Consider the following 61,955-nt stretch of genomic DNA (forward strand, 5'->3'; position numbering starts at 1 on the left):
TGTTTCAGACAAAAGTTGTGTGATTTCGAGGGGAACATAAAACAACTATGTCATTTTGTTTACAGATGGCGCCACTTTCGAGATACTCACTGATCATTACTTTTCTTAAATGGAAACTCCAATTTTTTATTACACCATCTTTTTCTACCGATTAATTTTAGCAACTTTCATCTGAAACATTTTTTTTATTTGCCTGATATTTTTTGAGGTATTTAAGGAAAACTTGATAACTTTTTCAATATTTAACTTATGATATATCTCGCTAACTATCTGTTGGAAGAAAAAGTGGTATTAGACCTTTTTCCTCTATTTGATTTTAAGAATATATTGTTACAATAGTGTACTAACTTTTGTTAACTTATCAACCTTTGGAAATTTCAAAATCATCAAATTAACAAAAGTCAAGGCGCTGTTGTAACAATATATTCTTGAGATCAAATGAAATAAAAAAGTCTGGTACCAAAGTTAATTTTTTCTTGCTGTTGCGGTTATCGGTTTTGCAGATCATCGAAAAGGAAAAATAACAATGAATTTTGCAATCTTTTTGTTACTGACTATACAGTACAAATGGCTTGATACGAGCTTCGCATACAATTACAATAATAACAGATGACGCTCGAGACGAATGAGATTGAGCGCGATCCTTCCGAGTTCAGCGAAGATTTTATTTCTTACGTTACATATTTTCAACTCGCGCGTTTTGAAAGTTAAAGAAGGAATAAAAGGATATTATAGATAAAAAAAATTTCTCCCGGCATGCGTATGTGTGTAGAAAATGAGTTTATAAATTGAGATTACCAGTTCGCCTCGTCAGTGATGGATGCGATGAGATATTCGTTCGATTATCAAGCCGATTGTGTTACGAGTATAAATTCAGAAATAAAAAAAGCATGATCGATAGCGTTCTGTATATTAAAAAAAATATATATATTTGACGGATCGCTCACCGCGATCGCGGTGCGATTCGTCAAAATCGATTTCACCGGTAATTTGTCACGGTGACGTGCCGTCCCGATATTGTATTCCGATGTAAATTCGCCCTACTGCTAATTCGATCAATTAACCGTACAGTGGGGAACGTTACACATGTATCGATGATAGATGCCCGCTGAACGTACATTCGATAGCGCACCTGGAGGTGGCCTCCTGTCGATCGAGCCGACGGAAGCATCGAGTTTCAAAGTGGTAAAAGGTTTGAAAGTTACTTTGGGCGATCTATGGACAGATCTACGTCGATGGAGCTCGCTTTGATCGATTGAGAGTGAACATGGTTACAAATCCAACTCTTTCTTTCTCTTTCTCTCTCTCTCTCTCTCTGTCTCTCTCATAACTTCTTCCTTGATTATACGGTACATCTATAAATTACATACCATTGTTTGAACCGTTTCGTATGCAGTAGCAGACAGATTGCTCTTTCTTTTATGAGTTTAGGAACTCATTGACCTATCGAGTTTAGGAACGTCTTGAAATAAACAAGAATCTCTGCTTATGAACATGCGCATTGACGAGCAGATGAACATTATGTATAAGGTGCCAAATAAGTTGAAACAGCAACAGTTATTGACACATGTATGTATATGCAAGTGGCAATTTGTGGACGTATGAAACGAATGCGTTTAACCGAAAATATCTAGTAATTCTTGGTCTAATAAACGTTCGGGTATTAATGAAGCAGCGTGTGTGTAAAGAGCTTACCTAGACTTAGAGATTATTTGAATTGAGTTTTAACTCTTGGCGCTGAAAGAACGGCGTAGCGGCCTCACATTTAAAATTTCTTGTAAAATATAGAAAAACTCTGAATCTAAAAGCAAAGGTCGAAAACATACATGATAGATATGTGTAATTATTAAATGTATGATGTGTGAATATTATTAAATCACGTATAATGTTTATGTTTATTTTACGATGACATCTTTCTTTTCACGTACGATTAACAGCGACATAGCTTTCACTGGTCCTTTTATTTATTCCTTGGTTCTTCAAAGCCGAATGAGATGTTTATATCATCAGTTCAAATTAGCCATAACTAATTTTGAAATTGGGTTGCAGCTTGAAAAGTGTCATCGTAGCGTTTTCTAAATTTTATAAGAAATTTTGGGTAGTATCGTTGCGGGTATTCTTCGGGAAGTTAATTCGACATTCAACGACAAAGAAGTTACATGCAATGCTGAAAAGAACGGAAAGTTACACGCGATGTCGCCTCCTGGACATTTTCGCATCGCGCGTATGTACGCCAAAATCTATCAAGTACAGTGATTCGCGTTAATAAGCCGATAGATGTTAATCGAATGTCCGTTGCAACGTGTAACGGTCGGGAATCCATTTACGAGGCGGCGTTTCGTCGATATTCGATTTAACGATACGGTTCGACGCATTCGTTCGGAGGGCGTCGTATTAGTTACCATTATCGAAACAACCAACTAGGATGACAGCCATTAAAACCACGGGCCAGCTGCTTCCCTTCGTGGAGTTCCCTCATGGTTTGGAAGACCCCACGATGCATCGTGCATTATAATTAACCGTACAGGGACCTCGCCGTGCCACCCCCGTATTCGTGATCGTACCGACCTACGTATAAGCACGAGCGAGCTGCCCACCTACATCGAAAAAAAAATCGAGTAAAAAAGAACCAAGTCTCAGGGTTGCGCACATCTTGTTACGTAAACTGCAATCGAGTCAAATTGAAGAGAAATTGAGTCGGATCGATAATCTGACGTAGGAATCGAAGTTGCGACAAAATTGAATCAATGATATGAAGTTAACGAAACTGAAAAATATATAAAATTGTACACAAAACTGTAACACATAAAACTGTAATACATAAAACTGCAACACATAAAAATATATAAATTGATATGATACCGATATTTTTTCAGCTGCTAAGAGGTTCATCTAACCGCACGATAGGAATGCTTCTATTTTTGGCGGAAAGTTACGTAAACTAGAAAATCAACTACATTGAAAATAATCTGATGTCGGAATATGTGAACTGCAAAAATTTAGTCAACGATATAAAATTGACAAAAATTGAAAATCGTACTTGTATGATACACATATTTTTTCAATTACTAAGAGGTTTATCTAACTGCACAATACGAGTGATTCTATTTTTGGTGGAAGGTTAGGTAAATCAGGTAGTCGTATATATTGAAAAAATCAACTAAAAATATCAAGTCTCATGGTTATGTATATTTTATTGCGCAAACTGCAGTCGAGTCGAATTAAAGAGAAATCGAGTTAGATCAACTATCTAACTATCTAGGAATTTAAATTACAAAATTTAAAAGCATGTTTATATGTATTATGCAGATATTTTAATAACCGTCAAAAGGTTTATCAAACTGCATAATGCGATTGATTGTATTTCTGGTAGAAGGTTAAATAAACTAGACGATAAATAGGAAATTCGCGCGTCAGACATGCGTGTTGTGTATTGAAATGTATTGGGAATGTATTGAAATAATTTTATGCTTGCTTCGTTAAATCAAAGAGAGAGAGAGAGAGAGAGAGAGAGAGAGAGAGAGAGAGAGAGTATTAATAAAACCGCTTTTTTGTCGATATCGAATTTTCTGAAAAATTATGTTTATCTATTAGTTGAAACTCTGAATATTTCAGAAAAATTAAGTTTTCTTAAACTACGTAATGTTTTGTTGTGTCGGAAGATGCACTCATCACGTCTTATACCGAATAATCCATTAATTTCATTGCTTTTTCTTTTATTGTTTAAGAAGAGAAGAAGAACAATCAGAACATATTTGTAATACATAAAACACATGTTTTTATATCATTTATAAAAAGGCTTATGAAATATATTTTTGATTTATTTTATGCAGTTTCACATTAATTTTTGTTTTCTCTTTTTTATGACAAACATAATTACTAACTGTAACACATGAGAGCACATTGCAAGCTTTTTTCTAAAACATTGCGTTGTCTAGAAAAAATAAAAGTAAGTAAAAAAGAAAATTTTGGCGTACAAAGGATTCAAGGGTTAAACTACTAGACTAACATACTTTTTAAAGGATTTGAGATTTTTGAATAGACAGAAAACGGCTGTGTTGAACTTCCTATTTTGAGCTTATTTGTTGACACAAACAAAAGATTTACAAAGTCTTTAAAATTTCATTGAAAAAATCAGGGCAATTAATTCACCTATATAATCCTGAAGTTGAGTTCGTTTAATCAAGGGGTTCAATCAACTGAATTCAAGTCGAGACGTTTAAAGTCATTTTTTGTTTTTAACATTGAACTTCATTGAAAGTTTTAATATTTATTTTAAGTTAACAGCGTGTGTGTATAAATGTAAAAACTTTATTGAAGGTTAAAGATTAGTTCAAAAAGTTTTACATAGATTAATTCAAAAGTTTTAGATAAGAGCAGAGAAAAAGATTTAAACATTTTAATGCATTTTTTGAGTGAAGTTAAATTTTCTTATTGAATATCGTTTTAAAATGTATAAAAAAAGTGTTCGCACCTTTTTATGTCAGACGTATTCTAACTGCTGTAAAAAATGTAGCTGCATTGTGCTTCTTTATTGTGCTTCTTTAAAGCTGCATCTTTCAAAATTGTTTTCTTGTGTTTCCTAATAAATGGCACATTGTTTACGTAATAATAAGATAGATCAGGCAGATTTCAATGCTACAGTGATGTCGCACGTGGGTGCACGGCAACCACGAGTTTCCATGTTACCCTGCACTTTACCCCCATGTGCGTATCGCGATTACCATGGCACGCGTCCAGGTGGATGTTACAGAATGTCCGTTACAAAACGCGATTCGTGCTGCTCAGCTGCCTAATTTTCGATGATTCCGACTCGGTTTCCACGTGTCGATGAACCGCCAGATAATGTCGACTCGCCTGTCGCTTCCTAACGTTCGCGTAACGTATCATTAATTTAAATGGCCCAATATACGATGAGCCAAATAGGACGAATTTTGTGGCAATATGTAATGCCGATGCAAAGTGGCTGTCGCTTCAATCAATCGGCGTTTGGATGTCCGCTCATTGAATTAATTTTATATTATTTATCGAATTAATTGAGAGGAGAGAAGAAGGGGAGAGAGAGAGAGAGAGAGAGAGAGAGAGAGAGAGAGGAAAAGGGAAGGGAACATATGTGATATTATATAAACACTAAAAGCCTGCGTTCCGCTGTTCGTTCAATTATGAAATACCAAATGAATTACAGAGGAAGAGAAATATGTAGGATACATGGATCACATAATTGTTCTTATTAAGCTGTAAGAGGAAAGGAGAGAGAGAAAAGAGAGAACATTAAGGAATAGCATAGGAGGAAGCAGAAAAGACAAATAAGATCATAATTATAACGTATTAGTTTATGCGGGACAATTTGTATAAGTTTTTATGCATTTTGAAACGCAGCCAACGTCCAACGAAAGAATTTATTTCGGAATAATTTTTGTATGATAGGTTTTCTCGTTGAGAAGAAAAGGTATTCAAATCAGTTTTGCAAACCAGTGTACACGAACCGGCACACAATAACCTTGACATCTAGTGACGTCATATTAACTAGTAGCAGTCATCGAAACATTCGCATCGCATCGACGGTTCGTCCATCAAGTGATCATTCAAGCAGGGAACGAAAATAATAACTTGTTTTTGAGAAATTCCTAGATGTATTTTCTCATAGGATGTCAAATGCATTCCGAAATGTATTGAAAAGAAAGTATATCAATCTTTATGTCTACAATTGTACGTTAAGCTTCAATAATTTTCATATTTACCAGCAAGATATACTAATAAAATAATGAAAAAAGAATAATGAAAAAAGAATAATTGAAATTCACTCTTAATCGCTCCCATGTCTAAATGTAATATAATATTTATCGTCGAATTGATAATTTTTAACCAAAGAATATCGACAAATATTATTGATTTTTTATTGATTCAACAGCCATAATATACACTCTTAGACACAACAAGACGATTAGAAAAACTAATGAGTTTGGACCTAGGGAATATTCCGATGTGTTTTGGAACTTTTGTTTTCGATACAGTTCGGGATGCAATCGATGTTCAATGAGAGAACATATCTTTGTATGTTTCTGACTATAAGATACAACTTTAACATAAAAAACTACAATAATAGATTATTGATTTGACGCACCATGTTTTTTTTAAATAATCAATCAATAATAAGCAACGATACCAATAATACGTACGATTAGAAAATCTCGATAACCTAACCTAGTCGACACATTAAAGTTACTCCGCCGGTCGATGTGCGATAAAGGTGAGAAATAAAAGCAACACAGATATGAATGAAAGCACGATAGTTTATTATTCGTTAAATTACTAAATGACTAGAAGAGTTTCTTAATCCTAAACCGATATAGGAATTTCTCCTGTCTCTCGCGTAACGAGAGTGCGGAGCTGCGAGTTGGCGTTTTATAATCGGTAGTCTTTGGAGGTGCTGCATCGCCGCTTCTTCCAGGAAGCGACCGTTTCAGGCTTTCGATGGACTATTCTTGCTGATAAGGAATCTCTAACAGACGCGACGCGAAATCCGTCAGAAGCTGTCAACACGACGGTGAATCGCGAGTGCTCGGGCTGTCGAGGGGAGCGAGAACTCCAACCCGAGCGCGTTCCAAGTCGAGACGATGATTCATCGATCGTAAAAAACGACCATTTCAGGCGGAAATGGCGATTATACTACGATAGTGAGTCCATCTAGACCTCCATAAGTCTAAACATAATTCGAATTATTTACAGAATTCAATTAATATACCTCGATCGCGCGATTAACTATAAGAGGAATTACCTCAACAACTCGATGATAATAACGCTCGGAAATGGCGAGGGAATAAATATGTAAGTTCTGGTAGCATAGATAAAGTCTGATGTACATAAGCGACCGTTAAAGATGCATGTTTCACTTCGACGCCATCGTCTTCTTCGGCGACATTATCTTCTTCGGCGACATCGTCTTCGCCGCCGATGCGATCGCCGTCATTGTAGATGTCTTCGGCGCCTTCGACGACTCCACATTCTGTTGCTTCGACACGTCCACCGAAGACGTCAAAGGTTTTTTGCTCACGTCGCACATCTTTCGAGCTCGCCAGTACTCTGCAACAGGAAAAGCAACGGGAATATATAAATAACGCGTTTCTTGGTCGTCAGGATTGCGACAATCCTAGCAGATGTTTAGAATGTTTGACTGATCGGACAACTCGAACGATTGAAACAGCTTGTTTTCATGGAATAGTTGTCTTCGAAAGAGTTTTGTGCTTGTACATTTACCAAAATTCTAAATTTTACTCCTTAAGTTTCCGATTTAGTTGCACAAGTGGTTACTTAAAAAAACACATATGTGTACATATAAAAAATACCTATCGTTATATATATTAGTAAATTGTTAGAAAAACCAACCAAATAGTAAGCATGTCGTGATAAGAAACATAACGATATAATATGACAAGAATATGATAAGCTATCTACTCGCTTCACCCGATGCGTGCATTGTACGGTGCAACCGTGTATATTAAGCTTCAACGAAGCCTCTTAACATTACTTACATTACTATTCATTAAGCCGAGACTCATTACCCCTTCAAGTCTTTTTCAATTATTCCCATCTCGTGCCCGGATAGAATACGATACGATATGGCACGATATAGTATATGACGTTTATACGACGTGATATAATACGATGTATGATATGGTACTGAATATAATATGAAACGATATGATGACACGTCAAGTATTCAAAATGGCAGATTAGCCGTACAAGCTCGCCAGTCTTTCTAATTGTTTGCATTGTGTCTGGATGTGCGTATACACTGTGTCTGTTGATTACTCGACTCGTCTGTCATTTTGATAATTTGACACGTCACACCATACATTGTACGGGAGCAATCAGAAGGACTAGCAGGTATTGCCTCAGCAAATGCTGAAGCTTTATTGAAGCTCAGTGCGCTTGAGGCCGTGAATTGCGTGAAAGTAACGAGAACGTTCCCTCGTGCTTCAGCGGCGACTCACGAGATTGAACAGAGTCACCGAGGTCATCTCGTTACGACGCTGCGTAACCTGTATGAGAGCATCTCGCGGGAGCAGCGTGAAATTTCCACACAAAGACTACACACGGACGCAACATCGTCTTAAGGGCACCCTACTTTCGATCAGGTAGCCATCTGAGCGCTCTACCCTCGTTTCCTTTTATATTCCGTCTTTTTCTCCCTTTTTTCTTTCTTCGCCGACTGACAGGTGCGATCTAACGTTCGCCGTACCGGTTTGGCGAAATCTCCTCGTGTCTACGAGCTTCGATAGAAATACGGAAAGATGTATGTGCGCGTGCTCGTCCGCGAGAGACAAGGTTTTAACACGTCGGATTGGCTCTGCGTAAACACTGCTCAGGGTACTTTGGTGTTTCTCTCAAACAGATTTTCCTTCCCTTCCGTTTGCGACGCAGTTTTACGGTCGCAGGGTGGATCTCATCGGGTGGATTACCGCGCCCGAAATTATCCTTGTAAACACAACTCTCCTCTACTGGCTTGAGAGAGCTTGACAGAGAAGGAGGGGGGGGGGAAGGTGGTCCAAGTGCCGAAAAATGGCGTATCGCGTTGCTCTGACTTGATAACAAAAACAGGCCAAAGAGAGGGAGAGAAAAGCGACGAGAAAAAATCCACGAAACGGCCATATGTCGAGGACACGATCCTTTCTCTACGTTTCTCTCTTCTTAGTATCGGTTCGCCATATGGCGCGCGAAACCAAACTCTTCCTCGACCGGCGCTCCTCTTTCTCCCGCTCTTCCTTTTCTCCTCTTTTCTCTCCTCCTCGCACCTTTTTCCCGGAGCACAAGTCGCGTTCGCGATTTCGCTCGCCGACATCTGCTTCCACGTGCATCGACGTGCCGCGAGGCAGATCCTAGACGTGCGTCCTGGAAGGCGTCCCGAACGCCTACCTGTCCATATGTCCCTCCGGCGGGACTGAGCCCTGGAAATTCCTCTTTGTTTGCGGATCCGAGCGCGGCACTCCCGCGTCTATGGCGCGTTTTCATCCGGGCTAAGAAGAATGTCCCGCGGACCAGTGTTCGAGGCGTCCCCGATTTTTCGGGAAAGCCGTACCACGCGAGCACTTTAATTCGTGATCGAGGGTGGCTTTTGTCGATCTCTCGTCGTCGTTGGGACCCGGAGAACCGTGGGTCGTATTCTACTACCATCATGACGCGGGAAATAATGTGCTGCGACTGCTCTTCGTTTTCGCGATAGGATCTGTGCGCGTCTGTATATTTTCCTCGGCTCGGTTGTACGAGAAAAGGATGCTTTTTTTTCTGCCCAATCGTTGCCACGAAAGATGGAAGTTCAAACTGTCCTTCCAATGAGGGACGTGTCGATCTTGTGTAGGGACGTAACGCTCGCTTTAGCCTCACATCAGCTGCTTCGACGAAGTCTTAAAGGGAAGATGCTGATAAGAGAAGACGTCGTCGATGGTTGCTTTGTGTCAATGAGCACCGACGACATCCAAGGTCCGTAAATAGAGGAACGGAACAAAGTTAGGTCCTCTCACGGCCGCCATTTTGGAGAATCTGTGTTGGTGTACGTGATACTATGTGTAATATTATGGTTTAGTTGTGTGAATGAACAGAGTAATCAAAACATAGTTTAAGATGTAATCAGAAATAATCAAAACATAGTTTAAACATATCCCAAAATACCAGTGAGAATTTTCAGAAGAAAAACAATTACAATGCCGACTGTAGTATAAAAAGTTCCAAAAAACGAAAATAATTTTTGACCTGACGGTATGTGGTTAATCAGCTGAGCCACGATCGCCGCCATTTTCGAGCCAAACCGTGTGAAGTAGATGAAAGGATCTAACTTTGTTCCGTTCCTCTATTGACGACACCTTGCTTCTCAGTTCATTAGATGAGCGAGTGAGACGCATTTCGCCAGTCCTTCGCCGCCATCTCTAGACTACTTGCACTGAGAGCGCAGCTTATCCCAGCAGGTGGTGCGTGACCTTCGTAAGGTCTCGTGGCACGGTATCGCGTGTTCGCGAGTCTGATTTAATCGTGGGAAGAGAGACACTAGTCGTCATGGGCCCGTAGGAAGGGCTAACAGGTGTCGGTGGAAAAAGACCTGGTTGAGCCGCACTACGTCGTACCGCTTCGTTGAATTTTCGAGGGTCTCGTGTTGTCGCGTCCCTGCTCAAGGAGTCACGTTGTAGAAAATTATCAGGACGGATTATAGGCATGGGATCGCGGCTGAGGAGCTTGAAAAAAGTAAGTTTTCGGTACCCTTCGGTACGATGACCGAGTTCGAATGAACGAGGAACTGTTCCAGTTGCGCGTGCACTACAGTGAATAAGAATCAACCGATCAAAGATAGTAGTTGGGTTAGGTTAGATTGGGGCAGGTTCGACTAATTTAATCGGTTTATGTCCAGTTGGTACATATGCGATCGCGAACATAAAGAATTGATACACTTTTTGTTCGATGCACTTCGAAACGCAGCCAATGGAAAAGCTTATTTTCAAGAAATTCTTCGGCTCGTTCGCTTTGGACGATATTTCATGCTGAAAGGGTCATTCTATTTTCTTTCGATACATGCAATGAATATTAATAAAGATAAAATAATGTAATCGGCGTGAAAACGTCCCAAGCGAACGCAGTTTCAAAGATTGGATTCCCATATTAAATGTTTAAACATTGTGTTCTGAAATGCGTCAAAAACGTGTCCGAATTTGTACACTGCGGTCATAAACGTCGACGTACGTTTCTTTCGATGTATTTCGGCGCACAGTCGACGTCCAATGGACAAATTAGTTTTCGAGAATTCTCGGATGAGTTTCCTCATTGATTGTTAGATGTGTGTTCCGAAATGCACCGAAAAAAAGGGTGCGCATCAACATTCGCGGCCGCGACTGTATACAAGTAGAAAGGTTTGCACACTTTTTCATTCGATACACAAATTTATTCTCTGTAGATCACTCGGAAGCGCATTCTGTTATCGGCCGTGTTTCGAAATGCATCGAGAAGATACTCAAGCTTTTAAGTGATGCAACACACTCTGTCGCGACATCTCGCCGATCGTTTTCGAGTCAACGAGATTCTAATTCTACCTTCAACGAAAATCGTCATTCCAGTGTCTCGCATGCGAGAACATGCAAAATATTGCACACCTTGGTCGAAAAAATATGTCCATTGTGCGCAATGCTCCATGCGACAATCGAGCGAGCAGTCACACACGGCTATGTCAGAGCCGAAGAATCCAAGGAATGCGATCGCGAGTTCGTCTTACTCCTTAGAATTTAGGGCCCTTTCGATGACTCACGACGAGACCCTTCAGGTACTTCGCGCCGCTCGCCACGAAAGTATGATTCACGAGAGTGATTCACTTTTAATCGTAGCCTTCGACGCCAGCGCGTCGTTGCACCCCGCGCAAACCCAGCAAGCAGACTTTCTCACGATCATACGCCATGCGTTCCTCTCTTTATCTGTCTTCTCTCTCGCTCCCGTGATAACACGAGCACTTTCTTCCGCATGTACATTTGGTCGCCGGTTGGTACGAGCCAGTCGATACTTTCCCGAGCATGATGCAACTGCCGAAAGTTGGATCAGAATAGTAATCGAGGTTAGTAGAACTGTTTCTAAATTGGAATTTGGTTCTTCAAAGATATAAATTGCGCATATGGCGTGGAAGGATAATCGATCGAGGCGAAATGTTGGTACATATTTTTCGGCTACAAAATTTTAAAGCAACTTTTATCATAAGATCGTCCTCGTGTGTGTATACACGTATATATTCTTCGAATTTGCATTGTATTTTCGTTGCATCCGCTTCAACTGCCGTCTATTGAAGCGCATTCGAGTGGGGCAGACCGGATGATGCTAGCCATATGTTTCGTTTGTATATTCACCATAGGAGAAACAGTGAGAAAAGAATCGCAAAATATTTCTCCTGGGACTCAAGTATTTTCCCCTCGCCCTGAGAGAAACGTTTCACGACACTTTCCCCACTGTTTCTCCAACAATAAATACGTAAGCGAAACACACAGCTAACAGGACCCAGGGGTCAATTTGACCTGGTCCCTATTCGACAGGCTCGACCACAAAGACACGCACAACGTTAAGAACCGGGAAATTACGCAGCGAACGATTATCCGACCGAGATGGTCTCGCTGACAAGCAGATCTTTGGCCAAGAGGAGTCTATTGGAAATAGCCGCGAGAAACCGTCATTGCGGAAACGAGGTGTCATTAGTAGAGAAAGGAAACGCCGAGAGTCCGCCGGCCAAGGTTTGGCCACGTGAACTCTCGTGGACGAGCGGCGCGACGCGTGCTTCTGGCGCAAGAACGATAGCCCAGCGGGACGGGCAGGTCGCTGGAAAGAGCGCGTAAGACAAGAAGCCGAGAACACTCAGGCAAGGAACGAGCCGCGCAGACGAGGAAGCAGGGGTGAAGACGGAAGAGAGGGACGGGCTTAGAATAAGAAAACAGGTCGGAGCCACGCGACCAGGCCGCGCGCCCAACTTCCCCCTCCACGAGCGGGGCCGCGGCTTTCCCGCCAAAAACCGCGCGCAACGCCGCGAGAGAGCGGCGCGGCGGATCCGCACTCCCACCTCGCGGTCGCGGCTACTCCGATGGCGCAAAAGTTCGCGTATCGATATCGCGCCACAGCTAATCTTCGACGTTGGACCTCTCTCCTCGATCTCTTAGTTACCGCGCCGGCCAGTCGAGACCTGAATCGCTCGACCGTCCGCGGCGAGGACAGCCTATCGTTGCATAATTCGTTTCCCGTCTCCTGCGAACATCACGTTGCTATGCCATATTGAGTTATGTGTAAGAGGTATTTTTAGACCGGACGCACGAGCGTCAAAGCCGAGAAAACGCCGCCGGCCGACCGGCCGAAAGACGTCGCGCGGGTATGTCCCTTTCCCACGGAGTGCTCGAAAATGCGCTCGCGCGGCGGCAGAAAATTTCCGAACGGGCGTCGCGCGTGACTCATCTTGCCTCATGCATATTCCGCGGTCGCGTAACGTCTCGATTGAATTCGCGCGCGCGCGCGCGCGCGCGAACACGAGCGCGCCCAATATCGCCGATACATCGAGGAGGTGCGCTCCGCCGACACTTGGCGCGGAAAAAAAATGTTGCTCACCGTGAATGCTGGTCTGCCTTGAATACGGATTACTATTCCGTTTTTTGTTGCACGCTGGCTCGCTCCTCTCGTTGGTCCGTCTCTGATAATTGTTCTCCTTATCTTCGGCGCAGGGATCCACTCCCCATCGCTTGGCGAACTTGCTCCTCTCCTCGTCCAACGCCTCCTGGAGCAGCTCGATGGTCTCGCGGGAGCTCGGCCGGCCGAACAAGCAGCGTGGTACTCGCGAGGCCATGGTCGTGTTGGGCAACACCGTAACGTAGACTTCGCAGCAGATCGAAGCTACCAGCATTTCGAGAACCTCTGTGGCGTTTTCCAGCGGGTGCGTGTGGTCGAGTCAAGCGAGAACGGATTTTCCCGTGCGAGTCCTTATCGATCCCGACAATTGCCGCCGCTTTCCCGCGCAAAGTGCACGCGCTCGGCTGGGCGCGACAGGTACGACGCGCCTTCGCGTACTTCGCTCGATTCTGCCCGTTTCTGCCCGCCGACGGCTGCCGCAGGTCCGGTAGATTCGCCAGCCGCGCGAATTCGCTCGATCCCGTCGACTTCTCTGTGATGATTCCTCCCGAACGCTCGACGACCGCTCTCCGCAACGTCACGCACCTACCTCTCGAAATCGGGCGGACGACCGGCGCAGTCCTCACCGTTTCACGGCCAAACTCGTTCTACTCGGAACCTTCCGGACGGCGAAACCAGCTCGTTCACGTTGTCCGTTTAAGCGGAGCCACGAGGTCCGGTGGCTCCCACCACCAGTCGCGGCAGTTCAAATCTGATTGGTGCGCAGAGCGAACTGCGCGGCAAAAATGGCGCGAGTTTTTCTTCGCGTCGTCCTTGTCGCGTACGCGGCCACCGAACGCCGTCCGTTTCCGTTCCTTTGAACGCGCGCGCGTGCGCGCTCCACGTGTCCCCCCACCACCTTGTCCTCGTTCGCTCGAGAGCGTCCAACGGATTATGCTAAGCGATCTCTCGCTCGCCGCGTGGAAGGGAAGAGCCGAGTACGCAGTGTCGAGCTTACCTTCTGCCTTTTCTTCTCGTTCTTTTCCTTTTCTCCTCTCTCCTCCTTTTCTTTTTTTTTTATAAGTAGCGCCTTGTATAGAGTGATCACGATCGTGTTTCGAGACGAGCTTTCTGCCTTCGAATTTGTTTCCGAATCGAGCCACCGTGTATGTGTGTGTGTGACCGATCGCACGTGAGAAAAGTGCGTTGTCAGAATCTCTGCCTCTCTCTCTCTCTCTCTCTCTCTCTCTCTCTCTCTCTTTCTGTTCCCACTCTCTCTCCTCCCCTCTCCCTTCGTTCTTATATTTCTTTCTATTTTTGTTTCATAATTTATAATCTTCTTCCCCTATCTGTTTAATAAACGTTATTCGGTTATTCTGTATCTCTGTTGGAAAATTTCTATATTAATAAAATTTCGATATTAATCACTTTTTGAGGAAAAAAAGAAAACGTCCAGTGAGAAGTTTGCGAGAAGTAGCGCTTTTGGCGAAGGTTTATGATCGCGTAAGCGCGCTCGCTAATAAGATTACCGAACAATTCGTTCAACTGTCGTGGGCACGGCTGCCTCTGGCATTTTTGCGGCAAGTTTTGCAGCAAGAAGAAAAAACGGTCAACCGAGCAGGTGAAGCAGACGGAGAGCGAGAAGGAGAGGGAGAGACCAAGTGGAAGTAAGTTCCAGGCGGAGAATCGCCCTCCGAGTCGCCGCAAATCTTTCTCAGGCACATAGAACTTTTGGCACGACGTATAAATAAGCCGTCGTAACAGTAATTATGCGGTTTTCGCACGATTAATTTATCGTGACATACGAAGAATACGTCGCATTGTACAGGCAGTGGCAGAAAGATTGAAAGGTTTTATCTCAATAAAAATTTCAAAACGCATTTAGCATTCGCTATAGGAAAGTTTATTTCATGGAAATTGCACACTAATTTACAACTTCTCCTTTATCGAATATCGAATACGTTCTGAAATTCGTCGAGGTGAATACGTTACAAAATTTCTTCCACTGACTGTACATTTGATGACGGAAAGATTGCAACGCTTTTATCTCGATGAACTTCAGAACACATTCAGTATTCGGTAAAAGAAATTAATATCTTGAGAGTTGAAAAGCTAAAAAGTAAATTCTGTTGTTGAATACGAATTGCAAAATTTGTTAAAAATAAGAGCGTTGCGACCTTTTGTCACTAATTATTCGCTCGCTTACCGCTATATATATTTTCACAAAATCGATTCTTCTCGCTTCTGTTTTTTCTCATTACTAACTATCGTCGCCTTGTTTGAAATTATAAACTTGTTTGTGAACAATGTAATTGCAATTTGAAACTAAATTATTTGTGAACAATGTAATTGTGAAAATAATGTACTCTTTGAAGATCGTCGAAAGAAATTTTATTTTGGATTTTTGGATATTGGATGCTTTGTAGACTCGACAAGACTTGAATGAATCTTAATGGAAAACTTTTAATTTTATATCAATGCAGATTAATTTCAAGGAGGCAAAAATGTTGCAGACTTTTCCATCACTGGCCGAACAAATCAGAGTTCAACGACACGAAAAGACATCACTGATACTCTCACGAGGAGAAAGAAATTCTGTAAATCTCGGCGTTATTCTCACGAGTTATTGTTTCGAACGTATCCTCTCTCGACCTCTCGTTCCGACACGGCGGCTGCATCTCCGACGAAACGCCGACTTCCTCCTCGCTTAAACGCGGGAACATCGATATCCGAGGGGGATTTCGAGTTTCGAGTCCGCACGTTCCCCATTGGGTTGCTACTTCCGGCCTCGGTCAGCCAGACCGGAACACGCCGGGGCTCTCGGGTACACCGTGACGTCAGAGTATCGTCAAAAATTAGGGAGAAACCGATCTGCAGGGGTCCCGCACCAGGATGTAGTTAATACCGCGACTTTAGCTCGCACCGAAGACGATTACCAGCCCGGTTATCATTTTCCACGCTTATGAACGGCATAATGGGAGACACGCTCACGAGGCATGCGGTACGATTTTTGAAAATGCCGTAGACTACGTATTACCGCGAGCGTTGTGGAACGTTCGATTTAATTTACTTTCGGCGAGAGTCCGCGAAACACTCGCGAGTTATTCGAAAAATTCCGAGATCGCGTAACATTGCGCGCCTAACATCGTTTTAATGCTGTCAAGATTCCAGTCGAGAGTCTCTGGTATTACCTGTGCAAATGAATAATCCAAATCTTTCAGCTAAATTAAAGATTTATTTTAAAAGAAACAAATGTTTCAATCAAAGTATTCGCTGTTGTTTTCTATTTTCTATCTATGTAAATTTAAGCCGTTTTTCAGGCAGCTGATGAATTCCATGTCGGAAAAATGTTGTGTCTTTGGACACGTTAAAGTCGTCAAGCCATTTTCAGATCTCATCCATTGATTTGAAGTGCGTATCGGACAAGGCATGTTGCATCGACCGGAACAAGTGTTCGGAAATCGTTAGGGGCGATGTCTGGTGAACATGCCGGGTGCTGCAAGACGTCCCAGCCAGGACTCATTATGATGTTTTTTGTCTTAGAAGCAATGTGTGGCTTAGCGTTATAATGCAACAATTCCACAGGACGTTCTCTTTTGCTGCTATACGAGCGTTTTCGTTCCAATTCTTGACTCAAATGGATTAATTGATGTTGGTAGCGGTCCGCAGTAATTGTTTCGGTTTTCGGTTTTAATAGCTCATAATAAATCACGTACTTCATATCTGATCAAATGCAGAGCAGAATCTTCCTTCCGAAGTGTTTCGGCTTTGCGACCGATGTTGATGGTACGCCGGGATTTATTCATGACTTTCTGCATTTCGGATTGTCATAGAGTATCCACTTCTCATCACCCGTAACAATTTTTCACAAGAAAGACTTCCTACGCTGCTTATTGAGAAGAGAAAGACACACTGCCACTTGTTGACTTTTGTTGGCTTCAGTAAGTCCATGCGGAACCCACTTTCCTTCTTTCTGAATCTTGTCCATCTCGTGTAGGTGTTTGAAAATAGTTTGTTGCGTTATTTCTAATAGCTCTGCAAGCTCTTTTTGCGTTCGTGCTGAATTCTCAGCAAGCAGTTGCTTCAAATCATTATGACCGCACTTTCGAGGATCTCTAGGACGTTCTTTGTCACTCAGACTGAAATCGTCGCTTTTAACCCTTTCACTGTTAGTGGGAAGTATACTTCCCACCTGTTCTTGGTTCAATTTTATGTTGTAAATCATATAATTTTGAAAAACTAATCGGGGATTTGAGTTTTCCAGATAACTGAATAGTTGTTCAACATATTCCAATAGATTTTTATACCCAACTATTCATTTGTGATTATTTATAACAAATCAAAGTTGAAAAAAATGCTTTTATCGGGGAAAAGTCAATTCCTCGGAGAGTATTGAATGTAGAGGTCTGAAATTTTCACCAAATATTTTTCTGATGTTGTACAAAAACATATATTTTTTTCAGTATTCTTTGCAGGTTAGATTTTTTTTTATAAACAAATATTTCTACAAAAACGGCGGAAATTTGATTTTTTTGCACTTTTTAGCTATTTTCCTAGTTTTTTCATTTTGTATCTCCATCTTATCCATACTATCAATATTATTTTACTCAAAAGATTCGTAATCAGCGATTCGAAAAATCCATACATCATCACCCATACATCATCAATAATAATCGGAATTTTTATCAATTTCGTACATTATGGTCGCCATATTGAATCATTTTGAATTTTTTTGAATTGAGTCATTTTGAATTTTGCAAATCTGACTTCAGATTCGTAATTAGCGACCCGAAAAACCCATACACCATCAATAATAATTGGAATTTTCAATAATTTTGTACATCATGATCGCCGTATTGAGCCCGCCATTTTGAATTTTGTAAATTTGACTTTAGATTCGTAATCAGCGGCCCAAAAAACGTAGGACTATCAAATATTTTAATAATTTTCTCAAGGGAAGTTAATTCAGCAGTGAAAGGGTTAAACCGTCTAAACCAAAATGCATACACATCATACGATACAACACCTTCGCTGAGAAAGGAACAAATCGATTCGCAGCATTTTTTTCTTGTTGGAATTCGTAAAGAATGTAGTGTTGGACATGCACCTTATCTGTTGCAATTTTTCACTGTACTGAACTAAATAATTGTTGAGGTTATGTTGAACCTCCTGCTATGTAAATGTAATTTTAATAGCTATATGTTAACACTACATAACTGTAAAAGAGCTGGAAAATTTAATTGTTTGAAGTTTAATTTCTTAGCCGCTTAAAAAAGTTTAGATTATTCATTTATACACCTAATATTATCCGGATATCCTTGAAAATATTCAACTACTCATTCCTCTTACTATTTCTTCCAACTTCTTCTTCGAGCAATTCTAGGTAGAAAAATATAAAATATAGGTGAGAGCGGAAAACACAATACTTTACACAATATTTAATTTTTATACCAGTATGTGTCAAAATAACATACGGGAGTATTTATATTTTTCACCTCAGCCTTATCTCGATACTTCTACGCGCAGATTAATGAGGGAGAATGTATTATTTACGCAAAGAAAACCATACGCTTCCGTTCAATAAGAATTTTCAATTTCGAACACTCGGAATTGTATTGACAACTTCACTTCTTACTCTCTGGGATTGCTTTGATAACAGTGTTTGGCGCGCAATTACAACGCGTTTACTTTTACCTAAATTGCAGCTAAAACTCGAGTACAACGGAGCATACGTTGAAGAAACGCGTCGAAGCACACAATCGCCTCCGAGTGCGCGTTCAATGTTTCTTTCAAATCGATCCTCTGGTTCTCAGCGATCGTGACCGATCGGCTCTCGGAGGAAAACGCCTTGTGAAAGGATATTCAACAGCTGACACTCCGGCGGGGAGAAAGTAAGAGAGCGAAAGACATCGGACGAAACGGACGAACGAAGAAGTCGCGAAGAATAAGGCACGAAAACAAGGTTCGAAGCTCTACCCTTTAGCCAGCGGCGCGAGCACCTGGCAGCATATGCGTCAGGTTAAAATGGAAGAGGACAAGCGTCCTCTCTCGTTCCGTGAATTCTTTGCACGCTCGGGAGCGGCCGAAAAGTGCGGAATCAGAAAATGCGCGTGCGCGCGGCTTTCTTCGCGCGTCGAAATTAACGGGAGCGCGCCGTGTGTCGACGCGGATGGCTCGGTCAGCTGTTACTTGTGATTCATGCCGAGCACGTATCATCGGCGGACGACGAACGTCTACGAACGTTACGGGGTCCCTGCTTCACGCTCTTGCGTTCAGCTTCTTCTCGTCGATCGCGAGTAGGAGCCTCTTAACCTCTTAACTGCTAATGACGGAAATATCCGCGGAAAGGAAAGTGGGCCAAACTGTTAACCAGTTTTTTACTGCTAAAGGCCATTACACACAAACGAACTTAAGCAGCAAGACGTGCAAGCAGTAAGCAAATCGATCGATCACAATCGAAATTTAAGGATGCCATTTTAAAACTTACGAGAATAATTGATTGTGATTGGTCAGTTTCTTTACTGCTTAAGTTCATTTGTGTGTGATGGCCTTAATGACTCAAATGTGAGCACCATGAATAGCACCAATCTGCTACGGATTTACATTGAACTTGATACGTCCACGCTTTTTGGGTCGCCGACTGTGAATCCGGAATCAAATTTAGGAAATTTATAACGAACCCAATATGGCAGCGATGGATTCTGTCCTCTCGTTCAGTTGGGGAGTAAATTTTCCCACGTTCTATGAAGGGTCTAGCTCTCGTTTTTCAAGAAATTTTGTTATAAACTATGTATAAAACAATACATGAATATTCAGAACTGACTTTAAAGAAAATTTGTCCCTGGGATCCGTAATGAATGATTCGAAAAATATTATACTAGTTTTGAGTGCATACCCAAAATGAAATAACAAAGTTTGAATGTCTTGAACCAATCCGTTATCTGCGACCAAAAAACATGCCGAGTTTGATACGTATCCGTAATAAAGTATCAAAGTAGCTACTTGGAGCTGCCATATTGAATTTTGAATTCCGTCACTTACAGCTAAAAAGTTAAACAGTTTGCGCGTTTGCTCCAACTTTTCCGAGGAGCTTCGCAGGTGAATTTGCTTTAATAAGTAACTTTAATGGTAGAAGTCATCATTTCTTCGGCATGTTCTCAAATCTATATCTAATAGATATGTGTGAATTTTTGAATAAGTTAATGTTTCGATATGTAGTAGAAACGTTTTCTTCAGAAAAGGAAAAAAAATATCAGTTAACTGAATAGAGACGAGACGAGAATTCGATGGCGAAAAATGATGTATTGTTATCACGTTTGGAAACATTCGTCTGAATATTTAGCTGTATTAAATCGATTGGTTAATTAGAAACTTCTTTTTGTAAGAATCTTTCTTTCTTTGCAATCAAGTTTTTCATTTCATTTTTATTCTTCCTAGGCAATGGAAAATTCATTTACACCAACGAAATTATTCTTCCTGTACATATTTCAAGATTTTAGCTACAATATAGAAACACTTGTTTCCATAAATTTATAACTAATAAAATATATATTAATACACAATATATCATAACTTTTTTCCTATAATATTAATACAATTAGTAAAATATAAATAAATATTCTATTTGTGTCAGCATAATAGATATAAGAATTTACTAATGCTATTGTGGTGCTCGCAATATAAAATGATAAATTATTCATAAAGGGTAAAGCCATCTTAATGTATAAAAATAAATGAGATAATTTTCAAAGCGGAGCGGAATACAAAATATAAGTCAAGTTTGTTGACTCTATTAAAATTTTATTTTAAAGAACATTTTTCGTTTATTAAACAATTATTGTGGAACAATAAATGACGATTGACTCACTTTACTTTCAAAACAGCAACAGTCTGGTCTCTAATTTATGTGTTAATTACGCAGAAAGATTTTTTTATGATTACATAGAATATTCTGCAATAGCGCTGAATTATTGTGCACAATTTATTAGAACACAAGAATAATCAATCACTGTGTATATCCCGCACTTATAAATTTTGGTTAGGCCAACGGTCGGATGCTTGGAGGACATCGACGTGGAGATGTTTGACGTTCCAGACGGAAATACGTCGGCGTCTGTATATCGTCCGTGTTGCGCTTGTCACAGGCGACAGGGATAAGTGGCGAAGGGGGTGCACGCGGACGCAGCTGCCGCGGGATGCGGCGCATTCTCTGGAAATTCAAAAATTTCCTCTACGACGTAAATAGAACGTGCGTTCATGCGGATACTACGTTTGCCGTGAAAGAAACGTAGAGAAAGAAAGAAATACAAGCGGGCTAAGCGGACGGGTTGGCACTACGAGAACTTGAGCCGTCAATTAGCGGATAAATATTAAATTAGTAATGAACCGTAGCGAGTCCGAAAGCACCTCTCGACACGTGTGTGCCACAACGTCAAGCAATTGTATGCCCAATTTCTTCACCCATAGGTAAGTTCTCGATAACATTCATTCAAAATATATCTCGCAGAATCGGTTTTCTTCACTCTTGTAAAGTCTGTAACCGGTAGATAAATTTATTTTCTATGGGCCGGTTGTTCCAACCTGTTGGTAAGTTAACTGATAGTTAAATCACATGTCTGTCTTTGTCTAAATTAAAGCAAAAACGAAGATAAATTTATAATTTAACTATCAGTTAACTTATTAAGAAGTTGGAACAACCGGCTGTATCCGAGGTAGCGAATATCTGATGGATATTGATCTCAGTGTCTCAACGTAACCTAAAAAATTATAAGAGTACATAATCGTTGCTGTTTTTATGGAAACACAAACGTAATAAGGGATTTATTGCTTGTTGGGGAATATCAATATTTTTATCAATATTTCTGATAATGGTGATGATGATGATGTATTTGTGGGCTTTACACAATAAGGAATAAAACGAACACAATTTTCAAGTATGGGATGACACCGAATTTTCGAATGATCTTGTTCGTAAAAGGATACAGTGCTTGACATTTACTGCCAGAGTATGGTAATTTATAATAAAATTCTACATACATTTTATGTCGAAAGTTAGTAGTATGAAGAATAGCTGTCTATTAAATAAGTAATCAGAAGCTTCAGTGAAGAAAATGAATTTTTAATTATCTGGCGAATATCTTTATCTACAATAGAAGATAGCTATTGGGAGATGTGAAGAAATCGGACATCAGTTTAATATCCAGTGATTATAAGCCTAATTTATTGGCCTCATTTGGTTAAAATATAATATTAAACCTAGAACGTAATATTTAAAAATGTAATATTTACATGAAATATTAATTTATCAGTGTAATAGCTATAATTCATCTATAATATTAAGTATATAATTCCGTGATAATTATATTAAAGTATACAGGATGCACAAGAATTCTGTACAGCGGAGATGTTGTGAAACTGAATGTTTGGAGAATTTCAGGAAGGGGGAAAGATATGTAACACAGCGTAATACAATATAGCGGTTTGACACGCATTAAATATAAAAAGTGTCCCGGATCCAATTTTCCCGAAGCAGAAAAGTTTGTCCCGACGACTATTACTCCATATACATAAACACAGGTGTATTACAATAATATCCATCCACTTGAGTACACATTTGCATTACTCAAATGGGTAGACATTAAAATGCACTCAGCTGTGTGATGAGACAATTCCAATATATCGACAAAGTTGTATTCCAGAACATTGTCTGGGCTGGCATACGGGTGTTTCGGTATTGCGGAAACTGTTCGGATTTCGGCGCTTCAGGAAATTGCCCCATCTTTTAAGTATCGATATAATCTATTGTACTTGGTCTTAGGTAAAAGGGCTACGATTGTGGCCATAAATAAAAACGCGGGATATTATAACCGTTCAGATTGGCATGCATCATTTTAGGATCTCCAGCAGACCCGGGCGAACTTGCAGGAACGCAACAACTAAACAGCCACTAAATTTCGATTTACATTTTTCCCCGGGACAACGCACGTCGATTCGCGATCTCGATCGAAACGCTCGCGTCTCTCCAAGTGCGCGCCCTCGAGAGCCGCTCGTGTCGCGAATGCGATCCGACGTCGAGATATGTCGGCCAGCGATACGTCCTGTATATCAGACTGAAGCGGCCGCAGGGTAATCGCGCCATTTTACCCACGGCGTAAAAATCGCGCGCGCGCACCGGAGCGAGGCGGACATTTAACGCAGGATGTTGGCCCTACACTTTGTAATCCGTGCGTGCGCCGTCGCGCCGTTTATTTTTCTCCTCACCGATGCGCGCCGCGTAGCCGCATCGCGGCTGTGTGTCTGTGCGTGCGCCTGCCACACGAGACCGGGGGACGGAGAGAGCGGGGAAGGGGCGAGAGGCAGGGAGAGAAATTAGCCACTTTTCAGAGTGACGGTGACACGGTTTCACGACGACGACGACGACGGCGCTGCCAAGGTCGACGGCGCAATTTCAGCCAATTTAGATCACGCCCACTCGGCCCGTGCGCATTCAAATCGCCGCGCCGTCGAGAGAGACGGCAATTTCGCGCGAGCTCGCGTCTTCTCCGTTTCCCCGGACAGCGGATTCGCGTACGATCGCGCAGGAGTGCCCTCTGAAAATGAGATTCCATTATCCGTTCGACGGAGACGCGAGCGCGAGCTGGACGGAGCCGAAGGAGCCGGGGCGTGAGGTGAGAGCCGAGCACAATGCGGGAGGAAGGCGTGACGGCGAAGCTTTTCGAATCTCCGGCGATCCAGCTGCCCGTGTCTACCTCCGCGTGCGCGCTCCTCAAAGCCTCCACCTCCGCACGATAGTCGGCTCAGATAGGGCCTGAATGCGTGTGCTGGTAGATCTGTCGACAAGCTGCCACCGGACGGCCGGGTTGGAACAGCTGTTTCGTGCGCTAGAAGGAGAGTCTTGTGAATGTTTAAAGATCCGTGCATCTCGCGCGTGTTTGCGTTTTCTCCGCGACGGGAGAAATCCGCGTCAGGCCGCGGCGACCTCGACATCTCTCTCTCTCTCTCTCTCTCTCTCTCTCTCTCTCTCTCTCTCTCTCTCTCTCTCTCTCGCTCGCTCGCTCCGTCTCAAGCTCGAAAATAACGTGGTCTGTCGGTCTCTTCTTCCGCCGCGCCTTCGACTCTGCAACCCGTCGCACCGTGCAATTGCAACGTGTGCGCGCGTTCTAAAGATAGGCTTTTCCGCACGAAGGCGGAAAGAGGAAACGCGCGGAATAGCCGGTGCTGTCGCGGATAAGTCCCTCTTTCTCCCTCTCCTTGTCTCTCGCGGCCTCCTGAGAGCGCGATTCCCGCCAATTTCTCGGCGGATGCTCGCGGCGGTGTAACGGCCGTTGGTCCGAGATGCTTCGAATGTGGCAGGTGCAACTCGGGCCAAACTTCATTAAACACAATCCCATCTGCGCCCTCATACTTCCAAGGCGTCTCGTGGCCGCCGTAACTTTTCGAGGACGGAAGAGAGCAAGAGACAGAGAGAGAGAGAGAGAGAGAGAGAGAGAGAGAGAGAGAGAGAGAGAGAGAGAAGGGAGAGGGGAAAAGGGGTGGGAGGGGGAGAGAAAAAGAGCCCTAGCAACTCCTGAACCTCCGCTCGGTATATCTGCTCGTTCTTTTTCCTTCTTTTTTTCTTTCATCTTTGCTCACGAGACGGGCAGATTGACTCGTCGGACGGAGTTGCTTGAAACTACACGCTCTCTGCGTAACAACGACTGAATCGTGACAGGTGTCTGTCCCCGTGTCCATCGTGAGTGAGAGAGACAGAGAGAGAGAGGGGGGGAGGGGAAGAGCAGGTCGCGTTTAAACAATTCAAGTATTTCGTCCGAAGTAGAAAGTAATTGCCGCGTTTATGGAAAATATCGAGTCTGCGGTTCTTGCGTAGAGGACACGCATGCGAGACCCTTAAAGCTGAAACATGTCCTGATCTGATGCTCGGACGTGATCGTCCGCCCGTGCGCTGATCACTCGGCGTTAGGATCGAAGAACAAGAGAGACCACAGTTGACGGGGCCGAGGATGCGTCTCTTGCGCTGATGCAAGAGACGTGATCGCGACGTTGGAAAAAATATGGAACGGGCCATATCGATTCTCGGGAAGAAGAGATGGCCACGTGGCTGGTTCTTGAAGCGCGCGTGCCTGGTCGCTTGGAGCCTGCGGAGATTTATCGGTTTTAGGACCAGGCCCAGCCAGTCTTCCGAAGGAAGCGGAGTGTTTGATATTTGTGACTACATCTGCACGCGGGGTGAGAGCGTATTGTAGTGTGAGCATTAGTAACCACCAAAGTAAATATGGGGAAACGTTTCCGCAGTAAGTGTTACTGCAGCGTAAACGTCATTGTATGCGTATCAGTATTATAGTGTTTTGGTTCGAACAGCTGTTAGGAGGTTAAATTACTTCTGGTTTCTAGCAATAGATGGCTTTAGTAATAAATTAATGATTGGTGCGAATGTTGAAATCTGACAACACTGAAAGATTTGACATTTTTCTATGATATATGACAGTCGCTATGATATATGCGCGCTATTGCTACTGATGGTTTCATTGTTAAGTTTCATACGCGTCTAAAGTGGATCGTATAAAATTGCATCTTCGACATTCATTACTTTTTTGTTTGATTTCAAAAAATCAGCAATTAAAGCTCGTGAAATGCTTGTTACAACTTATGGTGATCAAGCTCCATCGTATTCCAACTGTAAATGCTGACTTCAACGATTCAAAAATGATAATTTCGATTTGAGTGACAAAAAGCGTACTGGACAACCGAAGAAATTCGAAGATTCTGAATTGCAAGCATTATTGAATGAAAACACCGCTCAAACGGAGAAACAATTGGCTGAACAATTCAACGTCGATAAATCAACAATTTCTAAACGCCTATACGTCATGGGAAATATTCAAAAGAAAGGCAAATGGCTTTCATATGAATTGAGTGAAAGCGCCATTGCAAATCGTTTGAATATCGCTATGTTTTTGCTTGCCAGAGAGAAACAAGAGTTTTTTATGGCGAATTGTAACTGGAGATAAAAAGTGAATTTATTTTGATAATCCAAAGCGAAAAATTCATGAGTTGATCTATGACAACCATCAACATCGAAACGGCACATTCATGGTCACGAAGCAATGCTCTGTATTTGGTGGGGTGCCATCTGATTATCGTCTATTCTGACAGATGAAACACGCTTCAGATACACACTTCAATAATTACGAGGATGTGCAAAAATGGGTGTTTGGTTGGATTGCTTCGAAAGATAGATCGTTCTATCGTCGCGGAATCGCTAAGTTGCCAGAAAGATGGCAAAAGTTACAGCTAACGACGGGAAATATTTCGATTGATGTAAATTTAACTATTTCTTTAAAATAAAGCTGAAAATATTGACGAAATAAAATCAGAATTAATTCAATCTCCCAATAAAAAATATGGTTGACATCAAGAACAACTATAATTTCGGAAAAATTTACTGCATTTTTCAAATATAATAAATATTATTGTAATATTAGTAATATTTTTCTAATAAAAACTACATTTTTATAATATAAATGTTATTGTAATATTGATAATATATATTATTCTAATAATAACTTTGCGCATATATTATTATGTTTTTGTTGGAATAAGGAAAACATATGTTTGACGTCGCAAGTGACTGCGACTTTGGTGAAATTTACCATTTCCTTAGTAAGTTATCACATTGTTAATCATAATAACCTAATGTGCATATTCCCGCAGCTATTTCTTGGTCAGAGAGACAAGAAAGCGTGTTTGTCGTTAAAAATGACCTTATTCGTTGCCGTGAAATTAACTATTCTAATTAATTAATCGCTAATTAAAATAAGCGCTGCTACAGTGTCATTGCTGTTGCCACTTAACTTTGTATTTGGAACAACAAGAAAGTACGGTGGTCGCTGGAGAAAACACTGTAAAACCTTTGTAAAACTAATCATTTATTTCTTCTCTCGACATACATGCTGTAAAGTAAGAGCGTGTACGGGTTAATGTGTAGAAAAATTTAGTTTTAATGATTTTTAAGTACATGGATTTGTTATACTCCATGAGAAGAAAAATGCTATACCATTAATAATGAGTCCAGTCACCACCGGCATTGATAATTGCCTGGCATCTGCCGAGGCATATTTTCCACTAAGTTGACTGCGTATTCGTTTGGTAAAGATCTCCAAATGAGACGAATTTGTCGTGTCAGCTGCTTCAAAGTGCACACTCTTTTTCCTCTTGTGCTTGAAATATGCCTCACAATACGGCCAAAAAAAAAGCTAGGACGATACTTGAAGCCAACTGCCATTTATGTCGTACACGCTCTTACTTTACACATTGAATGTTCGTTCAGCTTTCGCACCGATTACGTTGACCAATGACGCGTACGAGTGCAAATAATTGTAAGCGTGTTAAGCGCGACTGCGTGCGTGCGAAATTAAAGTCGGTGCAGTGAAGCGAAGCGCAGACCCGAACGTTCCCACAATCTGCCTCTTGATAATTGGAGCCACTAATTTCACCCCGCAGTAAACGTCTCCGTCATAATTGTACGAGACGCAGCGGCGTAAATCGTGGCGATGTTACTACAGAGGATGCACTCTGAGCGGAAAAAAATAGTTAACATTACTAAAAAATAATTATCGTTATTTTCGGCCTTAACCACATTTCCATATTTTGCCCCTAATAAAAAAGTAGTAGTTACAAGACACACACACATATATAGTTATTATTGCAAATACTATAGTAATATTTATTGTAAAAATAGCTCTCCTGATTATAATTCACTATGCGACTATAGTTACACAAATACCAAAAACTTACTTCCCGGCGGTCCATTGGACGACCAGGGACGAGACAGACCGAGATTGTCCCAATAAAAAATATATCGGAATTTAAATAATGATGCAATCCTGCAAAAACTCGATAGTATCGAGATTCAAATATATCGAGACAATTTCACGAAATATAAAATTCTATCGAAATATTGGAATTATCTCGTATGCAACCCGATGTATTAGTAACTATTCAACTATACATAACAAATAGATATTAATATATCCTCGTTTTTGAGATAAAAGTCTCACTTCGGAGCAGTTATATACTTCGGAAAAAAATTGTTCTTCGGAATATTATTTCAGTATTTTGATTTCGGTATTACTCGGAGATTCTTTATCTTCATTTTTTATCATATTCTTGTATTGTATTCAATTCTAATTACGTAATCGTCGTATCTCTGCAACTAATCGTATCGCATTTCTTTTAGTGTAATGTAACGGAAAATATTACCGTATGTCTGAAATAACAATCTTTTGGAGAACCGTCCTAGTTTCCGCATTTCGGGATCTCGATTTTCCGAGTCAACGTGTATCCTTCCTGCTTCAGGAATAACAGTTTCACCCCAGGTCAATCACCATGCTTCGGAAAAATTGCGCTTCGACACGTGTCTCGGTGCGTTGAATTTCGGTATAACTTTCCGCGAAATTATTCTAGTTTCCAAATTTCGACACTTCAATTTCCAAGTATGTCGCACGTCGACACACACTTCACAAAGAAACATAGCCGGCGGGAAGTTTCCGCAGTTCAGCTTAACTGCGTCCGCGGGACGTCGTAAAAGAGCACGGAGTCTTGCGCACAATGATTCCTCCGAGAGGCCTTTAAACTTTAAAAGGACGGCGCCCTAACAGCTGGCGCCGCTTCTTAAGGTGTTCCTTCCCGGTGCGTATTCTTCCGTCTCTTATACATATTTAAAATATCGATTTTCCCTCGGACGCAACACGGATCGACACTGATCGCCGACGTAGTCGACGGAGGCGCGTGGGTGCTGCTTGAGTCGTATTCGATCAACCGAGTCTCGAGGTGCCAAGACATATTATACAATACTATATTGCTAGAAGGGCTCGAACGCTGGCGAAAACATCACCGGGCGGACGTATCAACTTCTCACTTCCACAATTCGTGTACTTCAACACAAATACGCATGCGCGCGTTCGTTGAACCAGTATAACCTAACCAGTTTCGTTAGTTTAACCTAATTTACCAGTTAAATATGTTATTTATTGCCTTATATAAAAAGTGATAAAAAAAAGGAAACAAATAAAAATAATTCAATCCTACTATTTATGTGGAAGAAAATCTTTACATAGGTAAATTTATTGACAAATAAGTTGAGATTAAATATACGATCGCTCACAATAAAAATAGAAAACGTGACTTAAGTTATTTTTATAATCACTATCAGATATTTGGAATTCCATTTTTCTTTTATTTACACATTTTTTTCTTGTCATAATATTAATCTTATTAAACGCAGCTTTTTAAACTAGTTTCTACGCATGCCAGTGCATACGCATAACATTCAAAGTATCTCATCTATCCCGTATACAGTGCTGGCAAAAAGTTCCGCAACGGTAGAAAATCTTGGAAAATATTGATTTCTTGGAAAAATGTTTCAAATAAAAGAAATAGGGCTTAAAAAATCTATTAGATGATGATATCTATTTGACCTTGGTATGACCTTGAACAGCTCGGTTACGGTTAATATCATATAAAAATCTTAAACGGAAACCTCTATTTTTTATTACATCATCTTTTTCTACCAATTAATTTGAACAACCTTTGTCTAAAACATTTTCTTATTTGTCTAATATTTTTTGAGATATTTAAGGAAAACTTTTTCAATATTTAACTTACGATATCTCGTTAACTATTCGTCAGAAGAAAAAGTGGTACTAAAGTTTTTCGCTCTATTTAGTCTCAATGATATACCGTTACAATAGTCCCGACTTTTGTTAATTTACTGACTTTTGGAAATTTCAAAATCGTCAAATTAACCAAAATCAGGATGCTATTGTAACAATATATTCTTGAGACCGAGTAAAATAAAAAAGTCCAATAGCATTTTTTCTCCCGAATGGTTGGCGAGATATCGTAAGTTAAATGTTGAAAAAGTTTCCGAGTTTTTTTTAAATATGTCAAAAAATATTAGTCAAGTAAAAAAATTTTTCAAACAAAAGTTGTTCAAATTAATTGGTAGAGAAAGATGATATAATAAAAAATGGGGGTTTCTGTTTAAAAGAAATAAGTTGACCTTGACCTGACCTTGGCAACGCCACTCAAGGTCAAATTGATAAGATCAGTAAATACATCGTTTTGAGCCTTATAACTTTTGTCTGAAATACTTTTCTGTAAAACTTATATCTTTCGAGATTTTTAAAGGTCTTCATCCTTTTTTTCCTTATCCTGTATATATGTGCCGAGACGACACGCGAGCGAGAAAATCGCGTAGAATCCAGGCTGGGGCTTTTTCGGCCGCGGTTCTCACGGTGTCGAGGACGATCGTCGTGTTCGCTGTGCGTTTCACCGTGCGCGCCGCAGTACGAACGCTCCCCGCTGCGCGAGGCCAATTAACACCTGTAATCGTGAATTTCGGCCGCGGGCATCTGCCGTGGGCGATACGATATCCAGATGTTAAACGACAGGTATATGCCTATGTGTGGCGCGTTTGATACCTTTCTTTTCCTCTCTACCGGTATTGCTATGAAATACGAGCCCCTTCCGGCCTCGTACGTGTCGCCGGGCGAACGAGTGACCAGAGCGGTGATATTTGTTGCACATTACGACGACGACGTGTCGGAAGTTCACGTGGAAAATATGTCGTCGTGATATACGACACGGCGACATGTACGACGACGCAACGTGCGCGCTTGGGAAACTTATACCGGTTTTCAATGGAACAAATTTGACGTCCTCATTGTGACGTCCTTAACGCAAACGATATGTTGCTTTGGCTTCGATTCGGCTCAACGAGATATCCTGTCTTTCTTTTTCTTTGTTCTTCTTTCTTCTTTTCCTCCTCCCTTTCTTCCTTTCTCCCGGCAGAATGCATCTCCTAACTGATCGACGCGTTCGCACGATTGTGCATATGGTGCCATAAATATTACAATTTAGCGAGTAACGAGGTAATTGGGGTGGGCGTAGCCGTGACGAATGCAGGGGCGATCAAAGCCCTGTCTCGAGCTATTTGTTGAGCTTAGCTAATTAAAAAATACTCTTTCCCAGTGCCATATGTTTTAACGGCCCGTCCCGTGGGCTCTCGACGATTATCCACTCGATCTGTTGATACTGCATATCGAGAACGCATCGAAGATGAAAGAAAGAACGTGCAGTTTAGCATAATAAATGTGATGTTGCAATTGCAATATGAAAGAGAAGGAGAAAATTTTAGTCGGTATGTTTGTAAAGCCCTGAAAAATTGGTGAGAAGCGGGATAATGCTTCGGAAAAGTATAATCTTGAAATTTGTATCTCAAGATATTCCATTAGAAGGTTGAATTAATTCTGTCTGGTCCCTAGCAATCGATGATTTTAGTAATAAGTTAATGGTTAGTATGAATGAGTTGAAATCTGGCAACACTGAAAAATTTGACATTTCTCTATAATATATGCTAGTTTACGCGCTATTGTTACTGATAGTTTCATTGTTTATACGCGTCTAAAGTGAATCGTATAAAATTGCATCTTCGACATTCATTACTTTTTTGTTTGATTTGAAAAAATCGGCAACTGAAGCTCATGAAATGTTTGTTACAACTTATGGTGATCAAGCTCCATCGTATTCCAACTGTAAATGTTGGTTTCAACGATTTAAAAGCGGTGATTTCGATTTGAGTGACAAAGAACGTATTGGTCAGCCAAAAAATGCGGAAATTCTGTCTTACTGAATCAAGCATTATTGAATAAAAACATTGCTCAAACGGAAAAAAAATTGGCTAAACAACTTAATGTCGATAAATCAATAATTTCTAAACGCCTACACGCCATGGAAAAAATTCAAAAGGATGCCAAATGGGTTTCGTATGAATTGAATAAAAGTTGCAAATCGTTTGAATATCGCCATGTCTTTGCTTACCAGACAGAAAAACAAGTTTTCTGCGTGGGGAATTGTAACCGGAGGTGAAAACTGGATTTATTTTGATAATCCAAAGCGAAAAACATCATGGATTAATCGAGGACAACTATCAACATCGACACCAAAACGGCACATTCACGGTCACAAAGCAATGCTCTACATTTTGGTGGGATATGGAAGGTGTGGTGTACTATGAGCTTTTAAAACCGAATGAAACAGTTACGGAGGAGCGATATCAGCAACAATTGAACAAATTGAATAATGAATTGATGCAAGAAAACCAGCGATAGCCAGCAGTAGACGCAAAGCGACTCTTTCGCATAATAATGCTCGTCCACATGTTGCTTCAATTGTTAGATAAGCATTGTTCGAATGGGTCGAAGAGTTCGAATGGGAAATTCTTCCGCACCCAGCATATTCTCTAGACCTAGTGCCATTTGATTACCATTAGAGATGTGTGAACTATTCGAATTCGAATCGAATTACCAGGTCTGTAAATATGAAACCGGAATTTGCCCATAGCTGGCCCTAGCTGTCAATATAGTTACCGTCAAACCGCGTCATTGGCGCCATTTCCATTTGTTGACATCTGACAAAGATTTTCAACTCACAACAATACAAGTTTCATACAACAGCATGGTTTGTAATAGCGTTGAACATGTCGAATTTTGTGCCTGGAAGCTACGATTTGCGGACAGCATTGATTTTCTGTTACCATTTGAAGAAAACTGCTGCAGAATTGCATCGAATGCTTGTCGATGCTTACGGTGAGCATGCTCTTGGTAAATCATAGTGCTTTGAATGGTTTAAAAAATTCAAACGTGGCGATTTTTACGTGAGAAACGAAGAACGTGAAAGACCACCGAAAAACTTTGAAGACAGCGAATTGCAAGCATTGTTGGATGAGGATGACGCTCAAACGCAACAACAACTCGCGGATCAATTTGATGTGACGCGAGAAGCCGTCTCCATACGTTTGAAAGCCATGGGAAAGATCCAGAAGATGAGAAAATGGGTTCCACATGAACTGAATGAAAGACAGCAGGAAAACAGAAAAACCACTTGCGAAATGCTGTTCGCCAGGTACAAAAGAAAGTCATTTCTCCATCGAATTGTGACTGGCGATGAAAAGTGGATATATTTTGAGAATCCTAAGCGTAAAAGATCATAGGTAACTCCAGGCGAACCATCGACATCGACTGCAAGGCCAAATCGCTATGGACGGAAGACAATGCTCTGTGTTTGGTGGGTTCAGAAGGGTGTGCTGCTATTATGAGCTGCTAAAACCTGGCGAGACCGTTAATACTGAACGCTACTGACAACAAATGATCGATTTGAATCAGGCGTGAAAAACGACCAGAATATCAAACAAGGCAACACAAAGTGATTTTGCTTCATGATAATGCACCATCACACACAGCAAAACTGGTCAAGGAAATGATTGAGGCATTTAATTGGGAAATACTTTCGCATGCGGCTTACTCATCAGACTTGGCTCCGTCCGATTACTACTTATTTGCATCGATGGGACACGCATTTGCCGAGCAGCGCTTCACTTCTTACGAAAATGTACGAAAATGGCTCGATAACTGGTTTGCCTCAAAAGAGCAACAGTTTTTTTGGCGTGGCATCCACAAATTGTCAGACAGGTGGGAAAAATGTATAGCTACCGATGGGCAATATTTGGAATAAAATATTTTTTATCATTTTCATACAATAAACGTGTATTTTCTATACAAAAATTCCGATTTTATATTTACATACCTGGTAAATCGAATCTAACGTAATTCGATTCGATTCGAATCTGAATCTCTATGATTCGAATCCGAATAATACGAATTGGAATCAAATATATTATCATTTGCGTGCATCAGCTACAAAACGGGCCATCTGGACGCCTGCACGTTTGAACCCTTAACTTATAATTAACTTAACTTATAATTAATAACTTAATTATAAATTACTTTAAATATTTCAATATATATTTTACTTTAAGATGATATTACAATATCAATATTCCCTTTCATATTAAAATCTTCCATCATTATTTGCATGTTTAATAGTCATGTTAAATTTTTTAATGATTCGATTCGAATTCGAATGCAATTTCATTGATTCGATTCGATTCAAATTCGAATTTGTAAAATGAGATTCGATTCGATTCGATTCGACATAAAAATTCTTGATTCGCATATCTCTAATTACTATTTATTCCGATCGATGCAACGCTTTGGAAGATAAACACTTCAATAATTACGAGGATGTGCAAAAATGAGTGTCTGATTGAATTGCTTCGAAAGACAGATCTATCGTCGCGGAATAGCTATATTGTCAGAAAGATGGGAAAAAGTCACAGTTAACGACGCAAAATATTTTGATTGGTGTATGTTTAACCATTTCTTTAAAATACAGATAAAAAAATTGACAAGATAAGACCAGAATTAATTCAACCTCCTAATAACAAGTATATAACAAATTTGTAGACTATTGATAACAGATTAGTGAACTATTGTAAACTATTGACTTTATAACGAAATCTCCCACTGGTCAAAATCAATAAGATATAAGACGAATGAGTAAAACGGACATGTTTCCATCGAAAATCAGTGAGTGCTCACTGATTATCAGTAAAATATTCTTCCTACTATTTTAATTAGAATTTTTACTGATTTACTTTAAGATAATGATAATGATAGATAGAGGAATGAACCAATAATAACAGTCTGCTTGCAAGACATTAGACTGGATAATTGGAATTACTAGCGGGAGAATGAAATTATAAAAATACTTTTCTTATATCATAAAAGGAACATTCATAGACATAAAAAAGGGCACATCCTCTCCGAACTTTCACATACTTGCCATTTCTCTTCCTCCTCCTTTTTCCTCTTTCTCTGTCTTTTTCTCTCTGCTCTTCTCCAAAAGTGCTTAATTAAGAAAGATGAATACGACGAGTAACTTAACGCATATTTTGCAACCGAGATACTTCTAAGAATTATATATAAAACTTGATATAAAACTGTCTCTTCATGGTAAGTGAGGTTCGGACCTCGCGACGTTCTTTTTTTTCTTGCACCATATTAAAAAGAAGATGGCAAGAATCAAAACGATAGTACCGATTACTCCAGCAACGATCGTGCTATTGTTAAAACCTGCCCTGACGATGTGGTCTTCATCTGGAATGATAATCTTTATTGCATTAGATTATCGTGCTTGATTGAAGGTGATTAATTTTAATCGGTCACGACTGATTCTTTTATCATCACAATTATAAGACATTAGTCAACAATTGTTGTAAGACTATCGAAATTGCGGTACCTGTTCTCGCACTGGCATCGCCAGAGCAGCCAGTAAACACGACGAAGTTGATATCAGAGATAACAACGTCCATCTCATCTCCGACGTTTATTTTGGTTCCTAATTGGCGTATAAATGGTCCGTCTTTCATGAGCGTGGGGAACAACCGCAAGTGTCTGCCCGTTGTGTCTCCTTTCATTCTTTTACCTATCAAATATCGAAAACAGAAGCACTAACGTGAGAGCGAATAATTAGAAATTAACGTCTTAAGTAACTTCAAGAACGGTTCAGCCTGTGTGTAAAATAGCGAAATAAAATCTCACAGAGAATTTAAACATATTTAAAATGGAAAGATGTGAGACGCTCATTTTAAAAGTAGTTTGGGGCTTAATACCGATTTAATACCGGGGTTTAATACGGGTTTAATACCGAAAAAAAAGATCGATAATTTAAGAAATTTCGAATGTCCCAATTTATAACAACTGTGTTTCCTAACTTACAACCTGTTTTTTTACTTGTTAAATCTGTAGCTAATCTTGAATTTCTTTTTTAACTAAATTGTCATATTATTAAGCGGCACTGCAGTTATTCGTGAGAAAATACGATATAAATAAATTAAAATAAATTAATGATATAAGTAAATTAAAATATTCCCACAAATTAGAAAAATATAACAATAAAAATCTCAAATATTCAAACTTTCTAAACAAATCAATTTTGTGTTTACTTAAAACATATATTATTAATTTATTTTCGTAATGACGCTACTTGATTACTAATTGAGACATTCATTTTAGTTGAAACGCTTACATATCAATGTGAAAGGAGGGAGTACAGAAAAAAGGGGAGACAAAGGGATTATATCTCGGGATAAGCGACTCGTCTATAAACAAACAATAAAGAAATTTGCCACCTGATATTACCTTGCGCATTTGGGAAATTATTATTGTCCAAGTACACATTGACGGAAGTGGAATCGAGGAAGTATCTGCTATCGTCATGAGTGTAATAAAATGTGATATTATTTTCCTGAATATCACCATCGGCTAAATTCTCGACAGCATCTTTCCAGCTTAAAGTCATCTCAGCCGTTTTATCACCGCAGACACCGCTCGTCTTTGCTTTCTTTGGGACTGTTAAAGTAGCTCCATTTACCTAAAAATATGTCAATATACTCGATTACTAGATATTTTTTAAATGTAATATTTAGATATTTTTTAAATTACTTAGATATCTGTGTATTTTTTCGCGCTCAGTTATTTAATTTTTTTATTTATGTTATTTTTTACTTATTCTTCAAGATATTCTATGCAGAAATGTATCAAAGTAGAATCAGTAAAACGATTAGTAAAAAGAAGATACTTCACGAGTATTCATTTTTTATACATCAGAATATATCAAAATAACATATAAAGCGCTTAATAAAATCATTTCTCGTTGAACTTATACACTAAAAATTATATTTGAAGCTTCGGTTTTCCGTTTATTCGAATAAGGAAATTGTGAGTATTCAAACAATGGAATACTCGAATGATATTAATTTCACAAAATCTTGTTGCACTTCCCGTAATTAATTCTATTAACAGCCTCCATATTTCGATTCTTACGGATAGAAACACTCTTTAATCTCAGTCATCTGCTTTCAAAGCTTCCTTTTACGCTTAAATCCGACAAAAATCCGTAACTCAAAAACCTTTTTATATTTTTTATTTATTATTTATTGCAATATTTCGTATCCTGATGCCTGTATCATCTCTGCACCGCTTCTCTTTTTTGCATGTTAATGCTAAAGAGTTTAACCGTGAGTAAAAATGATTATTATTAGGTGTGTGATTTAGTTTTGAGGGTTTTGCAAGAGATGGCACTAATGTCAGTTTTGTCGAAGACATTCCAATTCCAGCTATTGTTTCTTAATGCTTTAATATTAATACATTATATTCCATTCACTAATAGACGCAGTAAAAATCATGTTAATATCATTTAAGAAAATGGAGCTTCCTAAAGAGTATTTTGAACACGCATTGCTTTTGTTTTTTAATCAGAAGAAAACGGAGGTCGAAGGTCATAGAATTCTGATAGAAACTTATGGTGATGTTGCTCTATTAATTAAGACGTGTGAATATTAGTTTAGACGATTCAAAAGTAGTGATTTCAATGTTAACGACGAAAACCGTTCGGGACAACCAAAAAAACTTGAAAATGCAGATTGCAAGTATTATTGGACGAAAATCCAGCACAATCCACTTCAGATCTTGCCAGAGGATTAAACGTTGATTGTATTGTACAACAGTTACTAAACGTTTACATGATATGGGAAAGATTCAAAATGAAGGAAAATGAGTTCCACATCAATTATCAGAAAATGTCATTGCGAATTGATTGAACATTTGCATTTCGTTGATCGCCAAACAAAAAATGAAGAGTTCTTGCATTGAATTGTTACTGGAGATGAAAAATGGATCTATTTCGATAATTTTAAATGAAAAGAATTACGGGTTGTTCCAGGCTAACCAGCAATATTCAGTTCGAAGTATAATATTCATGGTTCAAAGGTATTGCTATGTATTTGATGGGATCGAGAAGGTGTTGTGTGTTATAAATTGTTAAATCCGAATGAACCTGTCATCGCTGATCGTTATTGACAACAATTATACAAAGTGAGCATTGGACCAAGAACGATCACCAATTGCGAGTAAACGACGCAAAGTGATCCTTCTTCACGACAATTCTCGGCCTTATGCTGCATTATCAGTGAAGCAAACGTTATTAAATTATTGGAATGAGAAATCCTACAACACCTCGCGTATTCTCCATTGCTCCATCCGATTATCACTTGTTCTGGTCGATACATGCTCTAGAGCAGGGATTCCCGACCGGGGGTGCTCGCACCCCCTGGGGATGCGAAAAAACATTCTTAGGGGTGCGAGAAAAAATGATTGTAATTAATGATGATTAAGATGAATTTTGAAATAATCCGGTATTTTTACCATCAAATTAAAAAAAATGTTATTAAAATTATATATTTTTTACGTATCTGTACGTATATATTCATTACGTATGGCTATGCGAAGCTTGATACCATGGATAATAATTTTATAATATTAAAATGATAGTTAATTTCTACAAAACAATACTATGTAATAACAGTACTATGTAATAATAAATTATTATAAATTAACTTCTTACCTTAAAACCCTAACAACTAATTTTTACCATAAAACATACGAATAACTTTTTTTTGTGGGGGGTGCGAAGTTTATTAACAAATTTTTAGGGGTGCAAAATACAAAAGAGATTTGGGAAATCCTGCTGAGAGGATACACATTCTCATAACTTTGAGCAAGTGCGAAAATTTGTTGAAAACTGGATCAACTCCAAAGAAGAATCTTTTCATCGTCGCGGAATCGTTCTCGTGTCAGAAAGATGGGAAAAGGTTGTAGAAAACGAAGGAAAATGTTTTGATTAAGATTATTCATTCATTATCTTGTTTAAGTTAAATCAGTTTTTAAGAAAAAGCCCTTAAAGCTAAATCACACACCTAATATTAATGTCTCACCTGAGAATCATTCGTCGTGTATCGCAAATTGATTTGGACTGTCATGTTAACTCGAATACACGCCACTCCGGTACTCGCGTCTCTCGCGACATAATTGAAATTCTCACATGGAATGTCGGTTGCGCGCGTTGTCGTATCTACATCAGTTGTTATTTTAGTCGTCGCGACGATTCTCGTGGTTTCGGTCTCAGTAGTGACTCGCTCGGTCCTCGGAGTTTCCAACGTGATAGTCGACGTCTCGGCTGCGGTGCTCCTCGTTCGCGGCGAATCCGTCGTGATGACTCTCGTCGTATTTTTCGTAATAGTCGTATCTATCGGTACAGTCGCTGTCGACGATTTCTCCGTTGTAGTCATCGGCACCGTCCTGTATGCGTTCGTCGTTGCGTCCGTTTCCGATGTAACCGCTGTAATGCTCGATGCGGAAGTAGCATTTGACGAGAACGACGTCTCACTTGTCGGTGCACTTGTGGCAGGTGTGGTAGTCGAACTTGTCGAGAATATCGCGGTATTCGTTGTCGACGCATTCTTCGTCGTCGTCCTCGTCGGCGAGATGACTGTCGTATCCGAGAACGTAATCCCGGGCGAGTTTTCGGTGGGGCTGGTCGACTTGTGCGTTACGAATTGCGTTGTGACGGTGAATGATGTTGTAGTCGCGTTAGATTCCTGCGGCACTCCTGTGATGATCTCTGTAAGAATCAACCGTACGTGATCGATCGGTCTTGTACACCTCATCTTCAAAAAGAGGACCAGTCGTGGAACCACGAATTACTGTGAAATTGACTATCGAGTAATACTAATCGTTAAGAAAATAAAAATAGGGTCAAACCTAACTGTAGATCAGCAAAATATCACTCCCGATTAGCAAGATCGCGAAAATCAAACACACCACCGATCTTCGTTTCATGTTCTATCTTTCTCTCGCGATAAGTCGTAATCCGCCACGAGCAGGGATTCACGGAGAATCGGCCACATATACGCGCTGCTGTACACGCACTTGCGATTATCGATCACAGGTCTTTTGTATTTTACTTCCACTGGAACATCCATACATCTATACCGGAAGGGAGACTTTGAGGAGAGAAGAACCGTCCGCGAAAGACACGAGACACCGAAGCAAGCCGATTATATCGCTTCTCCTCCGCTGATCGAGATGAATGAGTCAAGGCAACGAGACGAGATGAGTTAAGACGATGGCCGATTCATCTCTGTATAAAACTGATCTGGTCGCGACGATAGTTAATGCAGAATAAATAGAAGCGAGTTGCACACACAGTGCGTGGCCCGGATAATATCGATATTCCCGTTATCGCACCGTTTTTGGCCGAGAGCGATGAGATAGGGTATCGCTTAGCCCGTTCTTTTCCATCAGCCAATCGGCTTCGAAGCCGAACTCGAGGTCTTCCGTAATTAGAGTCGATAAGCCTATGACGAGAAATTTCACATTTCCCTTGACCGGGGTCTCTGCTCACTTTTATTAGCTCATTAAATATGAAATATTCAATCTCCTTAAGTACTAAGTTCAGACGACAGTCGATATCTCTGACATTTCACCTTTATAGTTTTTGGTCTGTTTTTTATTGTGAAAGTACATCACTCTTTCAAATGCATGTTTTGGTATGTGATTATCTTTCGAATTGTCTTTGTTACAGCAATTTTTGTGTAAGCATGGATAAGTTAAAAATTCATGTTATTTTCGAATATGAGTTCTGTCGTGGTGCCAATGGTGAAAGCAATGCAGCACAGACAATTCGAAATATTAACGAAGTGTTTGGTGAAGATATGGCTAATGAACGTACAATACGTCGATGGTTCGAGAAGTTTCGTTCTGGCGATTTTAATCTTGAAAATGAGCCACGTTGGTGACCCGAAACTAAGGTGGATAATGATGAGCTGAAAGCTGTAGTGGAAGCGGATACATTTCAAACTACGCGTGAATTAGCAGCTAGGTTTAACGTTACTATTCCGACAATATTGGATCACTTGAAACAAATCGGCAAGATAAAGAAGCTGGATAAATGGGTTCCGCATGAATTAAACGAGCGTCAGAAGAGAAGTCGCCTCGAAGCTTGCCTTTCTTCACTATCACGACGTAAAAGCGAACCATTTTTACGTCGTATTGTTACGTGTGATGAACAGCGGATTCTTTTCGACAATTGCAAGTGTTCGGCACAATGATTGGATATGGATGAAGTGCCGAAACACAGTCCGGAACCGAATATTCACAGAAGAAAGCTAATGGTGTCTGTTTGGTGGTCCAGACGCTGATATTATCCACTACAGCTTCATGAAACCTGGTCAATCGATTACAGCGGATGTCTACCGTAACCAACTAGGCGAAATGATGAAAATGCTTGCGATCAAGCAGCCGAGATTGATCAATAGACACAGGTAATCCTCTTGCAAGACAATGTTCGACCACACGTTACACGAATAACGTTGCTCAAACTGCAGGAGCTGAATCTGGAAATTCTCTGTCACCCACCGTATTCATCAGACCTTGTACCAACTGACTATTATTTCTTCCAAGCACTGGACCATTTCTTGCAAGGAAAAATATTCAATTCTCAACAAGCTGTGGAAAACGTCTTCCGCGATTTCATCGTCACCTGCTCCTCAGGCTTCTTCGCTGCTGGCATAAATAAGCTACCATTAAGATGGCAGAACTGTGCCGAGTAGTTAAGGCGCATACTTGGATTAATTGTACTGTTTCTAGTTTGAGATATAATAAACCAAACTTGTGATTCGAAATCGGACATTTCATACTCAACGACCTGATAGTAGCTATTTGCGGTAGTGATGGTCGTTACACGACCGCGAAGTTATGTCGCGAAGATATGAATCTACGTAGATCTGAGATAAAAGTTTCAGGTTTTAAGATGGAAGTCTAAGATTAGATAGGAAATCGAACACTGTTTGGAAAAACAGACTATGCTTTCAATAAGCGCTATCAGTTCGACCTGAGTATTTTCAATACTCAGCTACCCAAACTTACAGGGTTCCCACTAACCTGTATCTGTGTATCCGAGTATTTGGATATCTAAATTCGCAAGTATTACCCGTGCACTCGAGTGCATAATATTTTGATATATCCTGATGTAACCTAACTTAACTTAATAACCTAATAACCTGAAAGTTAATTATCAAAATAAAAGATGAGATATTTAGGTTAGGATACTTATTTTGAAACTTCTACGTTCCCGGCGTTGATTGACGAGAAGAATATTTTATATAAAGGGCAACGTATATAGATATGTTAAATATTTTTTTATTTAAAATTAATTTATTTATAATACTTAAAATATATTATAAAATACTTTCTTATTAAAATACTTGAGTATAACCGGTAGTACATGAACATAAAATATTTTGTAAAATATTTTTATTGGTCTTATCTTAATATTTATACATAGATAGAAAATAACTTGAGTAATAGATAAGAAGCCACATTATAAGAAAAATAAATAAATATTCACAAATATCCGGATATTCGAATATCCAAGTGGACAATAAATAAACAAGGTGATTCGGTTCTGCAAATGAGAAACGTCGGTTTGCTCTTTTACTTAGAACATCATTCAGCATTTCACATCTGTCCGCTCCGTGCCATCATATCTGCGTTCGTTATTAACACTTTCGGAGTAAATCGTGTTTCTCGATTCATATTCAACAGACCATATTCGCATACATGCTCGTTTACTTACTGAAATTTAAGTTGTCTGTTTTCATGTAACTTGTTAGAACTGTCTTCAAAAATACAACGGTGGAACGCGTTACTTACGGTCGTTATTATTGCCATTAAAGTATTTTTTAATTTCGTTATCAATTTTTGTCTTTATCATCATTATTGTCAAAAAAAGATTATTGTCAAAAAAAGAAGTCCAAATAAAACTCAAGATAAAATTCATTCCCTGAATATTCATATTTCGTCTTTCAATTCAGTTAGTTTTATCTTTTAATAATATTTTACGCTCATCAAAGCAGAATCACCAGTTTTCCTATACACCTATTTAACCCAACCTAACCTTAAAATTTAATTTAACTTAATTGAAGAGATAACTCTTAATTTAAGAGATTAAACGATGTGACAGCCATGATAACTCAGATTCATTTTCAATTCATTTTCATGATCAAAGCTTATGTGATCAAGCTTGTTATCTACTAACTCGTATCTCAGATTTAAGATACCCAACATCATTGTCATCAAGTATGGTTTCTTATACGATTTTCAACTTTAGATGTAAGATTGAAAATCGTATAAAAAACATAGTTACAATGATAAGGTGTACTTGACACAATGTGGACGGTTGTGGACATAAAAGTTGTCCGCAATATTTTGTGCGAGTTCCGGAACGCATCCGTCTTGTCCAATAAGAGAATTCTCCCATTGAAAAACCAATTTCCACAGTGGGCAAGACAGATACATCTCGAAACTCACACTCACAAAAGATATGTCAATCTTTCCACCCACGAATATATCGCGAATTTTCTTACTCACGCATCTCAAATATTACAATATCAATAATGTTTATGGTAGAGATGTGAACGAACAATTCGAATTCGAATCCGCATCCCTATGATTCGAATCCGAATAATTCGAAAATTTCGAATCGCGAAGATTCGAATACGAATCAAATACATTAGCGTTTGCGCGCATAAATTACTTTAAATATTTAAATATATATTTTACTTTAAGATGATATTACAATATCAATATTCCCTTTCATATTAAAATCTTCCATCATTATTTGCATGTTTAATAGTCATGTTAATTTTAATGATTCCATTTGATTTCATTCGATTCGATTCGAATTCGAATGAAATCTCATAGATTCGATTCGATTCGAATTCGAATTTGAAAAATGAGATTCGATTCGACTCGATTTGACATAAAAATTCTTCATTCGCACATCTCTAATATATAGACGTCCACGCGCAAAGGAATAAAAATGCGTCGTGGCGGACATAGCTGGAGCAATTAGCGTGAGCCACGCACGAACGCACCCCTTTCCGCCGTATCGCTGCACGCTCAGACATTATTATCCGGTTTTTCGTTTCTGCCGTATCATTACGTCCTTTGTTAGCAACTCGCGTCGGTGTACGCGGCAATCGAGGCGGCTGAAATGAACCAGCTCTACTCTCCCTGCTTGCTTTAACCACTGCTCGCGAGTCACCACTGCCGCCGCCGCCACCGCCACCGCCATACGACCCCTTTTCCGATTTCGGCTCGCGAGTGGTTGCGGTTTCAATTATTATCCCGACACGCAGCACGCGTGGAGGTGGACAAAGGCAGCGTCGGACACACCCCGTGGTCATTAATTGCGCGTTAACCCTGCGGCCGTGCTTGAGCCGATCGTCGTCGCTCCTGTTTTCTATATCGCGACGCCCTTGTACTTTCAGCTGTCTAATTCGCGGTTTCTCCCTTCCTCTCTCTCCTCCCTCTCCCTCTTTCTCTTTTCTCTTTGACTTTCTCATTTATCGATCTCCTTTCGTCGTTGGAACTATTCTCGCAACTGTTCGACTGCGTTCTGTATATCTATGGATTTCTGGATGTTTCATACATGTCAAACGAATGTGTACGTGTATATATTGATGTGGATATCGCCAGCTGCTGGCCGTTGATTTATCGTCGCGAACGTACTCTTTAAACATCTTCGAATGAAATACCACTTGAAAAGAAAAATGAATTGCTCGGAGTCAAGTGATTTTTCACTTACGGAGAGTGAATTCTTCCATTCTAGATCATCGAGTGGATATTTTCATTCGAAACTGAGAACGAATCTGATATAAGGGAGGCCGAGTCATGCAGAGTCCGCGCCAATGGCTGTGGGTTATGTTTACGTATTTGTTATAAAAGAAACAGGTTCTCCCATGTTCTAATCGGAACGTTCTGCAAGTCCTTTTCCACTTTATTTTTCTCACGATAAGTATATAAACGAAGCGCATAACCAACGTTACACTTTGACTAATTCGTCTTGGTCTTTACTATTCCTCTATTGTTGCAGTAAATACAATTTAATTAACTGAAACATTTACTTGTACAAATTAAAAATGTATCTTAAATTTGAGTCAAACGTTCGCTCTCTTGTGATTTCGAATGGCAATATTTGAACTGCAGATTCGAGTAAATTCTCATTTGTTTTGAGTGAAAGTTCCAAGAATTTTAGAGGTTACAATTGCCTCCAAAATGGTGTGAACAATTTTTTCTCGGTAGAATCGGAACGCAGCCAATGATCTAATGAAAAAATTTAAAATCTGAGAATTAGTCGAAAACAAGTTCTTTCATTAGATGATAGCCCAAACTGTTCATACCGTTTTGAAATCGAGTGTACGTAGACCGACATAACTGCATTAACATACAAAGTCATAGCCCCCTCTATTTTAGAATCTTCCATGAAAAAGATGTTGTATACTCGATTGTAATATTCTTTGAACACATTTTCTCTCGATGCAATTCTGGATGTAACCAATATTCAATGAAAATTTATTTTTTGAAAATTATTCCAAAACAAATCCTTCTATTGGACATCAGCTGCGTTCCGAAACACATCGAAATTAAAATTATTTCGATTTCATCCGCAAAAAGGTTTGGATACTTCCCTTCCAGCGATTTTTGAAATGTTTCCGGTAAAAAAGAAACCCATCGTTTAAGAATGATTCCAAAGTAAATTCTTTCACTGAGCATCGACTGTGTTGCGAAATGCATCCAAAATAGGTGTTTAATAAACAAATTCTTTCTATTGAACATTGGCTGCGTTCCAAAATGCTTGAAAGAAATGCGTGCTAAGCACGCATGTACCTCGAATTGTGCAATGATTTGTATGAGAACTAGAATAGGAAAGGTGACAGAGTCAGCAACGGCTGGTCGTCAGCTCGATAATGTATGTGAGTACGTAACACGTAGTAATTCCCACAAAAATTCCAACTAGGCAAGCGTGTCCACCCCGGTAACGCGTGAGCACGCGGACTTTCCCATAGTACGCCCCCAACGATAAATAACGCATGTCGATGTGCTTCGTTCAGCGGCGGCGATTTTACGCGGAGCGTGACGATACAACGAAACGTTCACAACGCAGCAATTTCCGCGGAATGCTACGTGGAGCGCACTTCGCGAGCTTGAGAATCAATTTTCAAGTCAATACAAATACTTGACTCATGCCCGGTTTCTTCACACCTCCCAATAGCTATCTTCCAGATAAAGATATCCGTCAGATAACTAAAAATTCTTCATTAAAACCTCTGGTTACATATCTAACAGATAGCTCTATTCTTCATGCTGCTAGCTTTCGACACAAAATGTATTAGAAATTTGCTATAAATCATCATATTCTGCCAGCGACATATTTCTTTCCGGACTAGTATTAACTAATTAAAGTAATTTCCACACTATTAACAATCGGTTCTCAATTGCATCTAATAATTCGAGCACTATATTCTTTTTCAAATGAAATCGTTCGAAAAATTCTGTGTCATTCCACACTTGAAAATTGTTCGGTTTATTTCTTATTGTATGAGGTCTTCTTTTCACAAATTTCCTCATCATCATCATTATCATCAGATTCAAAAATATTCGTGAGTAACAAATCCATGTTGTGTTTTCGTAAAAACAGCAACAGCAGATTACATATTATTGTAATTTTTTAATTATGTCAGGGCACTGGAATTAATATCTGCCAGATATCCGCTACTTCAGGTACCGGATAAGTTTATCTGTCGGATATAAATTTCACAAAGGTAAAGAAAACCGATTCTGGCAGATATCTCATGAATAAAGTTATCGACAACTTATCTAGAGGCGAAGAAATTGGGCATCAGTCTCGTAAAAATCCAAATAGACAGATGAAGGTGAATTTGGGAGTAACTTTACTAGTCGATGCGTAAGGCTCGGTCCATTAGGGTTGCCAACTGCCCGGTTCTGACCCGGACTTTCAGGTTTTCAGAAGTCTTGTCCAGTGTCTGGTTAATAAGTCAAACCGGACGTCATATGTCCGGTTTTTAAGTTATATCCAATCAATAGAATGAGAGTTCAGATTTTAGCAACGTTTCTCCGTTTCAAGCGCCTACAAACGATCGAGCACCACGAAAAGCCATCTAGTAGATAATCTGCCGGTCCATCACTCCATATATAATATATATTAAAAAAGTAATAGTTTATTATTTTATTCAATCAAATCTTGTTTATAAAATTGTTTGGAAATTAATATTATAAATAAATTCTTGTCATATTTTGTATTTAATGTAACGTTATGATTATTATTTCTGTCCGGTTTAGTCCGGTTTGGGTTTGTAACCAAAGAAGAAATGTCCGGTAATTTTAACTTTTGGATTTGGCAACCTCATCCACAATGGATGTAGCAAGTATCTTGCTCTAAGCTCGGAACTGTTGTGTAACTTTTGACAAAAGTTGTTGCTCGCACTGTCAAAAGTTGTAACAAAAGCCGCTGAGAGCTTAGAAATTACGGCGAGCGCGAAGCGCGAGAATTGTCCTTTGTCAGAAATTATGTTGCAGATTCTGACTTTGAGTAATAATATAACAACAGTTACATCATCTTATAAAGTAAATTTAACAATTAAATCGATCGAAAACATCTATTTCATAAATGTATTAAACGAACAATTGCAAAGTTCCCATCATTGATTGTCTTACGTCATGACAATCGTAAGAATCTGTTTTGGGATATGCGGAATATAATTTCCGCCGGGCAGTCATTTTCACGTCAACCGAATTTCACGAACGTGCAAATCGTGCGAAACTTCGTGCGACGAGGGACACCTGCGAGAGACGCGCTGCGACGCGAGCGCGAGAAGTCCACGGTTCCATGCGTAAAATTTATGTTGCGTGAAGTAACCGTTTTCGCGGAGAAGCGCTCTGTTCTCTCCTTTGTATGCTACCGGCGAGAGAAACGGCTGTGCAGGCCGGCGATCGCCCGTAACACGTCGAAGCGTAAAAAGTTTTACGAGATAATTGTAATATCCGTAAATAACACGGAGGTATGCGGGAACGAGCGCCGCTTTCGCAACAAACTCGGAGAAACGGCCGGAATCTCGTGATTACGTTATTAAGCCCGTCGCTTGCAAACTTTACATGACCGGTGATTAACCGTTTGAGTCCCAGGGGGTATTGAAAAAACACTGTCGAAGAATCCCAAACAGCGCAACCGCGCTTTCTATAAATGAGTATGAAAAGACCCAAGCAGCGCGATAGCGCTTTGTTTATTTTACATCGATGAATCCCAATCGGACCAATACCGCTTCTTGTATTTGTTAGGTAACGCGATTCTCGTCTTTTTCTCATCGCTCTGTCACATTTATTGTAGTTTGCAAAGCGATCGGACGTATTCTTGCGTAAGTGTTTCTCATTGTTAATAATTGTGTGTTTCAAAATGATTAGACGAAGCAACGGAGCAACGAAGCAAAAGGAATCCATCCAACATGTTTTGATAAACACCGATGTTACAAATTATAATTGTTACTCTCCATTTAAATTATTTGTTCATAACACAAAAATATTGTTAATTTGTAATTCGTTATTTTATAAAATACATCTGTATTATTACATATGCGTACTGTAAATTTATAAATATTTCAAGTTTTGTTCGATAAAAATTATTGAGAAGATAACAATGAAATAAAAATTTTTATTTTGTAATGTATTATTGCATTATTATAGTATTATTCTACCTATTATAAAATTTACCTATTATAAAATGTACTATTTACATTAAAAGGATCGGTGTGATATACTTGCTTCAGTAAATCTGAGCGCGCGACTTCGACAATCGGTAACGCACCGTCAGTTGTCCACAATGATCGAAATGTACTGGGTTTTCTCGACATAAAATCTGAACAGCGCGATCGCGCTGCTTGGGACTCAAACGGTTAACGACGTTTTGTCGGCGAGGAAGGAAGAAAATACGTACAATCTAGCCCGCTGCTCGATTCAAGAGCGGTTCCGGCGAAAAAACATATTTTTAATTCGTGCCTTACGAATTTTATCGTCGTAGGCGTTATTAAATCAAGCTCGCGCGATTTTCCTTATCTTATCTCGACATTGTTATTATTTTTCCCCCGAGATTTCACACATGCGCCTGCAATTAACGTTACAGCGTTTCCTTTCCAAATCACCGCCGCGCCGGTCAGACGATCATCACGATAACGCATCGATCGGCTTAGTCAGAATAATGAGACGTAGAGGGCGATAAATTTTATCGGCTGCTAATATCATCGGCGAATTATTACGGAGTTCACATAACGAAGCGTCGCGACACGCAAAATATCGCGCGCATATGTCGTTGTTGATAAATACCCGCAACTAGGTGTACCAATCTCGAGCATCCGTATGTGCGACCACAGACTTCTATTATATACAAGCTAGACTGATAACTTCCATTGGTTTTCGTGTGTAAAAGCATTCCTAATGTAAAACATAGAGTCATGCGCACATGCGCATTGCAAGGTCCCGAAAGGAATGTAATTGCATCGTACAGGCATTTTTATTCCAGATAATGTTAATATTTATCCAATATTTAATATTTACGTGGACATTGAATATGTTATTGAATGTGACATTGCAGGAGGAAATATTAAATATTGGATAAATATTAACATTTTCTGGAGAAAAATGCCTGTACGGTGCAGTTACATCCCTTTTAGGACCTTGCAATACGCATGTGAATGAAAGTTTAATACATACTTCTAGGGGACGCGTTAAAGAGACAAGTTATCGATCTAATATATTATATAATATAGAAGTCCATATGTGCGACGCACACCGGATTTTGAAACGGTGAAGAATATATTTTTTGGGTGTAATTCGAAACACGTACGTTCAGCGTGAGCGAACTTCATTTCTGGGGATTTTTCAAAAACAAGTTCTATTATTGGAGAAAAGGTTTTCTCATCGATTGCGTTCCAAACTGCATCCAAAAAGTATTCAAATCATTTAAAAAACCGGAGGGTATGTGTACTTGACTTAAAACGGTTGGATATTTTTTCATCAATACAGTTTGGAACGCAGGTGATAGTCCATGGAAAGAATTCAACTTCTGGGAATTAATTAGAACCAAGTTCTTTCATCGGACCATCGGTTGTATTCCAAACTGCATAAAAAAAAATATATATCTAAAAACGTTTAAAAACGAGTATACGTTCGGAAGCAAAATGTTTTTCCCAATATATTTCGAAGCGTTTCTAATATTTAATAAAAACATTTATCTTCTGAGAATTACTTAATAAAGATTTGATTATCGCTTGCGTTCCAAAATACATCGAGGAAAATCCATCATGAGATCTCTCATTGAATATCATTTGTTGAACGATTTGTATACTTCTTTCTCGAAACGCATCCAACATCCAGAAAGAAAATCTATTCTCTGAGAATTACTCAAAAACAAATTGAATTTTGTTAGATTAGATCTCAGCTGTGTTCCGAAAGGTGTTTAAATTTTTTTGCTTCCGAGTATACACGACATTATCCACATTTAACGAATTAGTATTGTTATAAAAAAATTAATCTTTTCCTTCAAGATGATGGAAAAATATCTTTACGCAAGGAGACCGTATTTTCCGTGACATCCGTGCCGTATATCCGCTTTCGACGCGCAAGAAAAAGGCGACACTGTCGTTTCGAACGATTCAGGGTCTTCTCTATGTAACCGTGATCCATTACTTCCACGCTGGGGGCACGCGTGCCATATGGTTCACGCGATCGATCATGCATGCGTTGACGATCGAGCTATCAAGTTTGCGAAATTTTAACTTTGCACGCGCGAGCGACTCTTCGTCATACTCGAACGGCTTCATGGGAAATGAGAACATGACGTTACATCTTCGCTACGCCTTCATTTGCGCCTTTTTTTCAGATATAAGTTTACTTCATTATGTTCCGAGAATACACGTTGGTGCATCTTTTTGAACAAAAGTACAAAATGTTATACATGCTTCTTAATATTATTATTATTAATATTATTAATGACGTGAATGCTTAAATTTACTTTTATCATATATAATATACTATATATTATCATAATATATTATCATATATAATATCATATATAATATAGTATATATATATATATATATATATATATATATATATATATATAGAAGGGTTTAATATTATATATTATATATTATTATTTTGTAAAATTTAATTTGTTCGAATAAGAAATTTGAGTAGAAATATTTCTCTGAGCAAGATTTTTTTGATATAACCAAATGAGAGATTCGTTACTTATGAATAATATTTATTTTGCTATAATAAGATTAGACAGAAATTATATATATTATTATTATATACGTATATATGCATATATTATAATTATAAGGAACATATATTTAATTTTATCAGTAAAAAGTTTTTATATTCAAACGAAAATATTTATAAAAATTTTTATTTTGATAAATTTTGTCTAGATAATATTTATTTCTCGACGAATTATATACGCGTCGCAGATTCGCAATTGTATAATTCGAGAATCCGTTTCGGATATCCGAGCATTGTGCATTGTGCGGCTAGATGCACCTGCGGTTTTACGATTGCTAAAACCGGAAGGACACTCCCGCGGTCATGCTTCACCTGTGCTTTTTCCCGCTGTCGGACGTGCGTAGTATGAGATAAAAGCACAATGGATATATTAAAAACGGCATTTATCCGCGTAATGATCAGCGACTAAGTATAACGAACCCACTCTCGACACGTTTAAAGTGTTTTATGCAATTTATAGTATATCGCTGATGATGAGTTAGATTCCTGATGAAATATTGCCCGATTCTCTGTTTCTTTTTTCCTTTTTTAGAATCGATTCCCTATTTCTCTAAATTTTATTAATCTTTATGTGTGTTTACTCAAAAAATTTTTTAAATTTTGTTGTTACTAAATTTTATTATTACAGATTTATAATAATGCGCACATGCCTTTTGTAGAAACTTGATCCGAGTCGCGTTGAAATCTATATTGAACATGGATTTTCATTCCTAATACAATTTACGTCGCCAATTCAGGATATTAATTTTTTTATTAGTAAATGAAAACAAGTCTACCGACTTGTCATTAAATTACATTATTTAAAAATAAAAGTATCTTCCATCTATTATTATGTAGCGATATATTTAAGAATAAAAATATTTACTAGTCTATCAGAGTTATATCAGAATTAAAATCTTAATAATAATAATAATATAATTATAACGAATTATATAATTATAATAAATATTTCTGAATTAATTATTTAATATAATTGTAACGAATATTTCTTGGTAATAATATTTTAATAATAATAATAATAATGAAAATACTGGTATTTTTTAAAAATAGCTCAAGCATTATTTTATTTCTGTTAGTCGTATTATAATTTTTATTTTTGTTCAAGATGGTGGCGCCTCATAGCAGAAACTTTGGAACTAATACAACCGTAACAGATATTTAGTCGAGTTTCAAACCAGTTAAGCTTAATGATACTTTCAGAAAATAGTAATAGGTGGCGTCATGTAGGCTGTTGACCACGTTTGATATTCAGGATTTTCCTTAGAATTCCGCTAGATGACGTTAAAGGTTCTGTTAAGCTCATTCTTTGAATAGGCGACATGGACTTATTCTTCCTCATAACGTTTTGGATATTTTGAATTATAAGACAAGATATCATTAAAACATATGAGACTGCATAAATATTCTACTACTTATTAGGTTTAAAATTAACAGGATTTTTCAATCACACATATATCATGTCTGCACATACCCTAGTAACACATATTGTTGGGCCAATATTGGCTACAAATTGGGCCCCCAATATTGGCCAATGTAACTCCAATGTACGTCAATATTGGTATAACAATGCTATGCAATATTGACGATATATTGTAATTTAATGTCTAACTAATATTAATTGCATATTGAGATACATTGGCCCAATGTAGCCCCAATGTAAGTCAATATTGGTATAACAATGCTATGCAATATTGGTAATATCTTTTAATTCGATATCTAACTAATATTGGTTGCATATTGGGATACATTGGGCCAATGTAACCCCAATGTAAGTCAATATTAGTATAACAATGCTATGCAATATTGGCGATATATTGTAATTTAATATCCAACCAATATTAGCTGTAGATTGGGATACACTGGGCCAATGTAACCCCAATTTATGTCACCGTAGCCAATGTAACACAAATGCAACGCCAATGAAGTGTGCTACTAAGGTAAGATGTAGTTATTAAACAATCGAATTTTAGTTCTAATATAACTTCATTGAGATATTTAATTTTTGTCTCCTTCAATATACAATGTAGTTACATCCTCTGTTTATACACCTCTACAATTAGGTTTTTCATTGCTCAAAATAGTGTTGCAATTTTATTTCTTTTAGTTTTTTTAGCAACTCTGCCATTTTTGCTTGGACTGCTTTCACAGACTTTAAAAGGATCTCTTTCAGCATTTTTTTATTTTTGTGAATAGAAAAGAGTTGAAGGGCACCAAATTTAAGGAATAGATACGTGATTTTTAGCACTGGTATACGCTTTCCAGTTAAAAACGTTTTCAAAGGCAATACTCTATATGCTGAAATATTGTCCTGATGAAGAATCTATATCCATCATTTTACCACAAGTATAGTCCCTTCTTTCTCATTCTTTCTTAGAACTTGATCAAGATCTCGATGTAACATTTCTGGGTGACATTTTGCCCATCAGGAATTTATTCAGCCATGATTACATCATTCAAGTCGGAAAAAATATTTAACATTGTCTTCATTTCTGCTCACTCGGCGAAGCAGGCCTCTTCTAATGTATCGATTATCGTTTGGTTTCAGAAGCACGTTGAAAAATTCTATTTTTTTTGTTTGTCAAATAACGATATTGTTAAAGAAATCTAGCTATTCTTATAGAATATCGAAGCAAATGTTTTTATGCTATTCTTTCTGCTCTAAAGTGAGCATTTTTGACATCATTTTCGCATATCATACTTTTCTCATGTTCAATTAGTCATATAAAATTACTATAATATTCAAGTTTTTAACTATATTCACTCCTTTCCATCCTTTAATTCTTTGTTCTCAATATGTACGATCCAGTTATTTAATAGCCACACCTTCGTCTGACATGATGTGCATCGTGAGTGTCCATTAGACGAGGAAAAAACAACGATACTTTGAATATTATTTGTCTTTTATTTATAATTTTGTTTTTTATGTTACAAATGCCATTCTGACTAAATAATATTTGAAATATTGTTGCTGATTTCTCTTGAACAATCATTGGTCATGACACAAGAACATGTAGTTATGATGCGCATGTGTAAAAGTTTCAGGTAATCTTATACCGGACTTGAGTTAGGTTAGGTTAAACCTGACCATATGATTCTAGATTCAGTTCTTTTTTCTATTTTTATATAAATATCATGGGTGACATGGTTTCAGCTTGAAAACCCGAAAGAAATACTTTACACTTGCTACGTGTTTGGAATATCGTCCCTAAATGTTAGCTTTGGAGAAATTAGATGCGTCTGGAGCCTACAGATGGCACGCTTATCTATATTTTTCTGCACCTAAAACAAACATTTTAATGCACTTTATCGTACAATATTATCAGTTTCTATTAACGTTGATTAAACTTTAATCTAAGTTCAAAATCTATTTAGACAAAGACCTAAACTCAGATTAAGGTTTAATTGACACTGGTAAAAATGGGCATTCCAGGCAGAGAGATACTCTAAGGCAGAGAGATAGATACAGAAAAACGTAAAAGAAGAGGGGGGGACAATATTTATGGGTAGATCTCATATGTAAAATAGTCTTAAATTTATTATCAGATACTTTGTAACCAATGAAATGGATTATACAATATATTAAGACAAACCGACTTAGAGTTAGTTACTAATTTGAAAAACTTACAACTTTTGTACAGGTAATATATATACTTAAAATTTATTTATAAATTATATATATATTAGAAGCTTAGAAAACCTGGCAAAATAGTAAACAATTTGTGAGATACTCTATATTATGAATATCTAAAGTGATATTTTTAATGACACAAGTATTTATTTAAAAATTGAACTCTTTAGAATTGGACTTTTAAAAGAAATTGGACTTGGATTTTTTATAGGATATAATATTTACATGTTCATAATTTTATAATAATAATTTTATTCTTTAATAACATTATGTGCACATAAATATAGATATTTTGTTAAAATATAATGATTATAAATAACAATCATCCACAAAACTAATTAAAGTAATTAACGATTAACCGCAGGGCAATTTTTACTGTTAATAATTATTTTATCAATTATATTGTTAATTATTGCCATTATTATTAATAATAAGTACTAAAAATTTTGATTGTTAATAATTATTAATAATTTCTATTGTTAATAATTATTAGTAATTCTATGAAAAATTGTCAGAGTTGTTACTTTAATAGGACTCTTTACAGGATCGTTTTACCTTTGCAGGGTCGTTTTACCTTTTCCTTTGCAAGGAAAGGTCGCCAGCCAGGTAGATTACTGCGTGACAATGCTTGATCTCTCACGTGACGAGATTGACCAAGGACACATTGTTGGAACCTGGTTGGGATGTTTCACCTCATCCGGCATATGCGAAGGATATAGTACTTGCAGATTATCATTTGCTCCAACCGATGTCTTATCTAGTGGAAAATTTAGAAACGTCAAAGAAATGAAAAAATATCTTGATGAACTTATCCCAAGGAAAGACTAGTTTTTGTATAAAAAAAAAATGGACGAAAAGTGAGTGAGAAAATAATAAATATTGAATTTTATGCAAAATAATGGATCACTTCTTAGTACCTAACATATAAGTCCATGTATATACTTTACGTCCATATCTCGATTTAAAAAATCGATATTTGCATTTTTAGTTTTCAAGTAGAAATAGAATAGAATAGAAATCATGATAATGGTAAGTTTGCAAATATTAATTGTAAAATGAGTTTTATCTCGCCGACTTTATTCGATCATATATATTTAAATTTAAATACATATTAAAATACATTTAAATCGAAATATTCTTTTACGATGTTGAGGCTTTTAAGAAGTAATAAATAACTAATGTATAATTAATGTGACACACAATTTTTCTTTTTAACCAAACTTTCCTCATGATTTGTTACGTCAATTTTAAACCTATCTATATATTGTGCGCATCAAAATAAGATTTAATTTAACTTTATGGACATGTCCTTTTATTTTATTATGTTCCACAAGAAATTTAGATATGTTATCTCGCTCCTGATATCATTAATCACGTCGGTCGCGGCGAAGAAAGAGGAGCCTTAGGCTCGGCCGACAATAGCTCTAGTTTGCTCAAGTTCTACATAATTTCTGGCGAAGGATATTTTCCACGCTGCCTCCACAGCTGGAATCGCTGGGACAGCGAAGACGTTTAAAGCTTAAGATCGTACAATCGTAGAGTTGCTAGATTTGTAAGTTAGTAGGAAAAGACGAAGACGGCCGAAAAATTTGCTGAGCAAGAAAAAAAAGTCGTCGGCAGTGGAATCCGTCAGCCTCCTTCCTAAACATTTATTTTCAAAAATGTTGCTTAGTTAGGTCTGTAATAAATCATTATGGCAGCGCACCGGAGCAAAAAGAAAATTCTTCCGACGCAGTAGGGAGGGATAAATGGCGTCCTTGGCAGGACATGAAAAATTTGGCTAATTTTGGCTAGAAAGAAGGTCAGTCCTTCCCAAAAGGAGAACCTCTGGCAAAACTAGTCGCAGGACTAGCTAGTTCGCCTTCAGTCGAGAATTAAATCACGAGGAGCGGACGGCTAAAGCACACTTCTTGTGGATCGGGCCTTAAGCCCGTATCAGACTATGGATTGGGATTGAGATTGGATTGAAATTTGACCAATTGGTAAAAAGAAAATAATCTCAAATATAGTAAACTTAGCCCTGATTGGTTAAATTTCAATCCAATACTCAATCCGTAGTCTGATACGGGCTTAAGGATGAAACGGAGGTATCGATCGAATGTATCGCGATCTCGCGGAATATCGAAAGTCCGCGGCGTTTCGCAACCCACAGTTTGCGTGTCCGACCGCGAGCTGCATAGAGGCATAAAAGGTGTATAGATACATCAAGGTGGAGATATTCACCGGTGGGATAGGTGTTCACTCCGCTACTAATAAATTTATCATTCGCTTCTATTTGCAACTGAATCAATAATCGATGCGTTAGGTGTACCCGCACAAACGTCGCAGCGAAAACGCGATTCCGAGCGCGGTTTCGCGCTGCCCCGTCGATGTCCACTTTCGCACGAAGCGCCGCGCGTCCGCGAAAAGCCGCCGCTTGTAAAGCGCAAGGCAGGTGAGCGAACGAGTCGCTCGCTTGAATCTTTTTTCGGCCGTACCGACTCAACATTTATATCCCACTGCGCCGATGATTAGACAGTGGAACATTATTATTCGGGCGCACAGTCACGAAATGTAAATCCGAGGGTCTGCGTTTTACTGCACGAGCGCCCACTGGTGAATCAACTAGCCGTTGTTTATCGCTGTCTATTACAGAGCGACGTAAGCGGTGGCTGTGCACGCACCCGAGAGAGCGAAAGAGAGACAGACAGAGAGAGAGAGAGAGAGAGAGAGAGGGAAAAAGAGAGAGAGAGAAAGAGAGAGAGAGAGAGAGAGAGAGAGAGAGAGACTTGCGACTTGCGATTACGATTGACACGACCAAGTGGGGTCACCGCTTCCGCGAGCATCGTTCGTGCGGGAGCGACGCGTATGCGTGGACGCACGTACATGAAGATTCAAATGTGCGTTGGTGCGCGCGGGGCTTCATTTCCGATGAAGTCTGAAGTCGAGCGAAACCAAGCGGGGTAAAGCTCGACGTACATATATATTGCACATATATGTACAACGATAATCGCGTAACGTTAATCGAGCTCACGTTGCGACGGATGGGAATTCTACCTGGACTCTCGTCTGCGCGCAACTGTTAATTTCAGCCTTTAATGAAAATCCCATTTAAAGGGATCGCTCGCAATCGGAGCACTCTGTATTAGCCGTCAACAGCCTTATTGACAGTCATATAATTATCGGCTTCTCACGCACAAATGAATATACATTCGTCAGTCGTGACGTCAGAGATGTTTGTTCGTTATTAACCAACATGTACACTTCTCGCGACGCGATAAGTTGCGACCGACGCGAAGGAGGAAAAAGCTAAGAGGCTCCGAAGGCGCGCGCGCGATTTGCTCGCGAGGAAGCAGATAAGTGCATGTGGCATGTGGCTTCCGTTTCGCGGTGATCGCGCGACGATCGTAAATGCAAAAGACGCGCGCTCGCGCTGCGAAAGAGGACGTCGGAGGAGCGAGGGAAGGAATTCAATTAAATTCGGCTGCCTTTATCAGTAATAAAATTATATGCTCCGCGAGTAAGCCAATTAGGTCTACGTATATCTAGCGAAACCTTACGCTTATCCGAGAGATACGTTGGCAGGGCTGGATTTAGTGTCGCTGGAACCCCTTCAGGATCTGTTTGTTGTCCGAAGGTTCGCGGAAACGTCTGCTTTCCGCGCCATTTCGTTTAACTTTCATTTGATTTTTATTACGCATTTTCTCTTCCCCCTCCCCACTTATTCCTCCCCCTCTCTCTCTCTCTCTCTCTCTCTCTCTCCACACCACGCATACCACACTCTTTCCTCTTCCTTTTTCAGATGCAATTCTTCATTGCGCGCGACACTTGTCCTCACTCGAAGTTCTTTTCTCGGTGAACGGTCCAGGGCCATTTGAGAGGTAAACCTTCGAGCAAAACGACTTTCAGAGCCTGCAGTAATGTACTTTCACATTTGTGAGACCAAGGCATTGAATCGCTGGAAACTCGTTTCGAGTATTATGAGAGAGAGGGAGAGGAAGAAAGAGAGTGGGTGGGGAGAAGAAGAGAAAGATAGGAAAGGAGAAAGAAAGAAAGAAAGAAAGAAAGAAAGAACGAACGAACGAACGAAAGGCCGAACCGAGTTTTTCGCGGCCGTACGTCAGAATGGATTTCCTGGTGAATATACCGTTGAAAACGAGTCGCCTACTCCTGAACTCCTAAAACATTTTTTCTTGTTCTTTTTTTTATTATAGCAACTAAAATACTTCAGACATTCAAGGTTAGGCGAGACGCTTTGTAAACATGTCGCATGATATTTCAGATATAACAAATGGTATTTTATGTATCGTTCATATGTATCATTAAATATGTGTATGTGTGTGTGTGTGTGTGTGTATGTGTGAATTTAAATTTATCTTCGTTGCTAAGGAATAATGTCCGTTTCGAATACAAACGCATTCATGTTACATTTTGTCATTATTAAGCACACAGGAGAAAATTTCAGTTCTCGTAACCGACTAGACGAAAATATGAGACGGGAAATACGTAATATCTCTATTGTCGCGCAGCTCGAGACATCCGTCTGAACATTTGGTTGAGAAAGCTGAAATCGGTTGATTGCGAATAGAAACTGTTTATGGGAATCTCTCTGGAATTCTTACAATCGAGTTCTCCGTTTGCCCCTATTCTTTCCCCAGTCAACAAAAAATTTAGATACGCTAATGGAATTGTTTCTTTTTCCTGTGGTCATCACCTTTAAACGATGTTCCGATTACATTTGACTCAAAACTCAGGTATTCGATTAATCAGTTTCTTTACTTTCTTTTTTGAAAAAAGATCGGCTGTAATCCGGAAAAGGCCTAATAATGCCCAGAAAGGCCAGCTTAGTAAATAAAACTGACAGAACCACGACTTGGTCTGCAATTTTTGGACAGCGCACGTATATACTGGCAAAAAACAACATTTGTTATACAGCAAAATGTTTCGCTATGTCGAGGATAGAAGATCTTCTTTTGTGAAAAGCTCTCTTTGAAAAATTTTGATACGAAAGTTCTAAAAAGGTTTTCCGCTTTTCATGAGGACTATTCTACGGAAAGTTTTCCTACTGAAAAAATTTCTATTCAGATCTAAAATGGAATTTCCGAAATATGTTTTATATGAGATCTTAATTATGTCATATCTGATATCTTAATTGAGATATCATATAAAAAAATAAATAATGATATTTTAATTGAGATATCAATTGAGATATGAAAAATAGAAAAGTTTCTTTAATATTTTTTTCAGCTGTTTCAGCTATTTTTCTCAACTGAAATAGTACTTACTTTTTCATGTGATATATCAATTTAGATATGTAAAATAATTAAGGTCCCATGTGGGAAATTTTTCGGAAATCTCATTTTAGATTCCAACAGAAATCTCTTTAGTAGGATTCTTGTGCGTTTTTAAATTAAACGTTTTCACAGTGATATTACAATTTGCTTCTCAGGTATTTTTTTGACTCGTACGTAACCGGCTATTTGCGTCGGAATTATCGTTACCAGTTGCAAATTTGACCTGTGGATCCTTCGAACCACCGTGTCCGAAGGATCCACGGCGTAGCAACACTGCGTTGCGTATAATTCGGATCCAGATGAGCCGCATGGACACCTCGTCGGTGGTTTTCCGTGAGCAATATCGGCGCTCGACAGGACGAAGCAGCGACTAGCAGCGATCACTGCGAGATGACGAATCGTCGGACGAATAATTTTGGACGATTACGTAGAAACGCTCGGCGGTGCAGTGGGTAGAAGCGCATAGTGGTAGCGGGCTTGTTCCTGGAACGGCAGAGTCAAAAAGAACGCGCGCCTGTTATATTTAGCGAAACACATCTGCGGTTCATCGGAGTGAAGAAGCGCCGCGAGTCTTTTCACTCCGGCGCGTTTTATTATTGAAATAGCATTTTTGCTCACATGGCGCCCGCGCGCGCGCGCGCGCGAATCCAACGCGTTCGTGAAAGTGTCCGAGGACGACGCATGAAATCCGACTCGTCCTCTCCTGCTGTTCCCACCAAACGCGATTATAAATCTCACGCGGAGACCTATTGTTTCGCTATTTTTTCGTAGAAAATCAGCCCGGCACGATGCGCCGCCGCGAAAGGAGGAACGAGAAACCACCGCCGAGCGACGGTGGAAACTGTTACGGTCGTGCTCCATATAGCAACGTCGAAGCTAACGTTACAGACGTAAGACGTAAGTCGTAACGTTAGTCGGCGACAGACGAGCTGTACGCATGAGAGTCGGTCGTCGTATCTTGTTTCTAAAACGGTCAATATTCAATGTAGAAGTCGCAAATTATGCGCCGAGCGAAGTCGAGCGGCTTTTGCACTTTGGACGACAAATTTCGATCGGCGAGTCGCAAGATTGAAGACTCATGTGTACGGATAAAACGAATAAATAATTTCATTTGTAATTAAAAATTCGTCTCTGTCAATTCTTCCGCAGAACCGTCGCAGAATCATTTATTATTATCTAAGAATCACCCCTCCCCTTATTTTCCGTCTGCTTACGTAGCGAATTTTTTGCAAGAAAAGCCGCGCGTGGATCAGCGCGAACGGGAGCAACGAAAGGCGAGTGCGATACGAGTCGCGCCTACCGCTCGTCGTGAACGAGCGGAAGCGAGGAAACGAAGGAAAATGCGTCTGGCGAGCGATCGAATATTTCCAAACGTCACGTCTGGCGCACTTTTCGATCGGACAATCCGGGCACGCGGTGTCGCGCAGACAAACGTTCTCACCTCCGTTAAAAAACGAACATATTCCCCAACGACGACCAAGCGCAAGTCGTCGTCGTCGTCATCGTCGTCGTCGCTGTCACCGCCGCAATCGTGACTCATTGCGGTGGAATCGAGGCCACCGGGGGCGCCCGCTGTATCGCCGGCCCTGCGGCAAGCAAAGCCGTGGCGGAAACGGCCGAGCGCGCCCCACCGCGCGCCAGTCGAGCCCGAACGGTACTCCGATCAACGTCGGCCGTGGTTGTGCGCGACGGAGCGCGCGTTTAGTAGCGATTCGGCGGTAGCAGCGGTAGCAGTGCGGCAGCGCGCACCGACAACGCAAGAAGGAGGAGGAGAGTAGGTGGAGGAGGAGAAGAGAGAAGTGAAGTGGAGTGGAGTGAGGTGAGGTGAGGTGAGGTGAGGTGAAGTGAGCGCGCGCGAGAAGAGAGTGGGGCGAAAAGAGAGACGAGAAAGTATGAGCGCTGTTGTTCACTGAACCGCGTGGTCCCGACGAGCCGCCGTATCGCTGGCCGTTG

General features: G+C 39.4%; 3 protein-coding genes and 1 long non-coding RNA gene across 8 annotated transcripts; 1 reads left to right on the forward strand and 3 right to left on the reverse strand.

Moving 5' to 3' along the window:
• Window positions 1-6,275: 6,275 nt before the first annotated feature.
• On the reverse strand, window positions 6,276-13,786 carry LOC105186953 (uncharacterized). 2 transcript variants are annotated; one of them, XR_003113711.1, is made up of 3 exons: window positions 13,111-13,786; window positions 6,779-7,083; window positions 6,276-6,703 (listed from the first exon to the last, which is right to left on the reverse strand). XR_003113711.1 is itself a non-coding variant. In XM_011147492.3 (2 exons), the coding sequence occupies exons 1-2, from the start codon at window positions 13,400-13,402 to the stop codon at window positions 6,890-6,892; spliced, it is 486 nt and encodes a 161-aa protein (XP_011145794.1). In that variant the 5' UTR covers window positions 13,403-13,786; the 3' UTR covers window positions 6,276-6,889. The 2 variants fall into 2 exon arrangements, 1 of the variants encoding a protein (XP_011145794.1); XM_011147492.3 differs by having other exon boundaries at window positions 6,276-7,083.
• Window positions 13,787-14,531: 745 nt separating this feature from the next.
• LOC112589697 (uncharacterized) lies at window positions 14,532-21,638 on the forward strand. 3 transcript variants are annotated; one of them, XR_003113708.1, is made up of 4 exons: window positions 14,532-14,774; window positions 15,621-16,108; window positions 18,813-19,069; window positions 21,150-21,638. It is a non-coding gene; the product is annotated as an uncharacterized LOC112589697 (long non-coding RNA). The 3 variants fall into 3 exon arrangements; XR_003113706.1 differs by lacking the exon at window positions 21,150-21,638 and having other exon boundaries at window positions 18,813-20,252; XR_003113707.1 differs by lacking the exon at window positions 21,150-21,638 and having other exon boundaries at window positions 18,921-20,252.
• Window positions 21,639-34,756: 13,118 nt separating this feature from the next.
• On the reverse strand, window positions 34,757-39,659 carry LOC105186975 (cell wall protein DAN4). Its single transcript, XM_025304050.1, has 4 exons — window positions 38,840-39,659; window positions 36,207-36,438; window positions 35,305-35,490; window positions 34,757-35,162 (listed from the first exon to the last, which is right to left on the reverse strand). The coding sequence occupies exons 1-4, from the start codon at window positions 39,569-39,571 to the stop codon at window positions 35,014-35,016; spliced, it is 1,299 nt and encodes a 432-aa protein (XP_025159835.1). The 5' UTR covers window positions 39,572-39,659; the 3' UTR covers window positions 34,757-35,013.
• A 14,415-nt stretch (window positions 39,660-54,074) lies between these two features.
• Window positions 54,075-58,432, reverse strand: LOC105186957 (uncharacterized). Of its 2 annotated transcripts, XR_003113709.1 has the most exons (3): window positions 58,269-58,432; window positions 55,285-55,486; window positions 54,075-54,380 (listed from the first exon to the last, which is right to left on the reverse strand). XR_003113709.1 is itself a non-coding variant. In XM_025304038.1 (2 exons), the coding sequence occupies exons 1-2, from the start codon at window positions 57,215-57,217 to the stop codon at window positions 55,341-55,343; spliced, it is 411 nt and encodes a 136-aa protein (XP_025159823.1). In that variant the 5' UTR covers window positions 57,218-57,405; the 3' UTR covers window positions 55,245-55,340. The 2 variants fall into 2 exon arrangements, 1 of the variants encoding a protein (XP_025159823.1); XM_025304038.1 differs by lacking the exons at window positions 54,075-54,380; window positions 58,269-58,432 and adding an exon at window positions 56,953-57,405 and having other exon boundaries at window positions 55,245-55,486.
• Between the last annotated feature and the right edge of the window lie 3,523 nt (window positions 58,433-61,955).

This window comes from Harpegnathos saltator, unplaced genomic scaffold (genome assembly GCF_003227715.2).
Source record: "Harpegnathos saltator strain DR-91 unplaced genomic scaffold, Hsal_v8.6 scaffold587, whole genome shotgun sequence".
In the NCBI taxonomy this organism is placed as follows: Eukaryota; Metazoa; Arthropoda; class Insecta; order Hymenoptera; family Formicidae; genus Harpegnathos; species Harpegnathos saltator.

Coding starts and splice junctions, on each gene's coding strand:
- LOC105186975 (XM_025304050.1), bottom strand. CDS start 39,571: ATGAGGTGTACAAGACCGATCGATCACGTACGGTTGATTCTTACAGAG. Junction 36,439..38,839: donor ACACGACGAATGATTCTCAG/GTGAGACATTAA, acceptor ACATATTTTTAG/GTAAATGGAGCTACTTTAAC. Junction 35,491..36,206: donor TAATTTCCCAAATGCGCAAG/GTAATATCAGGT, acceptor GATATTTGATAG/GTAAAAGAATGAAAGGAGAC.
- LOC105186953 (XM_011147492.3), bottom strand. CDS start 13,402: ATGCTGGTAGCTTCGATCTGCTGCGAAGTCTACGTTACGGTGTTGCCC. Junction 7,084..13,110: donor AAGGCAGACCAGCATTCACG/GTGAGCAACATT, acceptor TTCCTGTTGCAG/AGTACTGGCGAGCTCGAAAG.
- LOC105186957 (XM_025304038.1), bottom strand. CDS start 57,217: ATGTTGAGTCGGTACGGCCGAAAAAAGATTCAAGCGAGCGACTCGTTC. Junction 55,487..56,952: donor AGTGAACACCTATCCCACCG/GTGAATATCTCC, acceptor ATTTTCCACTAG/ATAAGACATCGGTTGGAGCA.